Below are 72089 nucleotides of genomic sequence, written 5' to 3'. Positions count from 1 at the left end.
ATCATGTGTCCAAAAGTGTGCAAATTCACAGCCATGATGGAGTAAATATCCCATGTAGATGTGCCTCAAGGCTAGATCTCCACTAGTGCTTTTTATCAGTATTTTATCATGTTACACATTCCATATAGTGTATGGTTTTCTGCTTTTCCTCCATATTATCCAAAATAATGCAACAGATGTCATTGTGTGCACCATGAGGAAAACATGTGCAGGAGGTACATCAAAATGTTCATTTAGTCCAGAAAGGGCTGTTGTTTGCAAAAGGCCTCTCTTTGGGCTAATACAGTATCAAGATTTTGTCCTCCTTGAGCATGTACATGAACTTGCTCTGCTGCTATGAACCTTATATAGGGTGACCATATGAAAAGGAGGACAGGGCTCCTGTATCTTTAGCAGTTGTATTGAAAAGGAAATTTCAGCAGGTGTCATTTGTATATATGGAGAACCTGGTGAAATTTCGTCTTCCAGTTAAAGCTGCAGGTGCCCTGCCCTCTTTTAAATCTGGTCACTCTAGTATAGCTCCTGCAGCTTTAACTGTTGTTAAAGCTGCAGGAGACAACCATGGATGGACAACCATCTGTCAGGGATGCTTTAGGGTGGATTCCTGCATTGAGCAGGGGGTTGGACTCAATGACCTTATAGGCCCCTTCCAACTCTACTATTCTATGATTCTCTGTTGTGATGAAGAGGGAATTTCACTAGCCTCGTGTGGCGCAGAGCGGTAAAGCAGCAGTTTCTGCAGCCAAAACTCTCCCCATGGCCTGAGTTCGATCCCAGCGGAAGCTGGTTTCAGGCAGCCGGCTCAGGTCAACTCAGCCTTCCATCCTCCCGAGGTCGGTAAAATGAGTACCCAGCTAGCTGGGGGAAAGGTAATAATGGCCGGGGAAGGCAACGGCAAACCACCCTGCTATAAGGCCTGCCAAGAAAATGTCAGCGAAAGCTGGCGTCCCTCCAAGAGTCAGTAATGACTCAGTGCTTGCACGAGAGGTTCCTTTCCTTTCCTTTCCTTCTCCATATATACAAATGACATCTGCTGAAATTCCCTTTTCTATGCATCTGTTAAAGATACAGGAGCCCTGTCCTCCTTTTCATATGGTCACCCTACCTTATATCATCTGGTGAACGATTCTGTTCTTCTGTTCTTTTATCTGTACACTGCCCTGAGATACCAGTGATATAGGGCAGGATACAAATGTTTTAATAAATTTTAAAAAATAAAATTTAAAATAAGATGTCAAAGGAGCCACCATAGTTTGGGTTATGTCCACCAATTCATCACCTTAGAGCTCTACTAATCTGTCTGGTGGACTGACAGGTAGTGAGATCTCTCCAAGTGTAAACCTTTTTATCTCTGGAACTAACAAATTGTTTCAGCCAGAAAGACTGTGTGTATCAAGACACTTCCCATACTTGAAATGTCCACTTTTGATAGGTGGTCTAGTCCTATTATGAATTATATCTAGGCATATTATTTCATATTTTATGTCTCTGATAGCGATATGCATAATAAAAACCAAGACAATAAAACCAGTGATAAAACACATAACAAAACATTTTTAAAAAGGAACTTAAAAGCAGCAACAATAATTTAAACAATTTTAAAAGGAAGCAGGTAAAACATGGAAAATTTTAAAATGCAAGGTTAGACATATCAAAAATAAAAGCAGCAGCAGTTAAAAACACACACAAAGGAAACTTCTTACTTTTTTTTTATTATTTATTACATTTTTATACCGCCCAATAGCCGAAGCTCTCTGGGCGGTTCACAAAAATTACCTGCTTAAAGGTGCTGGTCAGGCCAGGGTTTATTCCTTGGATAAAAGAAAACAGTGGTAAATTCACCTCATCTTTAAAATAGGACACTGATGTTTTCATAATGTGTATTTCACTTACAATCACACTCCACCATGGGTTTTCTGATTTTGACTGTTGCTTAGAGGCCCTGTGCATATATATGTCACTCATGGTTTTAATATTGTACTACACCTTAGATTTTATGATCTTAGAGCTGTGTGAATACTTCATGGGATTTGGCAAGATGAAATGAGATAGACTGAAGCAAATCATTTAAAATATTGTGAGACTTAAGATATTGTAAGAATACACAATTCTTGTTGCCAAGGCACTGAAAAACAGAAAACCCTTCCTGAAGTAATAAACATGTTGCAGATATGACAGAAAATTGTGGAAAATTATGTCTGTGTTTGAAATATATTCCTGCTTTCACAGAAGTACAGATTTCCAATTGAATCACACTTTTAGTATGAATCACTATCAAGTCCTATATTGATGTCACAGTATTTTGGCATATAAACCTTCATTTAAGCTTAAGTGATCAGGGGTTTGGTTAGGAGGAAATGGAAGGAACAGGGAGTCACAAGAATCTCAAAAAAGTAGTATGTTTGCCTTTTAATGGCAATACTTAGCAGATATAAAGTGCTTATACCAGCAAACAGATGCATGTTATCCTCATAGTGCAGATGCAGGACGCAGTGGAGAGAATAGGTCGGTTTGTATGTAACATTCCATGTCTGTTTCGGTCTTTCTAAACCACAGTTCCTTGTTATGGCCAAAATGAGAAACTGGTTAAATGTTGGATGAATAACCAATATCTTAAACTATGGTTTCATCTTAGTAAACTGGCATTAAGCCATGGTTCTCTGTTTCAGACATCATACAAAACTGTGCTTTGAATTATGCAGGATTGCAGCACCGAAGAAGGTATGCAGGGGGAATATATATATGAAATAGCAAGTGAGAAGTATGTGGGCCCTGCCACTAGTTCTGGGCTTCCTAAACCATAATTTAATAAACTGGAATCATTAAAGCTAAACTGGCCAAATGCATTGCCTGGGGTTACTCAGTGAGTTCATGACAGGGAGGATTTTAAACGATGGACTTTCTGATTAATAGCTCAGCCACTATGCTAACATCAGAAAAAGCCATTAGTTGTAGAACCATGACAAAAACCTTACATGATGAGCATCTGGCACAAGATGGAAAAAAGTATTGTTTAAATAAGGAAATTAGTTTACCAACCAGGTGGAACAGAACTGACCTAAAACAAGCCTAACACAGAGTGCAGTATCCAACAGTGTCATTCTGTTAGCACAAAATGACATTGTGCTAGTGGAAACTAGCTTCTGAACTACTCTGCTAAAGCTACATTTATGCAGGCAGTTGTGCAACTTGGTTGTGTAAACCATTGTGCAAGGATTATGTGCAATGGAGTGCACAGTGGAAAGTTTCAGCAGAGCTCCACTAGCGCTCTTTGAGTTTGCGGAATGACTCTGTTGGATACTGCCAAGAAAATTCAGCTAAAAGGCTCTCAAATCCCTTGAGGTTTTTGTCCTCCTCTTTCCTAGGGCTCTGATACATATGTTGTGGTTACATATGCTTCCCTACACCTGGGAAAATAACATGGGTCGCAGAGGAAACCAGAGAGCCACGGCACCACACCTCTTTACAGGCTGTTGAGGACAAGGAAATGAGAACATGGAAGAATCAGTCTCTTCCTATCAATAGTAAAATGATAGGAAAGCCCTTATTTTTCTTTCAAGAATTGATAGCAGTTGACATGGTATCATTCAAGAATACCAGACTTACTTAATGGGGACAGCAATCCCATGGTCTCTGGGTGAGGATTCCAGGGACCACAGGATATTTTGGAGTCCCCATCTCGAGGCCATAGACATTCCTATGACCTGTCTAAAGGAAAAAATAGAAAAGGAGGATGGGAAGGCAAAAATCACCACGGCAGCAGCCCAGCAGGGCATAGGGTGATCAGAAGCCTCCAAGAGCGGAGGTTTCCATCTAGTGGGTGGCAATCCAGTAGGATTTGCACCCTGAATGTATTAAAGTTATAATTTCTCTGAAGATCATTGCCCAGGTGAAAAAGAAACAATCAGAAGAATGGCTACAAATGAGAAGACATATCTGAAATAGCGATGAATGCTCCTTTGCCACAAGGAAGACTCAGGAACAAAAACAAACAAAAAGTAATAGGATATTGGTGTATAAAGCTTACTAAAAAACAAAGCATAGTTTATATTCGTCATGCAATATTTCAACAAAAGCAAAAACAGATCCACTATAGAGTGTGATTTAAGGCCTTAAAGAATTCCTTAAAAAGGATGGATAATTAGACATTTATATCCATGTAAATGGAAGAAGGGAGAACGTCAACAGGCACTGGTGAATAATCTATATGTTTCATTGGCTATGCAGATGCTCAGTGGTAGAGCAGCTGCTCTGCATGCAGAAGGACCCAGGTTCGATCCCCGGCATCTCCAGGGAGGGCTGGTAAAACTCCTGGCTGAAAACCCAGAGAGCTGCTGCCAGTCAGTGTTGAAAGTGCTGGGCTAGATGGACCAATGGTCTGGCTATAAAGCAGCTTCCTATGTTCCTAAACAATGAAACAGCTCACTGAAATAAAAGAATTTTTTATTCATGTAAGAACAAAAAAGGGAGCACCTCAAGAGGTGAAATTTGAAAATTATAATAAACAAGTCTCCTTATAAATGCTATATAGAAAGTATTACAATGATCAGAGGTCAATGCTGGGGCATCGAACCTCTTTCAGCCAGAGGGCCTAATTCAATTTCGGAGAAGCTCTCGGGGGGGGGCTGCATTCCAGTGGTAGGTGAAGTCGAAGTTGAAAGGGGTGGGGCTAACACCCCTACAAATGCCAGCATTTTTACGTTGGCCACTCTCACTGCCAGTAAGTAAGCCTTTTAACATATTATAAGGGGGGAATGCACTAAAGCCAAAAAATTACCAAATGATTGACAGCCTGGGGAAAGGGAGTATGATCACCTTGGGATCCCCAGAAAGTCAGACTGATATTCCAGGCAGGCTGTATTTGGTCCGCAGGCCTGAGATTTGACACCCCTGCATTAATGGAACAATAATCCTGAAGAAAAATCTGTTCAGTCTCATAGACGTGAAACAGTCTATGAGACTGAACATTCAGACAACACACTAAACCATGGTTATGCTCAGAACCAAAGTATTTAAAACTGAAGCCTGTGGACTTTATGACCAAAATCTCAGCCATAATCCAGTCTGTTCTGTAGAATGAGCCCTAACCATTTCCCATCTCCTATCGGGCTTGTTCAGACAACACACTAAGCCATGGTTTGGCTGCTAACCCTTTTGCAGCAAATGTTTAGTGAGCGTGTTTAAATCGTGGTTATGCAACCACCATGGTTAGGAATGGTTCACATGACACACTAAGTTGCACAACCGCTTGCATTGTTCCACCGGTGGAAAGTTTCTGCTTATGGAGCAGACTTCTGGGTCATCTCCTCCCTCCTGCAGCCCCTCCCCCATTCACTTACCAAATTTTCTCCAGATGAAATTTTCTCCAGATTTGGAGGGTGCACAGAGGGGAAGGAGAGGATGTGGAAATTCCATTCTTCTTGCGGAATGACTGATCTGAATCCAACTCAAAAATATGAAGAAGCAAGCACAAAATATGTTTTCTGCATAGAATTACATATATTACAGATAATATATGTGCCTAACGGAGAATAACTATATGTACAAAAAGACCATGTGGTTTTATCTTGCAGCAATCCTAAACCATTATTATGTTATGCCATACTGTGGAAAGAATGTATCTTTAAAGGTAACTCAATGTATTTGAATATTACTTGAGCAGGTTGAAACAATAGCATTTTGTAATTTTCACAGAGAGGGGGAGGAAATGTAATTGTAATTGAAAGTGCTAAAGGATATAATCAGTTATAGGCTTAAGTCATGGATCATAGGTAATCATTTGGAATGTACTACTATACCAGCAGGTCAATCACAGATGTATTTTAGTATTATGATAAAGAACTGAAACCACATGTATGTGCGATGACTTCAATTACAATCTTCATTGTTATCTAGAATAAGTGTTGAGTTAAGAAACATCAAGTTAGGCTGCTTAATATTCATCATTTTCTCTAAACTATGTTTGAAGCAGCCAAGCTGGAATTTTTCAAGTTACATCTACATGGAAGAGATCTTATGAACTGGTTAAAACCTCAGAGTCAAGAATTTTTTGAGGTCCTCCCTCCCCCAGCTACTGGGTAGCATATGTGAAACAAGAACTTGTGGATGTTGGAATAGAATGTTGGAAGGAATTTTAACGATATACCTAAAATGTTGTTATTGTGATTATTCTTTGCTTATTGAGTTATTATTATTACTATTATTATATAATAACAACTCAATAATTATATATCACTTAATATCTCCAAGCATATTTAAAATAACACTATTAAAAACAATTTGAAAGCTACTACAACAATTCCAAATAATACAAAAAGCAGTAAAATGGAGCAGCATATGATCAAATACAGTTATTTACAGGCCAGAGAATGCCTCTGTATATCTACTATATATCTATAGCAGGAAAAGAGAAATTTGAAGAGGTGATTAGAGGTAAATTCAATAATAAGGTTTATCTAATCTATATCTTGTCAATTTCAGACCACTTTGTTGTCTGAAATTGACAAGCTACAGATTAGATAAACTTTAATATTGAATTCACCTCTTCTCAGCAATCAATACTATTGGAATTTTGACTGGACTATTGAAACTAAAGATAAATTAGAATCTCATTTGCATTTTAATCTCACCCAAAGAAGGAACGTTTGACATTGAAGACTCAGCAGTTGATGTTCCTCTTTGGAGTAATGACCTGGTTATACATCAGACAGATAACACCTACATATATGACACTGAGATAGCAGAAACTAGATTCTGAACTACACACAGAAAACCCAGCCAAAATTATGCTTCCACAACTGGTTATACACTGGTTACACAAGTGTAATGTTACTTGCACAACTGCTTGCATAACAGAAAGATTATGCAGAGCTCCTCTGGTATTATTTCAGTTTGTGAAATGACAGAGTTGGATACTTAGATCAAGGGATGGATGGAATCCTTGTCAAATTTATGGACAATACACAAAACTGGGACTAGTAGTAGACAGAAGACGAGAATAAAATTCAAAATGACCTTGATAAAATGGAAAAATGGGCTGAAACTAACAAAATGAATCTCAAGAGAGACAAAAGCAAAGTTCTGCACTCAGACAAGAAAAATGAAGATAAAATAAAAGATACAGGTATTGGATGAGGGTAATCACAAACTGAACATGACTTAGTGAGATGCAGCTGAACAAAAAGGCTAATGTAATTTTAGGCTGTATTACTAGATCTATAATTTCCAAGTCACGAGAAGTAATATTTCCACTTTATTTATTTATTTATTTATTACATTTTTATACTGCCTAATAGCCAAAGCACTTTACTCTGCTCTAGTCAGATGTCATCAGAACCAGTTCTTGGTACCACACTTTAAGAAGGATGTAGAAAATCTGGAGTGGGTTCAAAAGGGAGCAATGAAGATGGTTGGGTGTACTGGAAACATGTTCTAGGAGGAAAGTCTGAAGGAACTTGTTATGTTTAGTTTGTAGAGGAAAAGACTGATTGTGTGATGGGACATGAGAGCATTCTTCAAAGAGGGCAAAGACTTGTGCTCTGCTGCCTGAGCCAGCAAGACTAATTCTAATAGGCTTAAGTTATATGAGGGTAGATTTAGGTGGAATATTAGGCAAAATGTCTTGATGGTAAGAACAATTCAAGAATGGAACTAAGTAGCTTAGTATATTTTTTCTTGTTTTTTAGGCTTTATTTTAATTGTTGTTTAATGCATTTTGTATTCTGCCTTATGATTTGATAAGGAAGGATGGTATATAATATTTTAAATATATACAAATAATAAAAGTAATGCCTAGAGTTAGGTTTGTGAGCTCTCCTTCACTGGAAGTCTTCAAGCAGAGGCTGAACAGCCATCTGTTGGGAGGATCTAGGCCTGCATTTTCTGTACTAAGCAGGGGATTGGCCTACAAAAAACCCTTCCAGCCTTTTATGATTCTAGGTTCAGGTGATTCTAGGTTCAGGTGGCCTTGCCAAGAGCTTAGTTGAGTTAGGCTCTGTAGATGGGCTTTAAAGCCAGGAATACATTGAACCTAAGTTGAGGCTCAGCCCAAGCCATGTGGATGTTGCATTTATTTCTACTGCTCCTCAGTGGGGAAGGGATTGACCCTAGACAGTGGAACCAGAGAACCTCCTAGGGAGACCCTGCTGAAGAATATTGCTACATTTTGTGAGGACAGGCTAGGGTCACAGCTAGGGATCAGATGTCCACACTAATGGAGGGGTCTACAACATGGCACCTGTAAGGACCTCCAATGGCACCCACAAAACTCTCCTCCCCCTGCCTTCTTTAAAAAAAGAAAAACTGTTTAAAGAAAACCCTTGGAAAATGTTAGGGCAGTCTTCTTTCTCCCCCTTCTAGCCTCTAGTCTCACTATTCCCTTCTCTTTATCTCACTGTATCTCTCCCTCCTAGCCTCTATCCCTTTGCCTTGCTGTTTTCTGTTTCATCCCAGCCTCTACCCTCACTATGAGCTTTTCTACATTTAAAACAACAACCACTGCTTTCTGCTTCCAATTACTTCCTGAGATTGCAATCAGATCATTACATGGGCAACCATGTGGTTTGAATGGAATACTTCCTATCTCTGCCTTGAGTTTGAACTTCCATTCAAATCAATGAAACAGCACCATTTAGTGGCAGGATTATAGCACAATGCCACCAATACACAGGGTGATTTGATGGATTCAATCTGTATTTTTTGACAGCAGGATGGGGCAAGGGTGGGGGGAGACAGACGTCCTGCCTGATAATGACATAATTAAACTGACCCAGAAACTTCCATGAGTGGCCAGTCACGAGCGTGCTATAAATTACGCATTTAGAGACAGTCTAAATCTCTCTCCTGCACCTCTTTTCTTCAGTTTTACTACCCAGGCTCCCATAGCAGCCATTGTGTGATTAGCCACATCCTCCATGGCAGCTACTTTGTGGTGGTGCCTACAACAGTTTCTCAAGTTCCCACACATACCCATGGGTCCAAAGAGGTTGGGAGCCTGTGTCATGCACTGTTCAGTATTCAGAACTGCAATGCACAGTGTATAGAATTTGAACAAATGGCCTAGACATTTTCAAGGAAAAAATGCTAGTTAACTTTAAACTAAGTAAAGAAGCTGAGCCTTTTAATCAGAAATTACTTTCACTCTGAAGCGTAATCACATTAATTTGTAAAATGAGCTCCTCCACATGCACAGCTGGTTGGTGTCTCCCATAATTATTTATTTTTGTCAGCTTCTAGAAAAATCCCATCAGCTCTGCTTATGTACTTCTCTTTCATTCTCTTACTACGCCAGGATTTGACCTGACATCCACTTTCAATAAGCCTGCCTACAATGCCATGTACAGTTTGCTAGCATAGTTGGCAATCCAATTAATTTAGTAGGGACACAGTTTTTTTTTTTAAAAAAGACACCTTTCATGACATTTAGTGTGAGATTCTTGAACAGATGTTTTACTTTCCAAGGGCTGTCGGTTCAGCTAAATATGCAGGGCATGTATTTTCGCTATTTGAGGAGTGTTTGCCACTTACATTTTTGGATTAAGCTTGTCAGAGATGGGCAATGTTTCCATCCTGCCTGTACAACTGGTGTAGTTGGGGAGACTTTTATTCCTCGGGAACGGGAAGATGGAGAGGCTTTAGGTTTCTGCCAAACATACGGATGGCAAACCCACATTAAAAACAACAACACAGAATGACTTTTCTGACACAAGCAGCTGTTTGAACAGGCAGAGGCTTTCCCCAAGTATGCTAATAACAGAGTCCAATCAGCAATCTTGATGTACTGCTCACAGCCTTCCAGGCATTTCAGAGGCAGCTGATTGGGCCAGATGGAAGCAGGCAACACCATTGGGTTTTGCAGCCACGGTTGGCAGGTAAGTGGGTGATACTCTCGTCTTGAGTGTTCTGCATTTCCTTATCAGGCAGCAGCAGAGGTTACTGATTTGATGATGTTGCTAGCAGCTTAGGGAAAATCTCTGCATGAACAGCTGACAGGTGCCTGCTGAGCCAAGAGGGAACTGATTCCACCCCCCCCCCCATGCAAGATATATTAGCATGTTTAACAACAGCACCCTGAGCCTCTTCCATGTTATTAGGGCAAACTACCTGTGAGGAGTTATCACACTGATTTGTTCTCCCAGCAAAATGCTTGAGAAGCAACGTTATATTTATTTATTTATTTATTTATTTATTACATTTTTATACCGCCCAATAGCCGAAGCTCTCTGGGCGGTTCACAAAAATTAAAATCATCATAAAACAACCAACAAGTTAAAAATACAAATACAAAATACAATATAAAAAGCACAACCAGGATAAAACCACGCAGCAAAATTGATATAAGGTTAAAATACAGAGTTAAAACAGTATAATTTAAATTTAAGTTAAAATTAAGTGTTAAAATACTGAGTGAATAAAAAGGTCTTCAGCTGGCGACGAAAGGAGTACAGTGTAGGCGCCAGGCGGACCTCTCTGGGGAGCTCATTCCACAACCGGGGTGCCACAGCGGAGAAAGCCCTCCTCCTAGTAGCCACCTGCCTCACTTCCTTTGGCAGGGGCTCACGGAGAAGGGCCCCTGTAGATGATCTTAAGGTCCGGGTAGGTACATATGGGAGGAGGTTGAAGGTTATCCTTCAAATAACCTGGCCCCAAACCGTTTATGGCTTTAAATGTCAATACCAGCACTTTGAATCGGGCCCGGACCTGGACTGGCAGCCAATGAAGTTGTAAAAGGACTGGCGTAATGTGATCTCGCCAGCCAGTCCCTGTTAGTAAACGGGCTGCCCTGTTTTGTACCAGCTGAAGCTTCCGGACCGTTTTCAAAGGCAGCCCCACGTATAACGCATTGCAGTAATCCAAACGAGAGGTTATCAGAGCATGGATAACTGTAGCTAGGCTATCACTGTCCAGATAAGGGCGCAGTTGGTATATCAGCCTAAGCTGATAAAAGGTGCTCTTTGCCACTGAGTTCACCTGTGCCTCAAGTGACAGTTCTGGATCGAAGAGCACCCCCAAACTACGGACCCGATCCTTTAGGGAGAGTGCAACCCCGTCCAGGACAGGGCAAACATCACCTCGCCGGACAAATGAACCACCCGCTAACAGTACCTCCGTCTTGTCTGGATTGAGTCTCAGTTTGTTAGCCCTCATCCAGTCCATTACCGTGCCCAGGCACTGGTTCAGAACAGTCACTGCCTCACCTGGGTTTGATGAAAAGGAAAGGTAGAGCTGGGTGTCATCCGCATATTGATGACACCTCAGTCCACATCTCCGGATAACCTCCCCCAGCGGCTTCATGTATATGTTAAACAGCATAGGGGATAAAATAGAGCCCTGCGGAACCCCATGGCTTAGGAGCCACGGCACAGAGCAATAATCCCCCAGCACCACCTTCTGGAATCGGCCATCCAAGTAGGAGCGGAACCACTGCAACGCAGTACCTCCAACTCCCAGTTCAGACAACCTATCCAGAAGGATACCATGGTCGATGGTATCGAAGGCCGCTGAGAGGTCCAGGAGAACCAACAGGGTCGCACTCCCCCTGTCTCTCTCCCGACAGAGGTCATCCCACAGGGCGACCAAGGCAGTTTCTGTTCCAAAACCAGGCCTGAAACCCGATTGAAATGGATCTAGATAATCCGTTTCATTCAAGAGTGCCTGGAGTTGTCCTGCAACCACCCGCTCAAGCACCTTGCCCAGGAAAGGGATATTAGCCACCGGCCTGTAGTTGTTTACATCTTCCGGGTCCAGATTAGGCTTCTTCAGGAGTGGTCTAATTACCGCCTCTTTTAAAGAGTCCGGCACCACTCCCTCTCTCAAGGAGGCATTTACAACCTCCTGGACCCAGCCGGCGATCCCCTCCTTATTTGATGTAATGAGCCACGAGGGGCAAGGGTCAAGCATACAGGTGGTCGACCGGACTTGGCCAAGCACCTTGTCCACATCCTCGGGCCTCAGGATACTACTTTACCTGCCATAGCTATTGAATCATGTTCAAGGCATTATTATTGGTTCATAAGGTCCTAAACAGCTCAGGACCAAGTTATCTAAGGCTTTAATCCTATGTGTGTTTAGACAGAAAGAAGTCCTAGAATGCCCCAGCCAGCATGGCTGGCTGAAGAGATGCTGGAAGTTATGGGACATTTTCTGACCAAACATGCACAGGGCTATGCTCAAAGAGGCAGCCCCTCCTGGTCTTTTTACCTTCGGAGGGACAAGACATACTTATTGAACAATGGCCGGTTGGTGTTCACTTGCTTGTGGTGCAAGAGGGCCTTCTCCTTTGTGATACTTGTACGGCCGGATCTACACTACTGCTTTAAAGTGCTTTATAACAGTTTTGACTACTGTATAGGGAGTGTGTCCTGGGCCCCAACAGTTGTCAAAACTGTTATAAAGCGCTTTAAAGCAGTAGTGTAGATCCTGCCCTAGTATGCAGTATTTCTGTCAAAAACCTAAGAGAGATTTGTTTGCCTGAGCGCTTTCCAGACAGCTAGTCTGGCTATTTTGAATGAGGTAATTTTACTGTTTGGGCTCAGTGAACCAACTGAGTGACTTACTCATTACTTCTAGGGCTTGGAGCCTTGTAAAGGACCCTTAGATATTTCCCACAAGGCCAATTTGTTCCCTTGGCAGTTGTTAGGTTTTATGGACAAGCATGGGCATTGCTATATAAAGGCACCTGGAATGTGCCCTGAAACTTCTGAGCTGCCCCAATGACATCATCTGCCTAAATTAAAGCCTGCCTCTTCCCTATGAGCTCAGTAGTCTTGCATTGACTAGGAAACCTTAGGATTCCTTAGGATTCCCTTAGAAGACCCATAGGGGGGTATAGCATCAAGGCAACAGCCATCTGTACTGCCACATTTCCTTCAACATGTTCCTGTTCATTGTGTCTCTCTCTCTGCTTACCTTTCTACTTTTACATACACACTGATGGGAAGTTGCTTGCCGTGAGGATTTGAAAGGGGGGAGGGGAAGAAGAACCGAAATAGTAGTATTTCACACAGCTTCTCTTAAACAATCCCAAACTGGAAATTTTGGCTTCTGCAGAAGCTCCGTGGCTTCAGTACAGCAAAGGATTTATCAAAGGATTTATAGGAAAGTCTTCCCCCACCCTCCACCTTTGATTACTCCCAGCTGTAGTCAGATTATAACAAAATAAGGGTTAAGACTATGTGATGTTCTGTTCTAGGAAGTGCAGGGGAGGCTGTGGGCTGAGTGTCTCATGTCTCTGCCAGCAGGCACAGAGTTTTAAAGTACACTTTGTTTAACACCCCCCCACCAAGAATATGCCCTCAGTCACTTCACTTTATAAAGTTAGTTAAAGTTTGTATTGGTTGACCATATGAAAAGGAGGACAGGGCTCCTGTATCTTTAACAGTTGTATTGAAAAGGGAATTTCAGCAGTTGTCATTTGTATATTTGGAGAACCTGGTGAAATTTCCTCTTCATCAACTCAGTTAAATCTGCAGGTGCCCTACCCTCTTTTAAATCTGGTCACTCTAGTATAGCTCCTACAGCTTTAACTGTTGTGATGAAGAGGGAATTTCACCAGGTTCTCCATATATACTGTACAAATGACACCTGCTGAAATTCCCTTTTCTATGCAACTGTTAAAGATACAGGAGCCCTGTCCTCCTTTTCATATGGTCACCCTAAGTTTGTACAACTCTCCCTCCCCCCCCCCAATTCCTCTGAAGTGCTCCCCATCTGAATGGAGCTGCCTGCCTTGGGGAAATTATCTTTCTCCCCACTCCATTTCAAGTCACCATTCTTCTTTTCCTCTTCTTCCCTTCTCTATCCTATTCTTTTGTTGTCTCCATGCAGAGTAAGACTTGGGGGATTCTCAAGAAGGGAGAGTAGTAGGTAAATGAAGTTCTGAACTTAATTTGACTTTATGCAATTATTTGACTTTACGCAGCTCTTTGGGATATGTGAGTTCACATGGCTTGCTACCAGATGAGGCTTTTATGGTGTGATCGCACTGACTCATTAACAGAAGTTTACAGGGGGTCCAGACATCTTCATCTTCTACTCATGGCCCTCCCACGTTTTCTTACCACTTCTTCTATCATTTTTCTTAATACAAAACAAAAAAGAAATAAGTTAAGAAAAAGTGGGAACAGCTGTTGTGAGCCTGGTACTACAGGCTTAATAAAATTTCCACTTCATTCCATTCCACTGATCTGGCTACTCCTGCTGCCCCGTGCTATGCATATTTTTGATATTTGTATTTTGCCTTTCTTGCATGAACAATAGTTTCAGTGGTGGGGGAAAGGCACTTGGTACTTTCTCCATAACTTAGCCTTAGCACAGCATCCTTGGCTGAAACCTGGTGAAACTGAGTTATAGGAAAAAGGAGACAAGAAGTACTTGCCCATAACAAGGAGGCGGTAAGGAAGAGATGCAAAAAACAAAAAAGGGGGAATGGTGAGGTTTTAATAAGACAGTGCACCACCTTGGGCTGAAGAGGTGAGGCAATCCAATGCAGCCTGCTTTGGCCTGAATACAAGGCAGTAGCGGGTCGGCCCAATGTGAAGTGGATTGGTTCCGAAGAGCCTCAGGATGCCTCAGGCTGATTTGGGGTGGTGCTGGGCCACTCTCCCTGCCTGCTCAGGAAAGCTGGTGTAAAGCCAACTGTGAGTCCTTTGGACTCACCTTCCCCCCCCCTCCTTAGTCACCCACCAGGACTTACCTTTACCATGCATCCCCTCCATTAGAGCCTCAATTTAAAGGCTCTCACTTTTTCATAGACCTGTGGCTGCAAACTATGCAAAGGGACATTTCCCTAGTTTGTGATGACAGATCTATGAAAACAGAGAGCCCCCATCTTACAGTACCTTTAAATTGAGGTTCTGAGGATGACACACAGCAAAGGTAGGTCCCATGGGCAGCAGCAGGTGCAGCTCTGGGTTTGGGGGGTGAGGAGGGGGTGATCAGGAGTCCAATGGACTCCCAGTTGGCCTTGCACCTGGCTTTCCTGGGCACTAGCTGCACAGCTACATGGCATGCACCCAGAAACCCACAATGGCTGACCTGCTTCAAAGGGCTCGAACCTTGCTTCAGCTTCAGTTCCAAAGCACCCTGAGTCAAATTGGGGCCATTTTGGAGTTGGGGGTGCTGCTAGTTTTAATCTGTGTGGGATACATTCCAGTACTGGGGAGGGGGGCAAGGGGAACCTACAATATAATTGCTCAGTGATGAAAGAAAAGAATTCTGCAAATGCTCAGAAGAACTCTTTATTTCATGGTTATTTTAACTAACATTGGTGGAATTAGTAAATATTTGCTAACATTTCTAGCAATTTTAATTGTACACACACACACACACACACACACACACACACACACACACACACTTGTGTCATGGGCCAATGCCCTGGCTCTTTTAAACACCTAGCAACACCCCTATGGGCAAGGTCATTCTTTGCCTCAAGGTCATTATAGTTTTGGACATTGTGAATCCTGCAATAGGGCAATATCTTAAATTGCTACTGTGCCTCTGCTAGTTCTGTTGCACCAGCAGGACCCACTCCTAGCACAACAGAAACTAGTGTTTGCTAAAGCAACCCTGGAAATGAGCAGAAATGCTCATGTCTCTGCTTGTGACAGAAATTGCTTCCCATTGCACTAGCAGTAGGTCCTTCTAGTGTGCAGTCAGCATAGGATACTACCCATAGTTTTAAGTCACTGGAATGATGTTAGAGATTTGATGTGTTGTGTTATGAAGTTCAAAAAGTGGGAAGGGGTTTTAAAGAAAACATTAAAAAGGGATGTATTGGATTTATTTTTTTTAATGGAAACCAGGACATCCATTAAGTTGTGCTCTTGGATGAACTTGATTATGAGGTATTGCCAGGGGAGAGGATGTATTTCATGTCAAGTTATTATGGTGTTTATTTATTTATTTATTACATTTTTATACCGCCCAATAGCCGAAGCTCTCTGGGCGGTTCACAAAAATTAAAACCATCATAAAACAACCAACAAGTTAAAAATACAAATACAAAATACAATATAAAAAGCACAACCAGGATAAAACCACGCAGCAAAATTGATATAAGGTTAAAATACAGAGTTAAAACAGTATAATTTAAATTTAAGTTAAAATTAAGTGTTAAAATACTGAGTGAATAAAAAGGTCTTCAGCTGGCGACGAAAGGAGTACAGTGTAGGCGCCAGGCGGACCTCTCTGGGGAGCTCATTCCACAACCGGGGTGCCACAGCGGAGAAAGCCCTCCTCCTAGTAGCCACCTGCCTCACTTCCTTTGGCAGGGGCTCACGGAGAAGGGCCCCTGTAGATGATCTTAAGGTCTGGGTAGGTACATATGGGAGGAGGCGTTCCTTCAAATAACCTGGCCCCAAACCGTTTAGGGCTTTAAATGTCAATACCAGCACTTTGAATCGGGCCCGGACCTGGACTGGCAGCCAATGAAGTTGTAAAAGGACTGGCATAATGTGATCTCACCAGCCAGTCCCTGTTAGTAAACGGGCTGCCCTGTTTTGTACCAGCTGAAGCTTCCAGACTGTTTTCAAAGGCAGCCCCACGTATAACGCATTGCAGTAATCCAAACGAGAGGTTATCAGAGCATGGATAACTGTAGCTAGGCTCACTTACACATCACCAAAAAGAGGAAAATACGCCACCCAGACAGGACACATATTTGCATAAAATGTCCACATGGCTAATTTATATGTATAGATGCAAATTTAGAAATAACTGCAATAATTTTAATAGAAATGCAATGCATCTCACCATAGTAGGGAAGGCGCTCTCCAGGAGGCCTGTGTGTCTGCTCAGTCCACTCTCCAGGTCTTAACTGTTGATAATGGGCAAGTTCAAGCTCCCTGTTCCCCCTTCGTGGGGTTCTTTATCTTGAAACTGGACTTGGGCTGGACAGTCCTTCCAATAGAGGGCAACTTCAAATACAGGACTGTTAATCATAAGAACATAAGAAGACCCATGTTGGATCAGTTCAAGGGTCCATCTAGTCCAGCACTCTGTTCGCAGAGTGGCCAACCTGCTGTTGACCAGGGACCCACAAGCAGGACTTTCCAAGAGAGGACTTACCTCTTTAAAGTAGGCCATGTAGCCACAGTACAAGTTATTATTGCTCTTCTGTCGATGCAAATCCTTACAAATGAGGGGCTGTGGTAATCCTTAAGAGAACAGAAAGGCGCTTAGCTTCCTGTAGTGTGTTCTTCAATCCTAATACTTGTGTTGAGGAACCATTTATCAGATATTCTACTCAACAGGCAGTTAATCTTGCAAGCAAAATTACTTGAGTACCCTCATGGTATTAAGTTTTCATATATGTCTCCAGCTTGTTTCCAGCGAGTGTTGTGGCTTCTGAAGAAAGAGAAATGCACATAAGGAACAAAAAGTATCTTACACATGTAAGTGTTTTACATGCTGGCTAGGGTAATGGGAGTTGCAGTCCAATGAAATCTGGAGGCTTACATGCTCCTCACCTCTGATTTAAAGCAGGTGTGAACAACAACAAAAATTAACTATATGACAATGTTTAATACTTTGCAGCCTCTGATTGTGTGATACAAACTCTCAGCAACTGCTGGATGTATGTAATATAGTAATGTATGTATGTGTTTGGGATTGTCTGTTTGTTATTAATGTTTTTATTGGTTCTGGTCAATGACCATAATAAATTTATTCATTCATTCATGTTTAATACTTGCTGCTTTTCCCCCCTAGTATGATAATTTTGGTTAATTGACACATAACTCCTGGAAGAACATAAGAGGTGAAGTGCACTGAAGATGTTTAAGCACTGTTTGAGTACTGATCTATTACTGGCACTTTAAAAAAAGGTCAGTGGTACAGCACTGTGAAACGTTCTCTCTCTGAACACCATGAACTTTCATTCTGTCCAGAAACACAGGCTCAGTTCAGACAACATGGTGGTTTGAAAACTCCACAGTGGAGTTTTTACATCACCATTGAGAAATGTGTTGTCTGGCAGGAAAACATTCCACACTGAATATCCACACTGTGCAGAGGAGAGTTCTTGCACAACTGATGTGTTGCTTGTTGTAGAGCGGGCTCTGTGGAGTTCTCTGTTGTGTTGAGTTGACTTTTCCCACTGGCTACAGATTTCCCTGGCAAGAGCTGTGAAATGAGCGAGTGCCGCTCTAAGAGAGCCACCAGGATTGTATTTTGCAGCAATGGCTGATGGGATACCATTGGGCGGATGGAGGAGATAGGGCAGTGGAACTATCAATCAAAGATCGCAATGGCTTTTACTCAACACCACGGTAGCTCACAGTCACATAACGATGGAGTTGGAACATGTTGTGTGGTGAGTACCTCCTAAAACCTCAACAGTTGAGTAGAGTTTTCACACTGCATTGACAAACGTGTTGTCTGAATTGAGCCATATTCTGAGCTCTGGGCCATAACCTTTGAACACTAGAGAAACCATTTATTTTTTTAATTTTGTTCGCAAGACTTGAACTAAAAGTTGATCTCTTTTTGAGCACTCTCCACAGAGTCACTGCCATGAATGATGTTCCAGCACAGTGGCCAATGTGGCTTACTCCCAAGTATATGTGTGTAGAAGATTACAATGATAGCAAATGCCTTTTTGTCAGATCACATTAATAGTTGATATTTATTTGTTGTTGAACATTACAGCTTCACTCACTTCTCTGTTTCTTTTAACTTCTTGGCTCACCTTCCTCTTTCCTCAGTTATGGATGTTACTATTTTGCATCTTAGAAGTCCTATCATTATCTTACAGCCCAATATATATATATATACTCTTACAGGTGAAACCCAGAGCATTCAGTGGGACATACATCCAGGTAAGTGTGCATAGATTTAGACCCAACTGTCTAATAGCTCTGAGTTGGCTTGTAAATACAAATGCCTTCCTTCTGAGCCAGTCTTGAGCTGGGAACAAGCAGGTGGATGCAAGTTAGTGGGTTCTTCTAGAGTCCTAGCTCTTCTCACACACTCAAATGATATTATGACAGTTGTCTTTGATAACTGAGAGCTATTACTTGATGCTTTTCCATTTCTATCAGCTGTTTGAAGCATCTCAATAATCTGCTGCTACATTGGAAATCTGATGGCAGGCTATTTGCATTTCTTTTCTCCTGGATCAAAAGCACACTGTGTCTCTGCCTATATTAACAATTCTGGAGCAAATGAATCAACCGCATTTGCTCCTTTTTCAACTCGGCATAATTTTCAGTGTAGCAGTACATTGAACCTCATTGTTACTGTACCAGCAGTACATCTCGGACACATGCTTTGTAGGCTCAGATAATACTTGGCATTTATCTTGCACTTCAGCATGTTCATGGTGCTTCACATACATTATTAAAGTAATCCTTATAATAACTTTGCATGGTAGGTCAGTATTATTATATCCACGTTTCAGAAGCAAGGCTGAGGCCAGAGTGGCTTGCCTAAGGGCCAGCTGGTGAGTTCATGACTAGGACAACATTTGAAGCAAGAGACCCCCTGTTTCCTTGTCAGTTCAATCTTTTTACCCTACACTGCACAATCACTGGATGATGTGCCAGTGCATTTCACTTACCCTGATTAAAATTCCTCCTCCAAAGCTGCTATTCACCTGGAAAGGAAGTTGTTATTACTGCCAATGGCAACTTTTTCGCTAGGGCGAATAGCTGCTCTACAAAGAAGTGTGATTTTCTATAGGACCTTGATATGGGAGGGGGTCAGGGGAGGGGTAACCTCCCTTGTCCATGCATCATAATTCCAACCCTGCTCAGACCTCCTCCCATGGCTGCTATTAAATATTAAAAATAGTGGTGCTTGTTTGGTCCACATCCGGAAGCAAACTGACCTGATTCTTACATCTCAAACTAATGTGCGGATCAGAATGCAATTACCTTTCTGATTCTCTCCCAATTTTGTAATGTGGTTTCTGACTTTAAAAACATACCAAAAAATGTACAGAAATATGCATTTTACAATAAAGTGCGCCTAAAAATGTGTATTAGTTTTGTGCTGATTTTTTAAAAAACAACAACAACCCCAAAAGCATGACAGATAAATGTGGAAATGAATGGAAAGGACATATGAATGAAGACATGTGAAAAATAGTCTGATCTGTCCATCCCTCGTTAAAATCCAGATACATTAAATACATTCACGCATTAAACATATTGCCCGTCCTGCACTTTATGTGAATCAAAGGCCTTATGTACACATAGTGGTGAATTTGTCTTTGTTTTCTGAGCCCTGATGTGACACACTGCAGACTACTTTTGAAAGTCCATGAAATTACAAAAGTGACTTGCAGCAGGAGGAAAAAGAAGAAGTGGGCTTGCTATTTGTACAAAAAGACTCTTTCTCATGTAGATCTAGCCGCTCACCTCTGTGGATTGTTGCTCTTAGTTATAGAGCAGGGTGATGCCCTTTCTTTCTCATTAAAGGAAGTATCAAATGATAGGCATAAAATGATGTATAAGAAAAGAAATGGAAAAGTTTGCATTTCACCTTGGTGCTCCCAGGGAAGCCTGATTCGATATCGCACTCCAGGGTCAAAGCCTTCACAACTAAGCAAGACTGATTTTTGTTACATAGACTCTTCCTCCATTAACACAATCCATAGGTTACTTCTAATCCGTGGAATTGATTTATTTAATTCTTGTAGATGCCATTTATTACACATTATTCTCAGTATTCGTTCCTAGCACAAACAGATGGTCAGCAAAACCAATTAACCTTTCTCATTCTGCCTTTCAGACTCTCCACGTCTTCGGAGCCCACAGACAAATGAACAGAAACTATCAAGAGACTTCATGCCAGAACATGATGAATAGGAAAGACTTGGCTGGTGCACTTTCAACTTGCTCCAGTAGACCTCATGTCTATAACTGTGGAACACCTGAAGATGAGGTCTCATACTTTGACAGACACAGGTAGAGAGAAAAGAATCACTGTGGGACAAATTATTCATGTTTATATTTCCATTCTTGATTCTGAGAGAAAGGGGCTGTATTACCACATGTCATGGTTGGTGAGTACAGATGATCAGTCCATCACATTCACCTCTCACGAAATTGCATGGCAGTGGGGTGGGTAGAGGGAGAAAATATTGCATGTATAGTGATATAGAAGACCAAGCAGGCTTGTGTCACGAAACCCTATTATGTGGCAAGCTGGCCATCTGTATTCTTCCAGTGTTTGTTGTAATCATTAGAATCTTAAGCAGTCAGACCTATCATTATGCACTAAAGGAGGATATGAATATATTTACCAGCCTTGTTTAATATGAGCTCTGCTTTTGCCTTAGCTTTTGGCAACTGACAGCAACAGGTTTGGAATTAGAGTACTTTGTCACTTAACACTTAAACACACACACAGACTAGTTCACTATTCTACACTTTTGAGATGGGAATTTAGGTTGCCTGAAGTCTTTAGGCAAATAAAAAGCTATGTGCTTACTCCCAAATTATAAGGCTGTTCACCAGACAGTAATCTCCTGTGTGAAACCAAAATACAAATAAGCCAACACAATTGTTATGTGTGATTTCAAGAGTGGTAAAAACAACATGAAAGGCTTAGGTGATAAGATCCTTTATTAGCCATAAAATGGTGGAGTCTGTCATTTTTTTTTGCATCTGTTTATTGAGTCACTGGTATTAACATCCATGTTGGGAAAAGATCAGAAATAGCTTAAGACCACATTTCCTGAGGAAACACCTGACTGGCTCTTGAGCAGCATCAGGGGTCCTGCTTTCCGTTCCATCATTAAGTGAGGTGTGGAACAAGTGGCAGGGCCTCTTCCGTGGTGGTGCCAATACTGGGGAATCCCCTCTCGGTAATGATCTGCCCTTCCAGTTTATAAACAGCTTCTAAATACTTGAGGGGAAAGTCAACTACCTTTTAATATATGGTCTGCTGTATTAAGGAAGTTGTATGATCTGCTGCTTTCAAACTGCCACTTTTAAATGGTTACTTTTATTAATGTTTAGTGCTGCCTTTTTAGTGTTGTTTTTGCTGCTGCCCTTTTAGTGTTATTCTTAGTTGTATTTGATCATATTTTTGGAAGCCACCTTGTTTACTGTAGCAGGAAAGCACAATATAAATAAATAAATAAATAAATGCTATGAAGCAGTCTTCAGATGAAATTTCAGAAAGCAATTGATCCTCTAAAAATGTTGGGTGTAAATTGGAAAAATATAAAAGATTAAATTTATTCTGGTTTGGAAGAATAGCATTAATAAAAATGAAGATTTTAGTAAAGATTAATTTTGTGTTTAGGATGTTACCAATAAAAATTTTAAGAATCAGAGATAAAAAGTTGGCAAAATATCATAAACAATTATTGTAATGGAGATAAGAGAGCGAGGGTAAATAAGAATAAATGGTATTTAAGTCAAAAAAAGGGAGGATTGGGTCTCCCAAATATTAAACTATATTACGTAGCTAATAGGTTAAGACATATTGTGGAGGCAATTATAGGAATAGGAGAATTAAATTGGATGGATGATAAAATTACAAGTAATATAGAGATGAATTTGGAAAATGTATTCTTTAGGGAAGGGGAAAAAAATGGGTGGAAAGTATAGGTAACCCGCTCTTGAGGTTTCACTGGGAAATTTGGAGTAAATATAAAGGGGAGTTGCTCCCGAGCAACTCACCTTTATCACCGGTAATAATGCTAAAGAATTTCCCGGAGGAATTAAAGAGTAGATTAAGTAAGGTTTTAATAGAAAAAAATAAAATTACATTAAGGGAATGGTTAAGAGAAATGAATACGAGAGAGGATTTGGAAGAGGTTTTAAAAGATAAAAAATTAACTTGGTTAAATTATTGGCAATTAGAACAGTGGACTAAAAAGTGGGTAAGAGAAAATGGAGATTGTAGAGAATTGACGAAGTTTGAGGAATTAATAGTTAAGAAAGAAAGTGATAAGGGAAAAAGAACAGCGTCAAAAGGGTTAATGAGTGAGATATATAGAATATTGGTGGAGAAAGGGTTGATGGATAGTTCTGGTAAAATGGTCTGGGAGACAGACTTGAATGTACAAATAGGACAACAGAGCTGGGAGGGACTATGGAAACAAAGAGCGTTGAGAAATATGTCAGTAAGAATAAAAGAGAATTACTTTAAAATTATATGGAGGTGGTACCTAACCCCGGTTAGATTAAATAAGATAAACAATCAGCACTCAGCAAATTGTTGGAGAGGATGTGGGGGAAAAGGAACGTATTTACATCTGTGGTGGGAATGCAAATATGTACAAAAATTGTGGAAGATGGTGTCTTTGGAGATTGAAGAAATTGTGGGAATGAAGATAGAATGAACACCAAAAGTTGCATTACTGTCACTATTTGAAGACTTTAAATGTAAAAAAGAAATTAAGGAATTGATAACGAATTTGCTGACTGCAGCAAGATTGATTGTAGCTAGGAACGGGAAGATTCAAGGAGATTATTGTATTGAAGAATGGTACAAAGAAGTATGGGATATAGCTATTAATGATAAATTGACTTGTAATATTAAATTGAGAAGAGGTATAGCTAAAACAAATGATTTTGAAGGAATTTGGAAACAGTTCCTAATATTTGTGTTTTCTAAGGGAAGTGGGAAACCACCAGCAGAAGAAAGTATGAGATTTTGGAATCAAGAATGAGATCCCGAGGTGGGGGGTGCACTTATATGTTAAGTTTGATTATGTTATATAGAAATGATATTGATGTTATTCAACAGTTATGTAGTATGTTGTTTTTGTTTTAATGGTATTGGTGTATGTTTAAGTATTGTAGAAAATAAAAAAAATTATAAATAAAATAAAATAAAATAAAAATGTTGGGTGTATATATTGCTTTCATCCCCCACCTGAAAGTGTCAGGGCACAATCTCAACACTGAGGCGTATCAGTGTTATGTGTTGTACTGGTCTGAGAGAGATTAACCTGCTCTTAGCTGATGGACTGCATCTAACACTGCTGCCAGGGGTGATGACCATGCAAAACAGAAAACTAATGTGCCAGAGACCTAGCGGAACTGTATTAGACCAATGAGATAATTTTATACAGTGTTTATAAATAAAGAACATGGTGCTACACCAGCATTGTATAAAATTAATTGGTACGGCTGTTTGTGCACGATCAAGTACTTATTAACACTTTATAAAATTAGCTTATTGGTCTGCACAGTTCTGTTAGGTCTCTTGCACCTTGAGGGGTGATGACCAGCCAAGCTTCTCGATGCCTTAGCCAGGTGCACATGCATGCAAGGTCTTGCCTGCATTAACTTCCTGACTGTTAGAGCAGTACAACAATGGAACCAGTTACCTAGGGAGGTTGTGGGCACTCCCACACTAGAGGCATTCAAGAGGCAGCTGGACAACCATCTGTCAGGGATGCTTTAGGGTGGATTTCTGCATTGGATTTGATGGCCTTATAGGCCTCTTCCAACTCTACTATTCTATGATTTTATGATCTGATGGTGCTCTCACAGGAGTTGGTGCTACTACTTTGGTACCTGAAGTAGCTGAGCCTCTGCTTGCATCATGCAAGGCAATTGCTATCCTATCATCAACCAGTAGCACTGCAAACGCACATACAGCAATATTGCTATAGCTTTGGCAACATACACCAGGCCTCCCAGAGAGTTCACAGCTACCCAGCAGCATTCCTATTGCCCAGTTAGAGCTCTCTTGATACTCACACAGCGACAGAAGCCATCTGTAGGCAACAGTTGCAGCAGGGCTTACCAAGAGCTATCCCTTTTCTACCCTTCCCCAGGCAAATGTCCAGTATGGTTCACAACTGCTGTTGAATCCTCCCACATAACTAAAAGCAAAAGCAGATGTTCCCAAATAAGAGGCTTCCATGGGAAGGCACAAAAGCAGAAAAATAAACTCTGCAACCAAATGTGTCATGTATAAATGGCCACGGCAGTGACCATTATGCTGAGACCACATTCTTACAGCAACTCCATTTCCCCTTCTCACTGTAGGGTGCGGTGGAGTGGGGGGCAGAGTGCCATGGTTTTTATTGTTACTTCTGGGTTTTATTCACTGATGCATATTTTTAGCTTGTCTGTTGTTTTACTGTCACATCTGTTGTGCCGAGGTGGTGGTGGACCTCTGTATTTTGAGTATAGGACTGCTCCCTCAGTCTAATTTCCGAGTTAGTATGAGCAGTTTTCTGAGTGAAATATTTTTTGGAGGGGGCATGTTCCATAAATAATTTTACTCATGGGGTTTTGCCTAGAGCTAAAAAGTTATGGTTCCTGATCTACAATATACTCCAGACTTCCAGAATATCTTGATGTGAATAATACCTCTGACAATGGCAATAATTTCCTATTGTTACCTCCAGGCTTAGAATTTAGGAAGACTCATAATGGTATGGAAAAGAAACATGATAGCTTTAGTAGAAAGAGAGTATATTCGTGGAAATGTCACCAATGCACAGAGAGGCAAGACATAAAAGTTGCAATAAGACATAAAAGGCAGGAGTGGGGATGGGATGGGACCATGAGGCCTAATTCAAATACGACCAGAATTTCCTGGATGCAGCTTCCGTGTAGCTGGATCCTACACTGCAGCAGTAACATCTGAATGATGAAATTATGTGGAAAGTCCCAAAGATTAGCAGTTTGGCCCCCTGGGGATGATGGTACTGATATGGGCACTACCCATGGCTGGCCAGGCGACCTTTATTTTTTCATTTTATTTTACAGAAAAGCATTCTCTATTTCAAGGGCTCCCAGAGGACAGTCATCTATTTGAAGGGATGCTCTGTCCAATTCTGAGTTAAAGATAAAGAACTACAATTCTAACCTAGTCACAGTCTTCCACACTATGGTGAGTTGTAGTGCATTTGTATTTAAATTGTTTCTAAATTTGCTTCTGTATGTATAAATTAGCATATGCAAATGTTATGCAAATCATTGCCCTCTTTTCGGGTGATGCAATTCCCTTTTTGGGGGTGATTCACAAGTGGCCATTCTACATATGATCCCATATAATTCTGGGTTCATCCCATATAATTCTGTCATTCAAATATTACTGATATGGTTCAGTAACTTAAAATCAGTCCTGAAGGAAAGTGTGTTTGTGCATGTAACCTAATGAAGAGGATTTGAGGATGGCATGAAGAAATATGCATTTGTGTGTCTCTCTCTCTCTCTCTCTCTGTGTGTATATATATATATATATAGAGAGAGAGAGAGAGAGAGAGAGAGAGACTGAAAAAAAATATTTTGAAGGGCAAAGATAAGGATCTCTTGAATGGGAAAAAAGATAAGAGTGAAAATGAATGCTTCCAAATATTCTTCTCTTATTTGTTGTGACACTTCCATTTATTATCTTAAGGGGTTCGGGGGGTGGAGGAAAGTATAAACTTGCCTTATTGAGCAAATGGAATTTGAATGGGAAATAAACATGTGCGTGTTTTCCCAACATACAATGTCAAGGAAAACTGATAAGGGTGGAACATATGTACAAAACATACTTAACCTTGAAGAAATAAAAGGAAATGGGAAGACCCTCTGCTTTTGAACATGTGCTCTGTCGGAGCATTACATAGCTATCATTCTAATCGCATTCTTTGAGAGGTCACTGAGTCTCTAGATGCTCTGTATTTATCTTCAGAAATACACTGTACTTTTGTCAAAGGTACAATGAGTGGTCTATAATTTGATGCCTTCACCTCCGCCCACTGCTAGTAATGGGGGTGGATCCTGTCAGATGTGCGGCAGAAATCAAAGGCTAAGGGCCGTGTAAAATAGCAGAGACATCAAAGAGCCATAATTTCCCTTTAGGAGACTCTGATCAGAGAGCGAACAGAATCATTAAGTTGCTTTTCTTGGTGTGAGGGTATTTTGGTTTGTGTGCGACAGGAAAGCACTTTAAGTCAAAGAATGCAAATTCAGCAGAAAGATGGCCTGCAACAACATATCATTTTATACTGCAAAGTGGATTTTATTAATGCAAAATGCATATGCTTCCATTCTAAAGGTATTTTATTTGGCTGGGGCTCACAAACAATTCTGCTTCTTACTCTTCTGAACAGTTATTTCACTGTTGTGGAAATGTAGAGCTACAGTTTTACAGCTGGGTAACTGTACAACAGAACAATACAGGGGGTAAAATATTTCTCCCCCCCCCTCGCCACAATGTCAGCTTGAGAAGAACATGGGATTTGGGGTATGTGTGTGGGGGGGGGCATGGGAGAGGAGAATAGGCAGAAATTGTGCACAAGCAGGAGTGCTTTTCTGCTTGCACAGGGCCTCCTTGTATCCTTTGATTTTTTTTAAAAAAACTTGTGACAAAGTCCATCACCAAAGTCTCTTGAGAAGACATAGCAGTTACAGGTCCTCTAATGGATTAGTAACATGATGCAGAGTGTAGGGATGATTCCAGATGGAGGGCCCTCAGTGCTAGCAATTAGAATCCCCTGTTCAGCTTTCTCTTTTTCTCCTTAGTGGATTTTCTGTGATGAGAAAATGATGGAAGAAATGGTGGGAAAACATGGGAGGATTACCAGTGGAAGACATTGTCATCTGGACACCACCTCCCTGTAAAATTCCAGGAATTAGGTAAGGCAATAAAAGGTTTGTTCTGAAACGTTCTAGGAAAAAGTGGACAGTTCTCACGATGGAGACATGTAAACAGCACCGTCCCACAATCATCTGTATTGGGACCAGTGCTTTCTAACTTGCTCATAAATGATTTATTATTTCTTTAGTTATTTATTTACAATATTAGTTATATGCTGCTCCCCATTCAAAATTTCAGAGTGGTGAACAGATAAATTAGAATAAAACACACATTAAAAATAGATTTTTTTTTTAAAAAAAGAAACAAATTGCAAAATAAACCACAGCTTCTCATTAAGAGAAGGCTTCCTGGAACAAAGATGTTTTCAGGAGGCACCGGAAGGAATACAAATTTGGTGCCTGCCTGACCTCCAGAGACAGGGAATTCCATAGGAGGGGGGCCACCACACTGAAGGCTCTTCCCCTGGTGGACTCCAATCGGAGGATGGGTCTATGTAGAACCACCAGGAGCATGATCTACAGCGGTACACATTGGGGCAAAAGATCTTAACTTCACATAGACAGATCTGAGCTAGTTGACTTTCGGCTGGACAACGAACTCCCTCCAAAGGGAGGAGCGGTGTTCCCGCTCTTACCACAATGGAATAATGAGTACTTGGTATAATGTGTACAGTTCAGGTTGATGCATCATCACAAGAGCCAGTGTGCCAGTAGCAGCTAAAGTGTTGGACTGGGAGTTGGAAAATCTGGGTTCTAGTCCTCACTTGGCTTTGGAAACTCACTGGGTGACTTTGGGCCCTATGAGGAAAGCTTACAATGTTTAGGCCTATATAGGCAGACATGATAGAGGTGTATTATATTATACATGTAGTGAAGAAGTGGATAGGCTGTCATACTACTAGAACCTGGAGTTTTCAAATGAAGCTGAATGATGGGGAACTCCTCAGGAAGTACACCCAGTACATAATAATATTATGGAATTAGCCACCAATACAGATGGTTTTAAAAGGGTATTAAATTTATGACGGATAAGGCTATCAATGACTACTACCTCCAAGATGCTGTGAAATAACAGTACTTAGGGAACATGAGTGGGGTTTCAGAGTTGGTGACTACATCCCACGGATTCAAACAGATTCTGCTTCCAAACAATCTCCCAAATTTTATTTAAACAAAGTCTCCTATACACACTTCTCTCAGGTTGTGGCCCCTCTCTCCTAAGGCCAGAAGCAGTAGGTGTTGGCCTTAACTACTTCCTGGCTCCTCCCAGGAAGCACACCCCATCTAGGCTGTATCTGGCAGTTTTTCACATTGCTACAAGTGCCCTCATGTCCTGCTTGTGTGCTTTCCATAGGCATCCAGTTGGACATGTGGAGATGGGGTGTGGGGCTAGATATGGGCCTTTGGTCTGATTCAGCAATGTTCTTACCATAGCATTTATTTGTTTTGGGGGGTAGAGGGCTGGAAGGGAGTTTTTAGACATCCAATCTCAGCAGGTGATCAGTGCAGATTATTTGTTAGTACATAAAGGTCCAGGAATACTACATACATGCATGGCCTCATTTGCTATCAGTGGAGTTTTCCATTTTGTAGCCCAATAGAGTGGATTAGAACCAGGAAGTGAATCTATTTGTGAAAGTGTAATTCCTCATATAGATCACCCTGGCCTTGGAACCTATATATATATTTAAACTCAAGTCCCCTTGGAACACTATGATCGTCCCTAATTCTCAGATTATTCTGAAATCTACACGTAGTACTGAAGGCGCTTGCGTGCGCCTCCAGTGTGCCATCAAAACGATGGTGTAGACTGTGAAGGAAGAGATGGAGGAGGAGGTGGCTGGGGAACCGGCTGCGTCCTTGCCACTGCCGCCACCGCCGCCTCCCCGCCGGCCTCTTGCTGCCGGGCTAAGAGCCACCCAGGTTGGAGAGCTCAGCTTCCGCTTCCGCCGAGCTCTCCGACCTGGGTGGCTCTTAGCCCGGCAGCAGGAGGCCGGCAGGGAGGCGGCGGCGGCAGCGGCAAGGACACGGCCGGTTCCCCAGCCACCTCCTCCGTCTCTTCCTCCGTCTGTTGTTTCGCAGTCTACACCATCCTTTTGACGGCGCACTGGAGGCGCACGCAAGCGCCTTCAGTACTACGTGTAGATTCCCTCCCGCTCTTTATTTTATTGTGATAGATTTGTTTGCAGGTATGTCTGCATGTTTATTAAAAGCCTGTATAGTATTTTTTTTTTGTTGGTGCTTGGATTTAAGACAAGCAAAACCGCAGCATAGCCAAGGTAGACAGAAACCTGCTTTATTTCTTTTTACATAAATTTTTTAATTGCGCAACCTAATGGGGTTTAAAAGGATCTCGAAATGTGTTCTCATTTCCTGCTTCATAAAATTTCTAGAGGAAAAAAAGCACCCATTAGATTTCGGTGCAGTGAAGGCCTATGAATTAATTTCTTCTACTCTTCTCACTGGTTTGCAGTGCATGTTTTAATTAACAGTAGGATATTTCTCTGTGTCCTTGCTGTCTGATACTGCCTCGTTTTTGAGCACAGAGGACTCATCTTTTAAATCCTTGATTGAGTCCTAGATTGACATTGGAAGAGCTGTTGCTCAAATCTGTGTCTTTCCACTACACAAAACACTGCAAATGCAAGACTAGAATGCTGTAGAAACATAGCTCACCTACGGACTCAAGAATCTCAAAGCTGCCATGCCAAACTTATGCATCTGTTAGTTAACAGCAGCTCCCATAAGCACCACCTCACAATAAAACTGTATAACTGCCAGGAAGATTTATGGCTTTCCATTGCTAAGCTCCCAGTCAGATAATTTTTCAGTGTCCACTTTTTTTCTGCAGTATTGCAGAAAATGGAATTTTATAATTTAGAGTTCAGCAAGATATTCGTCTTTGGAAATGATTTCTTTCTTTTTTAGGGATGGGGGCAGGGAAATTAAGACAGAACAATTTCAGCCACTGATGGATATCTCATAATAGATAGTACTTTGTGAATATTACTGTGAATATGATATGTGTCCCCCTATTCTGAAAGATGGAACTGGGGCAAATGTGACTTTGGAGATGGAGTAGGAACAAGTACAGGCTTTGTTCATAGGGCTGGAACTAATGTTGCAATTTGGCCCACTTTTAAAATGGCAGCCCTGTGATATAACAGTGGTCTACCCTGTGCCTAAAAGACTATCTTCAGGTTTCTTAGTTATCCTCTACCCATTTGGCAGGGGGTTGTTTACTTGATGCTCTTATCTAGCATCTTTATTTACATTAGTTTTGTTTTGTTTCTTAAAAAACGAATTAGTTGCAAAATAAACACAAAAAACCTATGCAGCCCTTAAAGCTGTCACACGATTAGGATTGCAAGAGGGAAGAGCAGGGACACTGTAGCTGTCCCTCCCCCTCCATCAGATCTGTGTCATTTGGCTCCAACACCCTCTACACATCAGTGAAGGTCTGCATCAGGGAGCTGCTGTACAATTTAGAACTGTGCAGGGCCAGCCCTACCAATAGCCAGCTGCCTCAGGTGGAAGATGCTGGGGACAGGGTGGCAACTCCCCACTATTTCTCTTGAGTCCTCATAGCTGGCCTACCGTGCTCCACCTAAGCTAACCTCCTGCCCCCAGGATAGCTTAGCTGTACCATCACCAGTGTTGAAGTAAGATTCAACAGCCAGTCCAGTTGGATTCTATATGTGGAATGGGCAGATGGTGCCATCTTGTCCTTTGCCTCAGGCAGCAAAATGTCTTGTGCCAGCTCTGACTATCAGTCAAGAGTAGATAGTATGGAGCTAGATGGACCTACAGTATGACTGGGTATAAGGCAGTTCCAAATGTTCACGTGGCATAAGTGCGGGAAGGCTCAATAATCTTAGAACAGCGGTGGGCAGAAAGTAGATATTCAGATGTTGCAGAATTCTGTTGCAGAACTTTCAGGTAGATGTCTCAGGGTAGAAATAGACATTGCTCTAAGTCTGTGACTAGCAGCTCTGTCTTTTAATATATATTTTTTACTCCAGAGTAGGTGTAGCCCCTGGATCTCGATCTTACAAGCCCCACCCATGTTCCAGATTTGGGCCCTGGCACCTACTCTGGAGTAAAAATAAAAACAACCATGAGAAATCTCCCCAAATGGTCTGGAACGGATTCATTCATGTGTAGAAGGGTTAGTATCTAGGCTGTTACTATCTGTGTTGTACTTCTCTGTGAGAAGATTTAAGGTATTTATTTATTTATTTATTTATTGCATTTTTATACCACCCAATAGCTGAAGCTCCCTGGGCAGTTCACAAAATTTAAAACCATTCAAAGTATAAAACAAACAGTATAAAAACATGATATAAAATACAATATAAAAGCACAACCAGGATAAAATCAGCAGCAGTGCAGGAATACAAATTTAAAATACAAATTTAAAACAGCCAAGTTAAAACAGCCAAGTTAAAACTAAATTCATAGACTGTTAAAATGCTGAGAGAATAAAAAGGTCTTTACCTGGCGTCTGAAAGAATCTAGTGTAGATGCCAAGCCAACCTCCTTAGGGAGCTCGTAGGCACCTGCCTTACTTCCTTTGGCAGGGGCTCACGGAGAAGCACATCCGAGGATGATCTTAGGGTCCAGGTAGGTACATATGACAGGAGGTGTTCCTTCAGATAACCTGGCCCCAAGCCGTTTAGGGCTTTAAATGTTAATATCAGCACTTTGAATCAGGCCAGGACCTGAACTGGCAGCCAGTGAAGCTGGAAAAGGACTGGCGTGATGTGGTCTCGTTGGCCACTCCCTGTTAATAAACGTGTTGCCCATTACAGGATAGATAACTCTCCTGCAGTGTGACCTCATTTCTGGTCTTCCAAAGGTTACCTGCATCTATGGTTCTTTTAGTTCCTTAACTCCTTATATTACACTGGACCATTCTTTATCTATATCTAAACATAAAAAATACAGATTAGATAGACAAAAGATAGCATGGTGAATCTTTTATTTATTGAAGAATTTAATAATTCTGGATTTTAAACTTTATTTAGAATAAACGTTGTGGACGTGAAAGGAAAGTTAATTTCCTATATGAATAGTGGCAACAAACAGAAATAACTTCATCTGCATTGTGAGGATATGCAACTTCTTTGTTATGTAAAAAAAAAAGTCTTTACCCCAAGTTTTTAGCTGAAATTTAGAATTCCGCAAGTTTTGTTACAGGGCAAAGCCTGGCTCCCTGAATATTTGATGAATGAAAATAGGCCTTCCACATGGCTGGCTGGGATAGTGCTTATATAGAATATTACTCTCTAAATGAACCCACTCTTTCTTTTCAAGAGTCAGAGTAAAGTACCATTATGCAGCACAGTGATAAAGCAACTGAGGTAAAGCAAAGTTTAAAATGGGTGAAAAAAAACCCTCATAGTTAAATATTACTAACTTACAGAATGTACTTATATGGCTGCTGTAGTTGAGCAAATTCCTACCCATGTTGGATGAATCAAATCTATAAACATTGAACATATTTAAAACAACTGTAAATGTAACTTGCTTTAATTGAAAAAAGGAAGAATGCCCTTATGAAGTATGCAGCAAAGGAATGTGTCTGATCCCATTGCTTGGAATTTCCCCCCAGCTCATCTGAGAGCCCCCATTTGGGAAGTAGCTTAAAGCCCTATGAGGGTGTTCTTCAGGCTACTCATGTGAAGGCTAAAAGTGGGGAGGGGCTATGGCTCCCCATCCCCTCAGTCCCTGACCTTTCCATGTTGAGGCGGAAGGTCTGAAGGGAAGAGGGTTTCTACTTGCATTTGCTTGAATGTGGGTAGAACAGGGCAGTATGTAATCTGTTTGATGTGTTCCACCTGTGTTTCGTGGATTGTCAGGCATCTTTCATTGCATTGTGCCCTCAGTGATGGAATTTGATTTTTTTTTAGGGATGTAGGAGAATTTCATTTCACTTGCACAAATGTGCATTTGCGCAAATTCCCCTCCAAAAGTGGAAAACTTGTCCGCAAGACCGCAGAATTTGTGTGACTTGGAAAAAGCCAGGCCTCCATGGAATCTGCAAGTCAGATTCATAGAAATCCAAACCTATTTGAATCTGTTGTGGATTTCTCGGACAGAGTAGAAGCCCCTTCAAACCTTCCCGCTCAAGACAGGAAGGTGAAGGACTTAAGGGTTGGGGTTATTGTGGGTGGGACTTGCGAGGATACCTTAGGGTGGCCTGTTGCTGTCTTTTACAGAAGATAGTTCTCTGTTTGAAGGGCTGTCATGTCCAATTCGAAGATAAAGAACTATAAGAACTGTTGCCTGTTACCATTAAGCACCTGGACAGCAGACTGAACAGGCAGGCATATAGTGTAGTGTCAGTAGGAACTAAAGTGATTTAGAAATGGTTGTATTGGGGGATCAGTTCTGGGTGACACCAGCAGGGAAAGGTTGCTAAGGGGTAACTGACTAGTTTTAGTTTTGTACATAGTTGAGTAGCAGCCAGCTGCTTAGTGAAGTTTGTTCTCTGTGGTCCAATTTATAACTTTGAATATATTACACACAGGTCAGCTGCTCTATCATGAGATGTACTGTATTTCCATTTTAATTGTAATGAGTATTACTAAATTAGTATCTATACGTATAACGTAGAATATGCACATTTTACGCAAATGTGTGTCTTCTTTTGTCCTCTTTGTTGTTAATGCATTTCCTCCTTTTTTGGTGGCCACCCTGGCACACTGACATCCCCTCCCCACTTTTAGCCCTCACAGAAGCAGGCTGAACATCTGGATAAACTAAAATAGCTTTGTATGATTTCCTGGGGGCTGACTATACACGGGGAATCCCTGCAGTGGCTGTGGATCTCCACTGCGTTGGTTAGACAATGCAGGCACAACTTCCCAGCCACCACAGGGCTTCCCTGTGACCATGCAGTTTGATTTACCCCTATTTCTTTTCAAATGGAGCAATGTTAATATGGCACTTCCGCCATCTGATGTTGCTCTGGGGCTAACCTGGGGGTGGTGCCTGGTAGAAGGTGACCAGCGATTGGTCGCCTTCCACCAGGATGAGGGCGGAGACGGCTCCGGTACCTGGATAGCAGCTCAGAAACCCCACATTCCCTCCTTGGCATCAGGATTACCCAATGCCACCCTGGGAGAGGGAAAGGGAGGTAACTCCAACCTGGAGCCATGAAGACGGCCCCCTGGTGAGGAGCCCTCGGGGGCAATGGCATCTTACAATCTGTTCATTGGTGCAATAAGTATTGTCCTTATGCCTTAGAGATACCATGACAGCAGCCATATATGATGGCAGCAGTATCTTTGAAACTGATTGTGGCTGTCTTTATGGTTTCACATGAACATCCCAAGGTAGCTGTGGCCACATTATGTGGAGATGATCTGATAATAGTAATCATATTGTTCAGAGACAAGACATATTGACTGATATTAATAGATGTATGAAAGATCAATGTTCCTTAAATAAGTTGGCGGGGGTGGGGAGGTCCTGCTCTTAATTTTAAACCAACCCTAGTGTTTTGCAGTGCTCCTAAGGAAGGTTTGGTTTGAGTATCATCCTGTTCTATTCCCACCGTATTAAGTTAACATTTTATGGTTGTATTGAGATCTTGTTCCTTGAGCTTACATTCCTTAGGGTAAGCAAGATATTATCAAGTTAATCTTTTTTTGTTTACCTTGCACTATGTATGCATTATTCAAAAAATTCACATTAACATCTATCCATATAACTTTACTTGTCATTCACAATGTTTATATTTTCCATCTCTGCCCAGGTGTATTGTCCTTAATATTATCCTTGTAACACATCACTCCCTCTAATAGTAAATGAAGATGGTGAGTGCCAACAACTGTGTAGCCAAAAGTGGGCCACTGAGAAACAAGAGGAAGATATCTGCAGAAAACTTTGAAAATCAGAGGAAACTTTTGAAAATCTGAAAAACAAAACATACAAACAAGATAAGGGGACAACCGTAAAACAAAATAATATGCCCACACATCCAATGAGGACTAGGCACATGCAGTACCTATGGGATGTTGAGTGTCAGATGGATGGGGAGGAAAGAGGGGAAATGGAATGGAGAATTCTGAGACAGACATGGCTGGTCAGAAAGAGGCCTGAACACTCCTGCTAGGCTGTGCGGATAAGCTGCAACATTTTGTCACGGGTCCAACTTGGAGCCTATGTATTATCTAATGAAAAAGATAGTACTGCTTTGCAAAGCTATTTAAAGTTCCAAATTACTGCTATGTCTTTAGAATAAATAAATCATTTCTTAAGGTGTCATGGGAGTTTTATTATCAAAAAGTGCTAGCTTCTGTCATTCACACCTTCTGGTAATCACACTTTTGTAGATGGTTTGTAAATTTCAGCTAACATGGAATGTAGCAGTCCAATTGTTATTGAGGCTGAGCGACTTGTTCCAGTTTAGTTTTGGCCATTTTGAACCTTTGAGGTTATGCCCTCTAAGTACACAACAATAGTCTCTTTTATTTATTAGGGATAACCCCTGTTTTTTGGAACTTGTCTCTGGTTAAGCCACTCACTCTATTTTGCCCCCTAAGTTTTCTCTCAGGGAAAATAATAATAATAATAATAATAATAATAATAATAATAATAATAATAATAATATAGTTTCCACACACAAAAAAGCCACGGTTGCTCTTAATACTATGGCTTCTTCAAGGATGTAAGAGCAGGGGTTTCTGGGGAACAGCTTGACAGCAGGCACCTAATTATGCCTCAAAGAAATTGTCTCTGCTGTACTGCACATAGAAGCTAAGCAAAACACAGATCAAACTCAACACATTATACTGCTTTATAGCTATTAAAACTAAATAAAGTTCATCCAGAATGTATGTAGTGTTTCATTTAAAAACATATGGTATAAAACACAGCTTAAAGCCATGAATTTACCTATATAAATGGTGACTGGAGCTTTGCTAAGGGTCAGAATTGAAACAAATTTTGAGCTATTAAAGGTATAAAATCTATAACCCCAAAATGAAATAAATTCTTACTGGTATATAAACTAAAATTGCTCAACATTGGTGTTTTGAGAGGAATCTATTCTAATGAATATTTGAATTTCATTGAAAATGTATAGCATTTGAGGCCAATGTTGAAGATAATGCATAATGTCCAAAAGAGACTTCTTGGAGACTTGATGAGCTTACATCATTCCTTTATGCACTTACAGGAGTATCAAAATTGTTAGAATACTTCTGCATTGCTTACGAAGCTGAATTTATATAGCTCTAGACACCCTGATTACTAAGAAAGCCAGAAAGTTATCACCCTTAAGATATTTCTATACCTTCCAATGTGGTACATATATGAGACAGAAAAGGGCTAGAAAAAGACCTAGAAAAGTCTGAAAAGTGGATATTTGTACATCTCTCAATTAAAAAAAGGGTCATGAAATGTGCCCCATAATCAACTACTCCTGCCTTTTCTAGAAAGCTGAAATGTGGTCTAACATGAGACAGTCAGATACAGAGTGTGAACTTTACCTCATAAACAGCAGTTCAGCACAGAGCAAGAAAAATCACCTATAGCAGCCTTTTCCAACCTGCAGGGCTTCCACACACAGTCTTCGGGGCGCCTTCTTCCACCGAGCTCTCCAACCCAGGTGGCTCTTTTGCCGGCAGCAGCAGGAGGCCGGCGGGGAGTTGGGCTCGGCGGCAAGGAAGCTACCAAGCCCTGGGAACTTTTCGCCGCCGCCGCCGCCTCTTCCTCCGTCTCTTCTGACCAGGTAGCTACACTAGGAGTTTCGGGGCGCCCTGAAGCGCTTTCGGGGCACCCCGAAGACTATGTGTGGAAGCCCTCTCCCAGATGTGTTGGACTACAACTTCCATCAGCCCTTACAATTGGCCATGCTGGCTCTGGTTGATGGGAACTGTAGTCCAAAACCATCTGCAGGCTACATGGTTGGGGAAGGCTAACATATTGGATACAGTTGTCATGGCCTTCTGTCAAGAAAGGCTGAGAAGCTCATTGGCTCAAGCATACATTGCCTTATGGAAAAATGAAAGAGCTGCTAGCATGAATCAATGGACACCACGATGGACTAAGGAACGTGTTTTGTTCTGTCTCCTTTTTCTCATAACATACTTGCAGAGCCTTGAGACCGCCCAGAAACAGTGAGGCCACTGTTTCCCCTAATTGTCGCCTGAGGGCCTTGGACAGTTGAAGCCTAGGCAAAACATAAATCTTACCTCTAGAAAAGCAATAAGACTGGTAGCCTGGGAATCAGAGAGCAGGCAGACATAAAAGGAAGAGATGAGGGAAGCCTGATTTTTCAAAGTCTTGCCTATCTGCTCTTTGGGGATAGACTTGTCCCCTAGTTTGTGACTATTGGGATTTAGATGGAGTTTAAGAGGTACTTTTGAATTCAATTATTTAGATGTATTCTATTTTTGTAAATAATAAAAGAGCTGAAGTGAGAGAGTGTGTCTTCCTGAAGTCTGAACAAAGATATTTGTATAAAGGAGGTTCATTCTGAAAGAGGATCTATCAATCCCCAGATTATACAGGGTTCTGAGAGTTGGTCACTCAGCTTACTGATTTGGAAGGGATCCTAAATTGTGACATGGAATGTGTGTTTATGGCAGTTCAGAAGATTTGCGACACATATGAACCCGTTTTGGGTGACAGGATGGATTTCCAGTAGCACCACTGGAGAGCGGTGGCTTCAGTTTCAGTGGGACTATAAATCCATTCTGGATGTCAGTCAAAACCAGCCAGAACTCTAAGGGAGCTATCCAAGGTGCTGAACCTTCTCCCCCAAATAGAATGGATTCACAATCCCACTGAAATTGGAGCCGCCAGCCTCCACTGAGTAGCGCCTAGGGGTGTGGATATACACTTGCAGAATGTCAACTGAATTGACTGGTACTAATAGTATACTACTTCACTCCTTGTTACCTTGTGAATAGGTAAATGAAACGTTCTTTGCATTTCCCCATCATCACTGACATTACCAGGTAATATTGCGACATGCAGTTGATTGTTTCAGTAGAATGTGCGGCATTAAAACCACTTTGGGTGTTGTTGTTTTTGTTGGTAACTCTCTGTTGCAGAAATGGATTTTTTCAGATGGCAGGTTTGTGTAGTGTTGGCTGGAATGGTGCTGATTCAGAGTGGCATTTTCCTTCCCATTTGGTTCTTGTTCTTTGGATCTCTTCCTTTCTGCTCCTTATGTGGAAAATCCTGGCTACCGGGCTCCAGCGGTCTTACCTTCTGGGCCACTGAGCCATCGTGTCTGCCAAAGGGCTTGCAGCTAGGGATGTAGGAGACATTCATTTCAGTTCATTTTCACTAGAATGTATCCAATTTTCATCCCAAGCACAATCTGTGGCCGAAAAACATTTCTGAGCTTGTGAGGTGATTCACAAAACAAACAAACAAGCATTAAAAATGCACACAGTTGAAAATGTGCATAAAAAATGTGTATTTTTGAAAAATGCACGCAAACACACTTTAATCTATGAGAGAAAAGTTGTACATCTAAAAAACGGGCACAATTGATTTGTACCTTTGGGAAAATGTGGACCAAGATATGCATGAATTTTTATCTGAAGAGAACACCCCTCCCACCCTGCCAAAGCTCTCAACATGATACAGACATGAGTCAGAACGAGCGTTGAGGTGGACTTGGAGAGTCTTGATGGTCTTGGGTTTTGCCGATTTGCACAACTGTAGTTACCACTGGCTCATGTGTTAGCCAGAGGTGCCACCTATGTGGCATTACCGGCCCCACTAGCTGATTCTGCTAGGGAGCCAAGAGAGGCCCACTGGGCCCTCTGAAGCTCCTGCCCTGCTGCCTGCTTTTTAGCCTGAGCAAATTTTATCTGAGTGAGAAGATCCTGGAGGACCACGCGCCTGCTCAGTCAGCACCTTTCTCCATCTGAGGCCTGACCACAGTCCTGTCTGAGAGCATGCTGCCTACTTCTAGCCCTACCAGGCTCAAGGTTTGCTCCCACCTGGGCCACTGATCCCCCGGACCCTTGAAAGTCACCACAAGGAAGCAGCTGCCAGATGAATTCAGAGAAGAATGGACCAGCCACTTGGAATTACATTGCTAACTTCATTGCTAACATCCCCTAGGTTGAACAGCCTGGAATATATGCTGCAATAGTCCATCTATTACACCCCTGAAAGCAACTGGTGGCCTCTCACAGAGGCATCAATTAAGGCTTTTCTTTCATAGCAACTCCTGCTTTCACAGGACAGAATCATCAACAGAGAGCTTCGGCTATTGGGCGGTATAAAAATGCAATAAATAAATAAATAAGTGACATCTAGTGGCCAAAGTCAATCAAGCACTGCAGATACATACAGCTGGACTTGGGCAGGATCTACACTACTGCGTAGGATCCACACTACTACGGAGGAGGGCTTTCTCCGCTGTGGCTCCCCGGTTGTGGAATGAGCTCCCCAGAGAGGTCCGCCTGGCGCCTACACTGTACTCCTTTCGTCGCCAGCTGAAAACCTTTTTATTCTCTCAGTATTTTAACACTTAATTTTAACTTAAATTTAAATTTTACTTTTTAACTCTGTATTTTAATCTTATATCAATTTTGCTGCGTGGTTTTATCCTGGTTGTGCTTTTTATACTGTATTTTGTATTTGTGCTTTTAACCTGTGCGTTGTTTTATTATGGTTTTAATTTTTGTGAACCGCCCAGAGAGCTTCAGCTATTGGGCGGTATAAAAATGTAATAAATAATAAATAAATACTTATAATGGTTTATAATGGTTATGACAACTGTTCAATCCCAAAACACATTACATATACAGTTTTCATACCATTTTAAAAGTGTTATAGCCTGCTTGGTGTAGTGTTTCCTCTTGCTGGCAGAAGCTTTCATTGGCATCAAGTTTAATCTTAAAATCCAGGGATTTCAAGGGCTTTTGGATGAGAAGGCAGCAAAAGATTGTATTTGACGTTTCTGTGTTGCTTCTTTCAAATAATAATAATAATAATAATAATAATAATAATAATAATAATAATAATAATATCATCAGTACCCAAAGTGCTGAACAATAAAACATGAATAATATGAAGAATCGCAATAACCACAAAAAGAAGTTTAAAAATAATTTCTAAAATAATAAAATTCAGAAATATCCCCCAAACCCACCCTGAAATAAAATTTAAAAAACCAAAGCCCCGAATTACACTCTAAACCTCTATAAAGATGAAGTCCAATAAGTATTATGGTATATCTAAATCTTTTGTGAACCAGTCTGAGAGCTTTGGCCATTAATAAATGAATGAATGCATAAATAAATAAATAAATTTTGCATAGCGAATTGACTATTCTGGCTTGGCCACTCCCAAGCAAAATCCATTTATAAGATAGAAGTGAAGTGAGACATTTTTAAATGCTGCCCCTTCTCCTAGAACAAAAAAAGAAAGAGTGAGACCCAACATCCGGTCACACGCTCTCAACAGTACAGCTCATGCATGGAGGGGGACTGCACCCAACATCCCCATCCATCCCCCATCCCAAGCATTGTGCATTTGGCAAAGGACTGAAGGAGTGAGGGGCTATAAGCATAGCTCCTCCCATGGGTTTGGGATTCCCAATTAGTGCCAGCTCCAGTTTTGAAGAGCCCTGGGCAAGTCACCCTCAAGGGGCCCCTCCCTCAGTGAGTGACCAGCTGCTATGGCTCATCCTCTTCTTTCTCATGGTTGTTGCCATTTGCTTGCTTGAAAGGCAGAGAGCCAGGGAGCAAGAAGGCAGGGGCGTTTAATGCTCTTCCTTCATACCACATCTGCTGTCTCAGCCAGAAGGAGAGGCAGGTGAACTAGCAGGATGCAAGGGTGAAGAGGAGAAGCAACTTCAGGGGGCTTTTGTCAGAGCGTGGCCCCTTGGCAGGTGCTCAAACCATGCCTACTCTTGACGTCAGCCTTGTTCCCAATTGTGCAGCCACCAGATCGCATGGACCACGCCTAGGTATATTCAACAGAAAACGTGTAGGCTACCCATTCAGACCTTTGCCAAACATGTAGACATGTAGAAGTCTGGACGGTGTATCTTGTCAGGATAGCTCAGTTGGGGCCAGCACATACCACCCCATGAGAAAGGTGAGCCGTGCTGGATCAGACCAAAGGCCTATCTGGTCCATCATCCTGTTTTCCACAATGGCCAACCAGATGCACATGGGAAGCCCACTAGCAGGACATGAGGGCATAACTAACTCCTGCTATTGTTCCCCAGTAACGGCCCTTCGGAGGCATGCTGTGTATGATCCTGGAGGCAGCATAGAGCCATCATGGCTATATTTGGAGACAACATTACAAGGACACAAAAGTAGAAGGACAGTTCTCATTGACCGGCATCCCACAATAGGTACCACCCTCTGATGTCCTTGCAATATAGAGGCCTTTCTTTCACATATGTGCTCACTTGCATTTTGCTAGTCTCTAATCAAAGCCTGGCAGCTGAAGGCAATTTTATGGTTCCAACTCTCATTTATCTGAACAAAGGAGCACACAACCTAGCACACCACATTTCTTCTATTACCTCTTCCCGCGCCCCTCCAATCCCTGCATAGCAACATAATCCCATTAACTCTAGTTCAATTTGCAGAGATGGGAAAGTATAATGGCTGCCCGTCTGCCGGCCATCGTATTGTGCTGTTATTCCATTGCTGTGGCACTGGGGATCATTATCATGCTTTCAAGACAGCTGTGAGTCAGCACTTTCCTTCTCTGAGCCGTTTAGATCCTGTTTTGTAGGAGAAATGGGGGATGATCTGAAGTAAATGACATTTCGAAGCTCTAAATATGTCCTCACTGCATGTACTACATAGTACTCGTGTATTTGAAAACTCGAGAAAGAAATGCGATAAAATTTTCCAGTTCCTCCCCCGTTCCCTAAAGTAGGCAAACACAACCAAAGCAATGACCGAGAGACAAAATAAGAACGCTGTGGCACTGAGAGATGTACGGTGTACTCCTAAGTATTGGTATTTTGAAAGGAGTTCCGCAGAGTTCAGTGGGACTTGCTTCTTCGTAAGTATGCTTTTGGATTGGATTGTTACTCATGGCTACAATCTAACAGAACAGCTCTATCGATGTCACCGGGTAAGTTGCAATATTTTAAAAACATCTAAAAATCAGAGGTGTAGTGTTTTGACAATGAGGCTGCAGTCCTGTTCACACTCACCTGTGAGCATATCCTGCCCAGCACAATGGGGCTTACTTCTGAGTAGACACGTGTAGGATTGCATTACATATCAGTTAGACTATTTGGTTTTTAAAAATTGATCAATTAAAATGTTGCCCCAGATTTCACCAGTCCGCATTTAATTTTTTTTATTAGTATTATTTTAAAATTATAAGCATATCTAAAAATTGCAATAATGAGTGCCCTCTTCAGAGATGCATTCCCTTCTATAGGAGAGGGGATGGGTGAATGAGCAACGTTCAAGGTCACCAGGATTCTCTGAACATCATGTCGCCCCTTGTCTTGTGCCCAATGGGGAGGGGCCATAGCTCAATGTGACAGAGCACCTGCTTTGCATGCAGAAGGTCCCAGGTTTGATCCCTGTCTTGTCCAGGTAGGGCGAGGAAAGAATCCTGCCAGAAAACCTCGAAATTGTCGAGGACTGCTGCCAGTCAGTGTTGACAATACTGGGATAAATGGACAATGGTCAGATTCAGTATAAGGCAGCTTCTTATGTTCCTATCTTCCCGTTCGTGTTTGCGATTGCTATTTGAGCTGCACAAATGGGAAACTTGCACAAATCAAGCAGCGATCGAATGGGACATTTGCACAAACCTCCCCAAACGTGTGCACATTTTATAATTTGCGTACATTTCCTACATACTCTGAAGTGGGGCTGATTCAGCCTATTGCAGAAATCTGCACAAATTAGGAAATCTGTGCAAATGGAAATGGGAGTCAGGAATGAGACATATTGCTTTGAAAGTGTGAAATTAAGTAAGTTTGCATTACAATGTGAACCAAATTAATTACTCCCTCCACCCCTAGATCCAACCCTTTAGGTGTCCGGCCAATCAGCAGGAGAGTAAAAAATAGCCAAAGGCAAGGGTGGAACCAAGTAATCTTCTACAATAATAATATTAGTAAAAGTTTTATTAAAGTGCCAGGTGCCTACACGTTTTGACAACTGCACTAACGTTATAAAGCCCTGAGGAAGAACGCAACCGCGTTTGAAACGCGTAGGCACCTGGCACTTTAATAAAACTTTTACTAATAATATTATTGTAGAAGATTACTTGGTTCCACCTTTGCCTTTGGCTATTTTTTACTCCCCTACGGGGTTTTCCTTGCTTTCACAGTCAGCAGGAGGCCAGGTTGGAAACTGCTGATTTAGATGGTATCTAATCTGCAAGCCAAATAGTTGTAAAAGTACTTCTTGCACTGTGAGGCCACTTTTTTTATTAGCAATTCAACAGGAATAACTGAACAGTTTAAGTGGTTACCCGGGAATGGTATACTGACAACAATTATGAATAAGTGTTGAATGATGGAAGGTGGATGAGTGTCAGAAAAATGAGACAGTTTACTTGTCCCTTGTGCAAAATCATATTTTATTAGTGAAGAGATTGGTTTTAACTAGGGATATGATTTAATATCATATATCTGTATTTAATGTTGGATAATTGGTGGAAGTAAAACTTACAAGGACAGAAGCCTTTCTAGCAAAGAGCAAAGGAGTTATGAAAGACACGGGCAAAGGCTTATGTCCTTGCTGCTCTAAAATGTATGTATTTCATCGAGTTTTTCCAACTCTCATCTAATATTGAGCTGATGTTCTGTCCTTTCAATATGCCGCTAGCAGCTTTACGTCGATGGTGTTGCGCACTGATTCTTTGCTCAGGAACTTCTTAATTCCCATTTCTAGTGGAAACGAGGTTTTGCACTGCTGCTGATTGATACTGCTGCTAGGCCAAACAGTGATTAAAATGTAGGCACCTTTGAGCCTCAGAGCAGACCAGTTTTATTCAGTTTTTAATCTCGGGCTCAGTAAGAATCACACAAGTTTCAGAGTCCTGTTCTTAGATACATTCTATATCAAATTGTAAAACAAAATGGGTGAAGAAGCTAAATTTTAAGAGAGTATCTGTTGTGGCCTGAGAAATTATTAGTGGACTGAGAAATAAGGAGAGGCAAATGATTCCCTTGTCTCTTTAATTGAGGGCTGTCAAACATTTTTTGGCTTGTGGGCTGAATTAGCGGTGATGGAGGAATCCTCAGAGAGCTTCGGCTATGGGGCGGTATATAAATGTAATAAATAAATTTTTAAAAATGGATTTAAATGAGGTCGGATTCTTAGGAACTTTGCAGCAGACTGGTTTCCCTGCTGGCTTTGGCATCGACAGGAAGAGTGGGAGGATTGTGCACTGCTTGTGCATTTTTGTCTAAACTCTTTCTTTTTAAAAATGAAAATTTTAGTATCTTCTGCAATTTACTTAACTTGCTGTTTTTAAAGGGGAAACATTTAGATGAAATGTGCAAGCCAGGCTGGGGGGTGGGGGGCTCCAGGGAAATCCATCGAACTCCAAGAGGGACAGATTTCCTTGCAAAGGACATCTGTGATGAGATGATCAATTGTGTTATTCTTTATATGTGGACATTTCAGTGTTTGGTTCAGGTTTGGATTTGCTGCGGCCAATTCTTTTATTTTCAGGAAATGGTAAGTAAGTGGGAGGGGGGAGTTAGAATAGTGAGCCATGTGAGTGGTGTCATCTGATTGGTTGGTTGATTTGAATGGAGAGAGAGGAGGAGGAGTGAGAGGACAGTTGGACTGTTTGGCAGTGAGTTAAATCAGGAGAGTTAGAAGACTCAGTTGGAGTTAGTGGAGTGAGGGTTAAAGAGTTAGTGAGGATAGGAGTGAGTGAGGTTTAGTAGAGGCTTATTTCAGTATGGTATTAGAAAGTGGGATTATAGGATTTGGAGGTGGTTACTATTCCCTGGGAGGTTGAGAGAGGTAGACGTATTCTAAAGTAGAATAATCTTAATGTTGCAAAAATAGCTTGTTCCCTGGTGTACCAAGTCCAATTCAGCACACAAGTAGGAGAGGAGACGAAGTATGGGTCAAACAACATTTATTCTGCAGAATAAAGAGGCACTGGAGCTAATTGCTGCAAAGCATGTGCCTACCTCGCAAGGGAGGTAGCTAGGTATTTATACATTATCTTCTCTGGTGCTGCATACGTAGGCACCATCTAACAGGAAATTTCTAGCTGAAAACAAAATACATGGAAAGAAAGTACATGGTCTCTGTTCTTTTGGTAAGCATTTACTAAAAGAGATAGGTACTCACTGTTCTTTAAGAGAACATTCACTTGATTTTGGTTATCTAGGAATGCTCTGGCCCTCAACCAGATATTCCGACTTTGCAACTTCTCCTTTGCAACTTGTAGCCTAGGTTCAGAGCTGGGCACTTTTCCAACATTAAGTGTCGTCTAAAAACTTATATCTATATCTCTCTCTCTATATATCTATATCTTATTTTGTTTAACAGCCATGTCTGCTCAGTCATTTGCGTTACTTCAGGTAGATGATACGTATGCACACTCACACACAAAAGCTTTATTATTCCCTCATTCTTTTAGTAGTTAAAGAATAGGGTGGTGGCAGCGAAAGAGAGGTTTGATAATAGACATTGTAAAGGAAGCACGCCCCAGCAAAGCTGGCTTTTCCACTGCATTTTGCACAGATCCCAGGAACACACGCACACAGCTCCAAAACTGGAGGGTTAAGCCCAAATTTATTGAGGATAAGGGTAGGAAATACAAGATTAGCATTCAACAGATAAAACACGCAGATACAGAATAAGAACCCAGTCCAAGCAAATTAAAATAACTAAGTTGCAAACTATACTTCACCCAGCCATGTGGTCATCCAGCTCAGAACAAAAGCCCCTTGCAAAATGTACTCTTTATAGATAGTTTCCCCTGCTCCTTCCCCCCTCCCTTGCGAGGATCTTTCACACCTTCCCTGAGATGTTAATTTTCGCTCAAGGCCGATCGGCCTTGCCCCAAGCGGTTCCAGGATGTGCCAGAACGCCCACATGCAGCTGGCGCTTATCTGTTCCGCTCCTAAAATCATAACAATAAAAGTACATTTTAACATTTTAAAACAGCCATTCTTTGTATGAATTAACCCCATCCTTACAGACATCACCGAGGTTGGTGATACCACAACATCCCTGGGAATGGGCCCAGGTGGATTCACACATCCCACTAAATTCATAGCATTAAGGGGCTGCATTTCTATGGTGTGTGGGGGGCAGGACCAAAGGCAAACATTGCCCAAATACCAGCATATTTTAGCTTGATTTTTTTAACTTCCAGGAACTAAGCCTTAGGAGAGGCATTACAACCTTTTAGAAGTGGGGAAACTGCACAAAAGCTGGGACACCCCCCCCCCCCATGGCTAGGGGAAGGTGGAGAATTCTGGAGAGCTGGATTTGGCCTCTAGGCCTGGGGTTCAACATCCCTCCCTTAATCCTTGCTGGGGATATTTTAGGTCTGCTCATTTTTTTGAGAGCCACGTAATACAAACAGTCTGGCTTTCAATCCTCAATTTAGAATCATGCTTGTCTCTATTCTTCTATACCATTATTTACTCAACTTTTTCTCCCAAGATTTTCCTGAGTTTGATGTAGAAGTGTACGCACCTGTGACACAATTGGTCATGCTGCTTCTAGTAGAACCACCAGAGTAATCTCTAGTGCGATGGTAACAAGATTTACTAAAGACATAGGTGCATATACAAAAACCTTGAAAAACGTGGCCTTCGAATATTGAGGGTGGGAGGGAAGTGGTGACAGCTGATAAATAAAGTGTTTATTATTTAAAATTATGACAAACATAATTTCTGAATGAAATAATTGCATTACAAAAAATGAATCATATTTGTATTCAGTCTGCAAAACAACATATTTAGACAGAAATTTCTTTCATGTTTTAAATATGCCTTATAGCAATATGAGCAATCTTTTTATGACTGAAGGGCAAACTAGATGTGATAGTAAATGCATGGCTGCAGCTGCTGAAAGTAGTGGCCGCGTGTCTTATTCTTCACACCCCTTTGTAATATCTAGCAGAATTTTCTTCTGCCCTGATGTCACCATATTCTGCATTTCTCAATTTTTGCTCAAGACTGTTAAAAATATAAACTCAATATACATGTCAAATAAATATGAATATTTATATTTATAAATATGAATAACTTACCATATATTGGTAAGTTACCTTTTAGGGTAAACCCTCCTAAGGCAGCGTACAACTAAATTTAAAACCAAGAGACACCATGGACGGGTGAGAGACACCCTGTGGCTGCTTATTTGCTGAACAACCCACAGTATGCCTGACAGACAATTGGGGGTGCTGTGGCTTGTTCTCCCACTCCTTCCCCCTCAGTCATCTGGCACATATCTCAGGAGTCTTTGCAGCAGAAACCCAGCTCCCTCCCTTTTCCAATCACTAACCTTATATGTGCTTTGGGAGTACACAAATGTATTCGTAAATTTTTTAATTACTCCCCCCCCCATTATTTCACAAATAAGCAAGAGCACACTTTTGCCTGTCCAATATGTGTAGTCTTGTCTTGTCAGTGTCCTTGTATGTTGCAACTGTCAACAGGTGCCCCGAAGAAATTGACAAGATGTGGCTGCATATAGGCTAATTTGTGCACAGTTGCAAAGGACTGGGGAGAAATAACAATGAGAGAAAACAGGGACCCAGTAGCGCAATTCAGAAAGACCCAAAAATGGGGGGGGGGGGCGAATGGAGTAAGTGCACCAAAAGTGTGTGGGTGGGACAATATCTCCCCCTTGGCAATGTGACCCTCTCACTTTTAAGTGTTGAACTGGCACTTGCCAGTGTCCTCTTCCCATTCAACACTTCCCTGAGTCTCCAGCAAATCCAGAAGAGGAAGATATTGGCTCCCCCACCCCACGCACACTGTTTTTGTTGCTTATCCAATACCAGCACTTTAAATTGGGCCTGCAAATGCACTGGCAGTGCAGCTGATACAGTATGGGTGTCCTAGTGCCTACTAGTACTTGAGCTGCCACGTTTTGTACAAGCTGAAGTTTCTGAACCACCGCTAATGACAGCCCCATTTAAAGCACACTGTAGTAATCCAGCCTAAATTAGTGCTTGTTGGCGTGAATGCAAATCCTCATGATAAGAAGTCATGAATTACTAGAAAATACAGAGGGGGAAGGATGCTATACACATGGTTTCCATTTTAGGTGAGAACCATGCAATTAGCATCATATCTAGTTTGGCCGTAATTCAGTTAACGATCTCAATCCTTCTTGATCAATTGTTTAGCTTCTAAAGATGCAAACCCTGGGCTGACACCTGTTACACAGAAGCCTACACTGTCGAAGGCTTTCGAGTCTCCTACATCCTGCCAAGCTGGGGCCTGGTGGGAGGAATGATGGGAAATATTTTGCCTCTCCATCCTTTTAAAAAAGCATTCCTCAAGATGATGGTGGGGGCTTGGGCTGGAGAGGCAACAGGATTTATATATCTGGGCCTCTCCTCTCCCTTTTTTCCCCTTCCCCCAGAACGGCCCCTTTTTCACCTCTATGCGGTTCTCCAATGCTACTTTTGTGATCTTGAGAAGCAGACATTGTGGTGTTTTCTGTGGTGGCTATGAGGGGGTTGGCAGGAGGATTGGATTGGGTTGCCCCTTTCCTGAAGTCATAGCAGTGTCTATGGCTTTGGGAGGGAGAATCTAAGAAACCCTATGGTCCCTGGGATGCTCTCCAGGGGCCACAGGATTGTTCTTTAACCCTCCCAGGGCAAAAGGATATAGTGGTTTTCTCCTCTTGAGGTTGCAGACACTGCTACAACCTTCAGAGGGGAAATCTGAGTGGGGATTTCACACACACACCCCTTAGCAGCTGTGGAACCACCTCAGCAGCTTGTTTTCCAAGAATGCAGCAGCATCCTCTGCCCTTTAGTTCTGCCCTTACTACTATCATTTGATGGGATAACAAATTCCTCTCATATCACAGGATATATTTCAAGTGAAATGTTCTATTAGAACAAAATTCAGAGGGGTTTGGTCTCAGCTTGGAACTAGCCCAGGCAATCTGAACTGAGGACGTTGCTACTCCGAACTCACCAGTTCCAAAAGTAGTCAATACTTGTAAGTTGAGAATGGACTGATAGTACTCTACACAAGCAAGGTTTCTTATGCTATGAGAAGATTATATGTTGTTACCCTACAAAGCCCCAAACAACTTGGGACCAGCATACCTAGCAGGCTGCCTTATTTATTAATTTACAATATTTATATACCGCTCCCCATTCAAAATTTTGGAGCGGTGTACAAGATAAAATACAGTAAAAACAGAATAAAACACCTTAAAATAGATTTTTTACAAGAAAAATTAAAGCCTTCACTTATGTGCACCCTAGACAACAACTACGATCCCCAGAGGAAGTCCTGCTGGCCATGAAGTTCTTCATGCCACCATGAAGAACCTCATCAGCGGGCCCTTCTCTATGGTGGCCCCTGCCCTCTGGAGAACCCTCCCTCATACAGTTCAGGAGGCAGAAAATGTAACATCTTTTAAATGCCTCCTGGAAACATACCTTTTCACACAGGCTTCTCCTGGATTTTAACTTAGCTGGTTTTATATTGCCTTTTTAACTTTTAATGCTTAAAATTTATACTTGTTGTATTTCATGGTTTTTGATTGTGCACTGCCCAGAGAACTTCGGCTGATGGGCAGTATAAACATGTAATAATTGAAATAAATAAACAAACAACTTAATGCTGAATTGAACATTGTTTTATGCAAGATGCTAGCCCACAAATAGCAAAATGGATTGTATCAGGAAAAGTGCATTTGTGGATTACACATCTCATCAGTGTCACCATCAATACACATCTTCTTAACAATACTATTCCTTCTTTGTGGGCAGCATTCATAATGTACCCTTTCTATCGAAGCAATGTCTCAAAAGAGCAGGGGAAGCAGATGTTTTCCAGCGTTCCCTGATTTTGGTCCTTCAAACATGGTTTATTCATAATTTTGTAAAAACATCACATTATATATTGATGCCTGTGTTGTCATTGTAAAAATCAGATTGATGGAAGTAACATTAAGCTACAAGACTGCAATCCTATGTGTGCTTTTGTGAGACTTACTCCTGAGTAGGTATATGTAGGATTGTGGTGTAAAAACACTTGGAGAATTCAGTGGCCTTTAAGCAATTTCCGAGCACACACAGGCTGCTGCTAACCCTGTGGATACGAAAAGTACAGCATACTTTTGTAGACTAATTGTGCAGAAAAAGAGCACAGGACTGCAATTTTATCTGCATAATGGGCTGATTGTGCAGCAGTGCTAACACTAACTGACTGGAGAGGCTTTGGCTGTGCCTACTTCTATTTTTATTATCAGCAAAACTTTAATCATGACTGACAAAACCTACCACCTACTATGTCCATTTACAATGCAATAATTTCCCCTTTCTCTCCATGCAATCTGCATCACTGAACAGGGCAGCGTGTATCTTCAGTGGGAGATATTGATTCTCTGAAGAAATTATAACTGCATTTGTTCCCAAGTAAACATATGAAAGAAGGCTATTACAACTGCCAGAACAAACCCCAGTCAATTATCTGTGTTTTACTGAACACAAGGAAACACAACAAAATTAACATAAGATGATTGCTGGTGCTTTCAGGAACAAAAGGAGGAGAGGTTGGTTGGATGGCTTGAATATGTTTTGATTCACCTCCCTACTAAGGGTGGAAGAAGGTGTTTTCTCTTAGAAGGTCTTTGAACAACAAGCTTAAAGTAAAACACACACTCCACCAGCAAAACAAAACAAAATAAAACCACCCTAGATTTAAAGTAATCTTCCCAGAATTTTGCAGTCTTTTGGTGCAACTGTTGCAGAAGTAAAAGTAAATGATTAGAAGGGTCTTTAAAATTCGGGGTCCGAATATTTTCAGATAAGAGTAGGGAAATGGCCTTTAAGATGTTATTGGTAGAAGAGGAATAAATAAAGTGTTCTCATAATGTTTTTGTACTACTGCTGATTGAAAACACACACATAAAAAACTAGTAGTCCAACAATCAAGTGGTTCTGGAGAACAACAAAATGAGCCAAAAACATGGCTCCTGAGATTACGGAAATTGGGAACTGGCAGATAATGTGAATCATCTCATGAATCAATTCTGCCAGCTCTCTCTGTGCAGGTAATCCGTATTGGTGTTAGCAATAGACAGTTTTTTGTTTTTGCTTTTTAAATTAAGACAATTAAAATTAAGACAAATCCTTTCCAAAAGCTATCAATGGGGTCTGTTATGTAATCATACAGAATGGCACATTCATATAACCCTATTACAGCTACTATACAATTACAGTGAAAATGAGAGATAATTTAATATAAAAAACTTAGTTAATACTAGAAAAAAAAGTGTTATCAGGCAAAACATTGCCTGATGTCTTTGTGTCATGATATGTGAAATGATCCACCTGAGAGCCACATCCTGTGTTGGGATTTCTGGCTGTAACAATGCCCCTACAAGTCACCTGATGATGAAAATCACATCCTACTGAGGTCACCAGAGTAACTGAATGAAAAACTTGTTGAGTCGGATGCTGTACTATACCACAATTCTTCCATATCACTAGCTCATTGATCCTGGTTTTAACCTATAAAGCCTTACAAGCCTATGCGGCAGGGTCTTGCTATTTACTGTGTAATCTGTACAGCACCATGTACATTGATGGTGCTATATAAATAAATAATAATAATAATAATAATAATAATAATAATAATAATACCTGATGGAATGCCTCTCCCAACACAAACCTACCTGTACACTATGCTCAACATCTAAGGTCCTCCTCTGAGTGCCTACTCTGAGGGAAGCTTGGAGGATGGCAACAAGGGAGACTGACCCTAGAATAGTTCTTTTAAATGGATATTGTTGTTTTTATGCTTTTGGTGGTTTTAAATTTTTGTATATTTGTTTTTAATGTTCACTGTTTTTAACTTTTGTAAACCACCCAGAGAGCTTCGGCTATGGGGCAGTATATAAATGTAATAAATAAATCCTGGCTAGAGATGTCGCAGGTGCCCACAGAGTCCCCCACATCTGCCTTCCCCAGACACAGCTTGCTGGGTCACGATGCATTTGTGGGGCCGCTCTTTGAGTGCCCTGCATCCCATCAAGCAACAGCAGGCTCCATTGTTGTGCTCAATGGAGGCTCCAGAAATTTCGTATTTCTCTCGTTGTGAAAATGGCAGCCACAAAGGCCCAGTGCACTTCAACGTTTTTATTAATGATTTGGACGAGGAGGTGCAGGGAATGCTTATCAAATTTGCAGATGACACAAAATTGGGTGGGATAGCTAATATCCTGGAAGACAGAAACAAACTTCAAAGTGATCTTGATAGGCTGGAGTGCTGGGCTGAAAACAACAGAATGAAATTTAATAGGGATCAATGCCAAGTTCTATACCTAGGAAAAAGAAACCAAATGCTCAGTTATAAGATGGGGGATACTTGGCTCAGCAATACTGTAAGCGAGAAGGATATTGGAATTGTTGTAGATCACAAGCTGAATATGAGCCAACAGTGTGATGTGGCTGCAAAAAAGCAAATGCTATTTTGGGATGCATTAATAGAAGTATAGCTTCCAAATCACGTGAGGAACTGGTTCCCCTCTATTTGGCACTGGTTAGGCCTCATCTTGAGTATTAAATCCAGTTCTGGGCACCACACTTCAAGAAGGATGCAGACAAGCTGGAGCGCGTTCAGAGGAGGGCAACCAGGATGATCAGGGGTCTGGAAACAAAGCCCTATGAGGAGAGACTGAAAGAACTGAGAATGTTTAGTCTAGGGAAGAGAAAATTGAGGGGAGACATGATAGCACTCTTCAAATACTTGAAAGGTTGTCGCACAGAGGAGGGCCAAGAGCTCCTCTTGATCATCCCAGAATGCAGGACACAGAGTAATAGGCTCAAGTTAAAGGAAGCTAGATGCCAGCTGGACATCAGGAAAAATTTCCTGACTGTTAGAGCAGTGTGACAATAGAACCAATTACCTAGGGAGGTTGTGAGCTCACCCACACTAGAGGCCTTCAAGAGGCAGCTGGACAACCATCTGTTGGGGATGCTTTAAGGTGGATTCCTGCATTGAGCAGGGGGGTGGACTTGATGGCCTTATAGGCATTGTCGGAAATACATAATTTCCAGAGCCTCCATTGTGCACGACAACAATGGAGGCTCCAGATGAGGGTGGATGGGCTGGCAGCTTTGTCACAAAGAGGCTCGCATGGTGGATGGGCAGGCAGCAGCTTGGCGAGCATCTGACAGAGCTGGATGCATGTGAGTCTGCCCTTCTGGCCATCAACCTCTTGAATACCCCATTGGGATGAAAGCTGTGGTCTTGGAATGGTTCTACCCCCTTTTATCACAACGCTTGCAAAGAGTAACCCCGGATGACGTGCAATTAGAGGCACTCATCACAGCTAACTGGTAGGGAGAATTGGGTGTGACTTTGATGCAAGAAGACTTGTAATCAAAGGGGCCACCTCTATCCTCTATGCTTCTTTCCTCAAAGAAGAGGGCATATTTCTCTCTCGAAAAGCACTTCTGTGCACACTAGAACTAGGAATGTGTGAGAAATTTCTTTCAATTCATTTTCGATCAGGATTTATCCAGTTCGTAGTTTCCAGACTGAATATGGATTCGGACACAATTTGCAGTCGCAGTTCATACATTTCCAAGCTTGCACTGTGATTCGTAGACCCATTTTAAAAACTTATTTCACAGCATATGTACATTGGGAAAATGCTCATGAAAAGAAGTGTACTTTTGAAAAAACGCATGCAAAACTGCTTTAATCAATTGGAGAAGAATGCATGTGTTTGAAAGATGTGCATAATTGAAGCAGAGATTTGAAAAATATGTGCATGAAAATACACATGGTTTTTCATGCAAAAAGACCCCACCCACCCCACTCCTAATCTGATACGGACCCAAGTTGGAATGAGCTTCAAGATGTAATTCGGAGAATTTTGATGAGTGATTTGCACATCCTTAACTTGGCATGAGAGTGCATATGAATGCTCACACTCCCCTTCTTTTCCTGGATCTAAATAACTGGAGGATCCAAGGAACATGAGTAATGCACACGTCCTGGCATTAATGCATATTCCATGTGAGCCACCTGTCCTGCTCCATGTTGTACGGGTAAATTTTGGAAATGGTGATCATTACCAAGGAAGGCGGGCTTAGGATGGGAGGCATGCTGCTGGACAAACGCATCACAGCCAGGTCTGAGCTTTGGAGGGGGCTCGGCTCGGAATGGACTTAATGTTTTCGAAGTGCAGTAATTCATTTCTGAACCTGCCTCGTTCTGAACTTCAGCACCATTATTATTCTCTACCTACCATTCCAAACAATTGTCCACTTTTACGTGTTATTTCTATTCTCAAGTATTTTGATCACCAGGTTTCCAATGCGGAGGTGTTCTATTTTTGATCTTGGATTTTGATAACAGAAGAAAAAACTGATTAGGACTAGTCTGCATTCCAGTCATTTGTGCATAGACGAAAGGGAAGGCTAAAGCCAGCATCAGAAGTTACAAAATTATTCATCAGAGAAGCAGCAGCCAGAGGCAAGGTCACTGGAAGAAATGGGGGATAGCAGAAACAAGGGCTGAGGGGAAGAAAGATGAAGAGAGGCTAGCTGGGTAGAAGGAAAAGGAAGTTGGGTGTGGCACTGGCTGCAGTTTAACCGAACCAGATGCAATCCCACCGTTTGTGGTGGGCACTGGCCAAAAACAAACAAACACACAAACAAACAAAAACCCTCTTCAGATAAATTCTCAGAGGAGGATTTTTTTTAAAGAAGAAAAATGTAAGAGAATATCTAGGCCCCTTTTCCTGCCACTTAATTTTTCGTATGGCAGGAGTAAACCTCTGAAGCTCCAGATTGTATGTGATGAAGTAGGCTTTTGTCTGTGGGAGCTCATGCCCAAATTAATGTAATTTTGTAAAAGTAATACAGGGTTGTTGTCAGGGCCGGCGCTGCCATAGAAGCAGCTCAGGCGGCGGCCTAGAGCGCCAAGCAAAGGAGGGCGCCGAATGGCGCGCCCAGGAGCCGCTTCCGGGTGCACTGTTCCAAAGCTGCCCCCCCCAACCCCAGTGTCCTGGCTTCGAAGCCAGCGCCCGCTCCTGACTTCGAAGCCAGGACGCTGGGGTTGGGGGGCGGGGGGCGGCTTCAGTATGGCATGCCTGCCTAGGGCGCAAAATAGTCTGGCCCTGGCCCTGGTTGTTGTTGATTCTAATGTCACAGCCCTTTGGGTTGTGAACATGGACCCCCGTTTCTCCAGTTGTTCAGGGGCGCTGTGAACATGGGCAAAATCTCCCCATTGTTCTGGGCACAGCAGAAGGGAGAGCGTCCCTTTGTTGCCTTTGCAACTGGGCAACACTCCTGCTGTTTCCCAACGGGGTGAGGATTCTCATTCTCCCATTCTGTGCTGCTAGCTTAGCCGTGTTGCCAAAGCAACACTTCTGGCTTCTGGCCCTGTGTGTGCAGCTCATAGCACAGCATAGGGATGCAAGCTGTGTTGCCCTACTGCATGGGTAGCTGGGCAGTGCTCCGTCATTCCCCACGTTGTACTGGTTGCTGTGGGAAAGACAGGGAAGCTTCTCCTGATTTGATTCTTCTTGGCTGCAAAGTGGTCAGTTTGAGGAAAAAGTAAAACTAAAATATATTTTGGTATTTGTTGTAAACCGCCCAGAGAGCTTCGGCTGTGGGGCGGCATATAAATGTAATAAAATAACTAAATAAATAAGTATTATGGAGGGTCATTTATTTTTACTGAATTATTGCCTTGGGGATACCCCAGTTTAGGACTACTGAAAATTGTGCCACATCAATGCCAAGGTCACCACTGTTTGCTAGCATAGCATGCCATGGTACTGCAAAGGAAAAATTCCTTGTATTTTGTCCAGAGGCTGTGGTTGATGGTTCATGATTAAATCAGGTGCAGGATCCAGCCAGAGACATTTTGTTCCAAAGTCTAGGCCTACAGTGATGCATTTACCATCAGGAATGGAAGGATTAGAAGGGGCTTGGTAGAATTGCACCCACAGGGCACCTTGTTTCTGTGATGATGGGTTCCTGGAAGAACAGAGCATCTGGTCCTTCATAGATCTTCAGCCCTGACATGTGAGTAATATTTCTTTTTAAGTCATTTGGAGATTTGGAGGATGACATTTTCCTCTGTAAGCTGGTCTGGCCTGAAGATACACACCTCTCCTACTCAGGTTTTCCATATAGGTGCTGGCTGATTCTGTGTAGTCATAAATCTAAAATAATAGTTTAGTTCAACTGAGTATTTTTTTTTATAGCAGATACTTCTAACTCCATGGAGGGGCCATAGGTCAGTTACTGAGCACATGCTTTGTACATAAGGTCCCAGTTTCAATTTCCTGCATCTCCTGTCAAAGAGATCTCAGGCAGTGTCTGCTAGAGAGCAACCAACTGTCAATAGAGTAGACCAAGGTAGGCTGCTCAGACTTTTCTCTGGCACTTTTGGTGCTTCATAGGAACAGTTAGTTTTCATTAGTGTTGAACTAACTTTACTCTCCAGTTCCTTGCCGAGAACTGACAACTCTAGTTATTTGGAAGCCATTTTAAAGGATACATCACAAAGTTTCCTAATCCTTGAGGTTAAAAGACAGAATTAGTCTTAGAGACAATGGGCTTCTTTAAATGAGTGATTTATGGCATGCTTGTGACTCACAGAAGTTGGTGGGTCATTTTGATGATGACGTGAGCCTCCTGTGTGTCTCCTGCTCCTTCCCCCTGTTATTCTGTTTAATAATAAACCTTGGAAAACCCGGTTCTTCTGAAATAAGTTGGGATTTCCTGCCATGTGCAGTCGTAGCTGCACTATAAAATGCCCACTAGAGAGCAGTATCCCATTGAACTATATGAGCTGGAAGGTTTTAAAGTACAGATTACATGGTCGCTGCTCTCTTCCTGTGTAATTCAGCTCATTTCAAATGCGGAAAAGAAGCAGGAAGCAGAGTGACAGTAAGGAAATGTGATTTCCCTTTAATCTAAATGGCTTCAATGGCTTGTATCCAATGTTTCGTAATTGTGTTTTAAACTGTTGGGTGTTTTACTGTGGTTTTAATTTTTGTGAACCGCCCAGAGAGCTTCGGCTATTGGGCGGTATAAAAATGTAATAAATAAATAAATAAATAAATAAATGTTAGTCCTACTTAGAATAGACCCATTGACATGAATGGGACTTTATTTAGATAAACATTGGATACAACCCAAGGTGTCTTAAAATCAACTTTAAAATATATTTTATTAACTTCTGTTGACACATCCTCCTAAAATACTCTTCTAGATGTACATCTTTTGATTTAGTCTTAGAAACACAGTTTTCAAATACATCTTCCCCAGTGGGAATGTCTGCATATGATTTGTAGTTCATTAGATTTTCTATATTGGTACTGTGGTATAGAAGGAGTCTTTTAGGCTGCCATAAACTCTGTTCATGATGACATAATTAGCAGCTCCATTATTTTCATTCAGATTTTGCTTTACTTAGTGTCTTAGATGTGATTTACAAAGGTGTATATAAAGATAAGATTAATAATTCAATTAGATAGAAGTTTCAGGATACTTCTATACCACTTCCAGCCTGACCAGTTGAGAAAACAAAGTCAAGTGGTTTGTAGCATTAAAGAGGACTGCTTTCAATGATATATTATATGCATTTCTTTCGCCATCAAGTTTGTGTATCACCAGCACCTGGGTGGATGAGCAAGGTACTCCTCAGTTCAGCACCAGCATTGGTTTGAGGTCTAGGGAGCATGGCATTGTTTTGATCTATAAGATTGCATTTTCTTCTCCAGATTTCCTGTCCAATACAGTTCTATTTGTGAGCATTTGTATCTTGTGTTGGGCAACTGGGACAGTTTAGACATTTTGCTGGTGTACCATCCAACCAACCAACGAATCAACCAACCAACCAGCATTCTCCCAACCTGAGCAGACTAAGGGGCCTTGGATTTAATGATGAGAACCACCAGGATGTTAGTCTTGGGTGACCTCAACATACATGCTCAAACTGCCTTGACAGGGTGGCTCGGAACTTCATGGCCAACATGACAACCATGAAATTGTCCCAACATGTCATCATCTCAATCCATGTAGAAGAACATCCTCTTGACTTGGCTTTCTCAGCTGGGCAGGGGGATGATTTTCCAGGAGTGGGAGATTTTACTTTAACACCCTTGTCATAGTCCTCAGCTATGTGAAAAAGTGGCACAACAACAACAACAAGTGCAGCCCACGGTTAGTAAACTAGCAGTCATACTCTGTACTAACTAATAATACTAATATTCCCCTGCTAAGTTGAAGAACAAAACCTGCCTATATTTTGAGCTATATGTTTCCTATTTGAATATGTTCATCACATGGTTTTATTATTAATAGTGTGGCCCAACTTCATCAACTGTTGTTACTTAACACAACTAGATAGGAGATTCACACAAATGTTGTGGTGACCCTGATCTGAGATCATCACCTTCTGAACGAAGGGTAATAAGTGATTGCAGGTTAAATGCTTTCCATATTTTTTGACCTCTAAGTCTGTATTGTTGACTTTCTGAAATAAATTATAGCATCTCAATAGGAACCTCTGACCTTGGGCATGGTTACATATTATTCAACACTTGCTATATCCAAGGTAATCAGGTGAATCTACGCATCGTTGGTTTATATTTTCATTAAACAACCTCAGTAATTAAAAACAAACAAAACAAGATATTAAAATCAAACTTTCATGTGTCAGAGGACTTAGAGTAAAGGCCAACTTGCTCATGCTCTGTAGAGCAGCTGAAGCATGAAGATCAAAATCCAATGACATTCATTTTCAAGCATCTCTGACATAACTTAATGAATCCCAATAAACAATGCACTAGAACAAGGGTGTTGAACCTCTTTCAGCCCGAGGATCAAATTTCATGTTGGAAAACTTCTCGGGGGGCCACATTCCAGTGGTGGACTGGGCTGAAGGCAAAAGGGCCCAGGCCAAAAATACAGAAACTACCAGCATAGTGTACCTTGATGCTTGTACTGCCAGTAACTAAGCCTTAGGAGAGGGATTTCGATCTCTTAGATTGGGGAGAAAACTGCGCAGAAAACAAGAACCACCAAGTGACTGGTGGTCAGGGGAAAGAGGGTGGAGCCAGGAGAAAGGGCTGTGATCACATGGGGAACCCAGATGGGCCAGATTGGAGCCCCTGGAGGGCCAGATTTGGCCCCCCAGGCTCAAGGCGCTGCACCCCTGCACTAGGGCATAGATTGACCATTTTGGCACTGAAATGTGTAATGATACTACTAAATATTGGAATGACTTTTACTAGATTAGTTTATTGCAGACTAATATTTTGGGCTTTGTATACAAGTAGAACACACCAACTTCCAACGTTTGGTAGTGTAGGGCCCTTAAGAGCAACCTATGATGGTTGTGATTAAAGTTACCAACCTTTAGGACTTTGTCAAGGAGGATATCTCGTCTTGTATAATTAAGAGCTGCCTAACAGGAACAGCTGGAATGTGGGTAGTTAGGCTCAGTTGACTGAGCACTCAGAGCAACATGGCTAATTGTTTGGCAGCTGTGTCGAGATAATGGGCCTGTTCAGATGACACTTCAGGTTCTGTGGTTAGCAAAATTGTGGTTCTCTGGGGTTAGCACGAACCACAAGCCGTGCTGTCACACACAACACTGCAAGCCATGGTTAGAGCCACTAACTCTGCTGTAGACGGTCTGGCCGTGGTTAGTGAGTGAGCAGGGTTTAGCAAAATGCATTGCACAAGACACCTTAAACTCTGCTGCTTAACCAAAAGCCTTAACCAGCAAGTTTTACAGTCTTTATATTACATTTCACTTCAGCCTATAGATCAGATGCTGTTGAATCTGTCTTAAATCATGAGTAGAAAATAATTTGCTACATTGTACTTATGTTGAACCAACTGTTTGTCCACCTAAGTGTTGCAGTCTCCCCAGCTTGCAGTTAGTGACTTCCACCACCCTATGTTTGTTGCAGGCTCCCGCTGAAGTGCCTCACTTTTTGAGCATAACTTTGGACTGGGGAGCATGAAACCATAACAGAGGTGTCCCCCACACTTCTGACCAGAAAGTCAGATGATTAACATTCAAAGAAGCCTCAGCTGGTGTCCTGAGCTGTACATCCGGCCTGGAATTACATATGACACATGCCCATCTTCATTGTATCAGTTCAACCTCCATTGCACACAGTGGGGCAGCACTGACAGTGGGGCAGTGGTGGTGATGGTGGAAGGTGGGGGCAGATTAGAAGTGGGTTAGAAAAAACATAGTTACAAGAGCAGTTGGGAAGGAGAAGTATGGAATGGAAGGAGACTAGGAAGATGGCAGGAGATTTACTTGTTCGTCTTTTGATCATGGTTGTCAAATAGGTATTGGATATAATATGCAGGCTGACTCCATATCCTTTCATGGTAGTGTCTTTTCAGGTGTCTTATTTGTATGTAGTGACAAAGGTAACTAAAGTACAAGAGAGGCTAGGAAGCAACTTAATTTTTAATTTTCCTCTTAAACATCAGGGATATGACTTATAATGTTCCCCGCTTCCCCCATCCCCAAAGTGCATCTAATCATCTCTACATGGTGAGCTCCATCAGATGACCATTTTATTGCATGGCCATTACTGGGCACTCACGGATTTTTGCAGGTCCCTCTCATGATGTCATCTGCCTTCCGTGTGCCTCCCACCTCTTCTAGACTTCTTTGCATGACAAAAACACCTCCCAGTAAGTCCAACTTATTTTAAAGACAGAACTTCCCGCTGTCTCCTGCTGTGTGCAGGAGAAGCAATGCCATCAAAATGGCCCACTGAATGGGCCATGAACACGTTGTTTACTTCCTCTTTCAAAAGAGGGACAAACGAGTGGGTGGAGAAGAGACGATAAGCAAACGCGATTCCCCCCCTGTGTGATGATGCTCAGTAATTCACAAACCAATTGTTATTGCAGATGTTTTGTTTTCATTATGCCTGATGTATTGCATGCAACCAAAAAAAGAGGGCAGTTTATTTTCAAAATGTATTGTATCAACTCACTTTCAGTCCTGTCCTCTTTTCTGTTAATATTGCACAGTTGATTTTTTCCTGTCACGTCTGAATTGTTCTCTAGCATTTTTAAAACAAAGTCAGGTGGAAGGGGATCTTGCCCACGTCTTGACGGCCTCAGGTCTGTGCCCTGAGGCCCTGGGCTCCTGAATTGGTGCTCCTTCCCAGCATCTGCATGGGAAGGAGCGCCAATTTGGAGTTACTGCTGCCACCACTGGCAGAACCAAGGAGAGGACGAATGGGGCAGCCAGCTGCCCTCCTCCCTGTTCCTCTCTCCACCATTTTTAAAATTTTTAATTTGTAGATGTGAAGGTTCACATCTACAGATTAAAAATAAAAATGGGGGGGGGAGAGTAATGGGGCAGCCAGAGCAAGCTCAGTGGGAGGAGAGCTGGCTGCCCCATTCCTCCCTCCTCCCCAGTGTTTGTCCCTGCAGTGGTGGCAGAGTCCCGGCTGCCCCATTCCTCTCCTCCCACCCCTGTTTCTTAAAAAGGTATTTATTTATTTACAGTGTGGAGCCTGGAGCTCCCTTCTGCCCCCTTCCAACACCCCCTTTAAATTTTATTTTTCTTTAAAAGGCTCTGCAGAGGCACAAAACTTGGCTTCAAGCTAAAAAATTTGGGATAAGTACTCGACTTCTTTAGCATGTAGCTTTGGGGCTTTGCACCAGGAGCCCTTCGGAGTGGCGGCTGCGTCATGTAGATCACCTGCTGCCACTCCGAAGCTACCCTGGGATAAAGCGCCCGTGTAGACGAGCCCCTTGTCATGCATCCTTGTTTTTTAAACAAAGAAAGCTTTGTGCATATTATGCTCAGTAGCCCACTGACCACTCCAAATATTTTATGGAGGGGGACATAGATTGAAAAATAGCACATAAAGTAATCGGTTATTTTTAAGGCTTGTTACCAACCTTCCATGCATTAATTCTTGAATTTTATGTGCTATTTATTTTCCTTTTCTTCTAAATCTATCCATTTCCACTCTTGTGTCCCATCATTGCCACCAGCACTTAAGCTTCTATGGCCTCCCAGTCTCCTGCTCTGGCATTTCTATTGCATGAGTTTTCCATCCTTATTTGGTAAGTGCTAATTTCCCCAGTCTTTGTCTAATAATAATAATAATAATAATAATAATAATAATAATAATAATAATAATAATTCTTACCCACCTCTCCATTCTGATCGAGGCAGGGAACAACAGTAAATATAAAATACATAAAACTGAATTAAAACATAATATACATTGTTAAAACATCCTAAAATCACTACACTGAACAGGCCTGCCAGAAGAGATCAGTCTTAATAGCTTTCTTAAAAGCTTAGACTGTTAAGTTTTCTCTATCCCTCCCCCCTGCCCCCAGATAGGCCTATTAGAATTAGTATATTAGCATACGTGCTAGAAGGTGGCTGTATTAACCAAGCCATTTTTCCTCTTCTGTAACAAGCGTCCAAGCATGAGTTTTTGAGATGAAAAATCTATAAAAATAAAGCCTATGCTTTGAACAAATATTTGGGCTAATTTCCCCATTTTAGAAGTAGTTATTCACCATTTTATTAAGAACATAGTGCAGAAACCCACTGTATGAACACCCTACCTCAAATTAAAGTCCCCTTTAGACCTGTGTTGGTCATTATATACGTATACATGCAAGTTGCACTTCTGTGTGAATGAGGACTGGAAGGCAACAAAGTACTCTGCATTAACAGGTGTTTTTTTTTTGTGGAAGGCAAAGAAGATGGAAGAAGTGGTGGGAACTCTCCTGGGTATGCCATCCTCTGGACCCCTGTAAAATTCCATGAATGAGACAGGGTGATTACATGATAAAAGCCTCCACTGGAAGTACTCCTAGTCATTTCTGGAATGTTATAGTTCTTTATTAATGTAAAAGATATTGGGTATATATATATTGGATATACAGCAATGGGTTATGTTATTAGGTTACATTTCAATTATATTCTGAGAGGTAGGTTCCATCTGTTTTTTTATTGTACTGTTGAATGACTGGTGATGGCCTTTGGCTAAGCAATAAAGACATGGATTTGGGTTTAGCCTGCAGTCTCAGTTAAAAATATAAGTTGTTCCTGAACTCTGTTTCCAAGGAATGCTTCATGAAAGTTCATTGCAGGCGAATGGCACATCTCCTGCACCAACACGATTATTTCTACTCATCTTTGACAGTAATCAGGCAAGGCAGATGTCTCTGGCAGCTGCACTTAATGGGAAGCCTTACTGTGAGGGGACTAGACCTATACAGCTTTGTGCTCTACAGGAACTATGTGGATGTGGATTATACAAGAAAAGGGGAAAATCTGGTCAGTCCTTATTCCTATTATTTTAGCTTTACTACTCAGTAATGAAATGAGATAGAACACAATCCAAAATATGTCTTTATCCTTAAAGGTGCCAGCATTTCCTATTGTTTAGGATGTCTCTTTCAGTTATTGATAAGAGCTTGAAAGCTACCTAATTTGGTTCATTTCCACACACACCCTCCCCATAGACAAAGCTATTTATAATTAACACCCAGGTAAAGGTCACTCGAGTGTGTGTAGCTGCTAAAGCACTGTGAATAGTAATTAGGCCATTTTTAATGCTGAGATAAAAATTATGCAAGAACCATATTCTTAATAGCCTCAAAAACAATTAAGAGAGATGCTAATCAGGTGAAAAGTTGTGAGTTTTACAAAATATGCTCCCACAACACACTCTGCTACAACCGGGGCCCAAAGGCAACATGGGTGCAATGAGGCTGCTACCGCCTGCTTTCTGACAAGCCACTACACAAACCAAGAGGGAATTGTGGGAGTAGCTTCTGAACAAAAAGAAAGCCCTCATGCAGGGCTGGGAAACTTGTGGCCCTCCAGATGTTTTGGCCTACCATGCCTATCAATCCCAGCCAATAGATAGAGGTGATGGGAGTTATAGGGCATAACATCTGGAGGGCCACGAATTGCCCATCCCTGCCCTAGCACAATGGCATGTAAAGGCTGCAATTCTATACACACTTAATTCAGAGTAAGTCCTGCTAAAATCACGGGCTTCTTTCTGAGTGGATATTATGGGATTGCATTCTAAGGCTGTGTCTACACCAGCCATTTATTCCAGGATAATATCGAAGTCGTCCCTACGGGCTGCATGACACACAGCTGATCCCTCTGTGATCTTGGGTCAAGCCCTCAGTTATTCAGGAAGGTGTAGGTGTAGACGAGGCTTCAGACTCTTTTTGGATCCTACCTACATGTCGAATGAGTGATAGAGGTTCTGCTAGCTCAGCAGGCAACTAGCCCTTTACAATAAATGTACTTTATGTCACACCAGTAGCGGAAACATTTGTAAAATGATTGCAAGGTATTATTGAAAAGGACAAAGGGTGAACCTTTTCCTTGAAGGGTGGTATGACTTGCATTCTGGGTGAAGTGGGTCTCTGATTGGTTTGCCTGTAGTGCATTTTTCAGAGCCATTAGTATGTCTTGCGGAAAGCATAACAGTTATGTATTTTCCCTCTGCTCTGTGTTAAGGGACAAAGAGTTCTTGTTTCTAGCACACACACCCTCCTCAGCTGCTCACTCTTCCTCATGAGCTTTTTCTTTAATGCATACTATATGAGGGTGGGAGGTGTAAAGAGATGACCTTCGCTTGCTTATAAAAAACAACTAATGTCTGTCTGTTGTATTCCCCCCCCTCCCCATAGCCTGTTTTGGCAGCTAAGCACAATAAAAAGAAAAAGATTAGTGCGCGTTACAATAGAAAATTACTACACCGGAGCTGAAACAAATGGGGAACGTGGCAACAGCTGCATAAAAGAGCAGTAAAAGGCTCCTTACCTTTGGATGTAAGAACAGTTCACAACAACATATTATAATTAGTCTGCTGTATATTACCCCTTGTAAAAACTTGAAGGAAAACACAATTTAAGGTTGTATTAAAACCCTCTATTTTCCACGCCTTCAGAGAGCCGTTTGACTTCGACTTGTGCCAAACCAAAGCTCTAGTGAGCTGTTAGGTTTTTAAGTATTTCATACTCTTTGTACCAGACATCATTTATAAGTACAACAGCCTCGTCCTCTAGTTGCCCATCACTGCTGCAGTGACACATGGGCTGGATCCTGACTTTCCTTCTGCAAATGGCACAGAGTTCACATTCATAGAATGGGGTTTTCATCTCTCCTCCTTTCCTCTGAGGACTCTGTGGCCCCTGAAAATCTGTTGCTGGGGTTGCGGGGCCCTTGAGAATGGGAGGCAGGGAGCTGCAGATGGAAACTACTTGTTCCTGGACAGACAAGAAATTTAGAATCCAAGTTATTAAGGCCAAACCCTTCTGTGCAGAGAAGGTCAGTTAGAACTATATCCAGCCGATCTGTCTCTACTTTGCTTTCCTTAGATATCTTTCCAAAACTGTTTATTTTAGACCTCATGATGGCAGAGATTCATAATTTTTCTCTTATGAAACTCTGGAAGCCTTCTCCAATCTGATGCCCTCAAGATGTTTTGGACTCCAGCTCCCACCGACCCCAGCTAAAATTGCCAATATTGGGAGTTGTAGTCCAAAACATTTGCAAGTCACCAGGTTGGGGAAGTCTGCCGTATACCGTATAAAATGTGACACTGTGGTATTCATTGACATGTTTTAATGCGATAAGAGTGGTTTCATGCTGTGCTCTTTTGCTACTAAACTTAGATATATTATTCATCCATAATAGGGACAGAAGCAGAACTTTGTGCCGCAGCATTATCTTTTAAAGGTTAATATGGCCAAGTGACTCATATGCATACTTCGCAGAAAGCAAGAAAGCTGCCAAAGACACATGGCATGAAAATATTCAAAGTGCTGGTCAAAATCTTACATTGGGCAAAAAATGTTGAATTTTGGAAGGGATCTTTTTTATTTTGGGGTGCATTCATTTTTTGAGGCATGAAGTGGGTGGCAGTGATGATATGAAAACGATGACTTTGTTATGGCTTTATGGTGAAAATTGCTCCTTCCTATATGCTTTCACCACCCCTCCACCTCCAAAATGCTGTTTACTGCAAACAGCAGCCAGGTAAGTGAGGATTTTCAGCAGATGTGAGAGTGTTAAAAAAAGAAAATAAATCCCCCCCCCCACAGTGGGAGGGAAGATTTAACCTTTCCCACCTGGTACACTGTGTTACTGATGCAGATTGGGGTAGCATGTATTCACTGTAGATTAAAAAAAAAAAAGGGAAAAAAGCTTATCCTCAGCTACATACTATACAATTAGCATGATGTGTAGTTTGGCCCTGAGACTAAGTTCAGAAAGTATGAGACAGAGACTAAAGATAGCAATGGTGTGAGTATAGAATCTCCATTCTCATGTTTTAGTTCTGCCTTTGTAACAGTTATAACTGGAGATCTCTAGAGGTGCAAACGTTAAAATAGGGCTTTTCCAGATGAGGATTTATTGAGGAAACACCATGGCTTATTCACTCATGTGTCATGGATAATCTAGATGCCATTGGTATCCTTTCGGAATCCACCTGTGTTTTTCCAGCAGTTTCCGGACTTTTTGCTTAAAGCAGGAAACTGTTTAAGGAGGGAAAGAGCAGAACAGCTACACATTTTCTTTGATGGTGTGGACAGAAAAAGGCAGGATGGAAGCAGGGTGGGTGAGGAAGGTGGATGATATGATGGAGATGCCCTTCCTTTCCTGATGGCTTGCCATGTATTTCCTGTTGCCATGTCCTGCAGCTCTTCAAAATGGCATTAGCAGCCACTTAATTGTTTCTTTGGCCACTTTACTCCCAGAACACAACGTATTTAGCTCCAGTACTGAAATCGCCTGCTTAAACATTGTAGTTTGATTTGGTGCTTTTTTTTTTTTTTAATGTACGTTTGTGGTATTCCAGGAGAACAGTCTTGTGGAAGGCTGATAAATAAAGAGTTACAAGTTTTCAATTGTGTGAGACAGTTTTGTAAGGGTGCTGCTGAAGTTGGGGCGGGGGAGGGCACCCAGCCTTTGTCTTTACATAGCAACGAGGTGTAGCCGGGAATCTGCTCAATCCTTGAGAGAGAGAAAAGAAGGGAACTGGTGCAGTCTACGTTGAGCTCTTCAAAATGGCATTAGCTGCCACTTAATTATTTCGTTCCTTTGCTGCTTTACTCCCGGAAACCATTTCTGAAATTGCCTGCTTAACTCTGCACTTGTTTTGTTTCTTAAAATATAAATGTATTAGTGGTATTCCAGAAGAACAGTCTCGCACAAGGATTATAAATAAAAAAGAAATTGAAATTGTGTGTGAGACAGCTCTGTAATGATGGGGCTCTGGGGCTTTCTTTTTACAGAGCAGGGAATGGGAAGTCTGCCTCAGTTTGTTTATAGCTGCCCGTCGGTAGGCCCCCTTTCTAGCAGCCATGTTGGTTGAGAAACTAAGTAGGGGATGTCTTGACAGCACCCAGATAATAATAATAATAATAATAATAATAATAATAATAATAATAATAATAATAATATTAGGCTCGCTGGGCCCTCCTCCTCTTGTGGCTTCCAGTGACCATGGCAGGTCACCTGCCTGAGAATGCCCCCAGGAGCAGTGCCCGAGTGATGGCAGATGGGGAAGAGCTGCACTGACCTCGCTTGGGCAGGACAAGTCAGGCATTTCTACTCCGCGTCTTCGGCTGTTTGGCCCGGGGGTGGCTCTGAATTGGCGGCTGCATCATATAACCGACACAGCATTAATTCAGAGCCACCCCAGGGCAAAGACCATGTAGAGAGAGCCCCCAGGAAGTTAGCAGATGTAGGAGAGCTGTTTGCTCCATGTTTCTAAATGAAGGCATTCTGAAATACTGCATGTCTGTTAAAAAAAAAATGTTGTTTAGAAAAGCAGCATGTGCAGGCAAGTGAGACTCACCAATGTGTCTGCCCCAAATGGGGAAAAGGTACTGTGGGGGTGGGTACGGAATAATGGGAGGGGCAAGGGAAGGACAGGGAAACCACACCTGGGGCCTATTCTGATGTGGACCGCCTCCCTCATGTGGATGTGAAATCCCACTATGTCCACCGAGAAAGAGGATCTCAGTGTGTTTAAATAAAATTGATTGTTTAAATAAAACATCAACTCCCGATTTTTATTGCTGTTTTATTTAAACACTGTTGATAGCAGTGTCTGCATTGTGTGTTTGTAGAACACCTATAAAGAAATACATTTTAGTATAAATCCTAAGTGGGCAATTCTTGATGGGTTGTTGAAGCAGGGGTAGAAATGAAGTGGTGGTTTCTCTGCCACTTCCAAAACTCTGCTGGCTCATGGACAGGAGACATGTAGGCATGTGTGTGTGGCGGGGACGGACTTACACTGCATCTTCTCCCTCAGTAGTTGGAAGTAGAAATTCATTGCAGGCTGAGAGGGGTGGGTGGGAAATTAACTGATCCTGGTTCCTTCAGGGATTAGAAGGCTTTGGATCCAGAGGATACAAAGCTGTCTTTGCTCTACCACTGGAATGCTCTGTTTTGGGGTCTAATAAGCCCCTCTCCCCCTCCACTTACCTGGCTCCGTCGTGGTCTGGGTGGCGGCTTCAACTGTGGCCCAGGCCTCAAGTCGGAAACAGGCCACAGTTGAAGCTGCCGTCCAGACCATGATGGAGCACGGTAATCCCCCCTCCCCCCTTACCTGGCTCTGTCGCCGTCACCGCATGGACTGTGGCGGCAGCGCCAGCGCCAGGTAATCCCCCTCCCCAACTTACCTGCATCCGTTGTGGTCTGGGCGGTGGCATCAACTGCGGCCCAGGCCTCAAGCTGGAAACAGGCCACAGTTGAAGCCATCGCCCGGACCGCTACTGATGCAGGTAAGTGCCCCTGCCCCCTTACCTGGCTCCATTGCCGGCACTGCACAGACTGTGGCACCGGCACCAGGTAAGCCCCCCTCCCCCCACTTACCTGGGTCCGGAGCTTCGGGTCTGCTCCGAGCCAATCCGGACCTGCCCTGATCCACTCTGGAACTGGGCTTTGGAGGTCCGGATCAGCCCACTCCACTTCGGATCTGGGGATCCATAATGGAGCGGAGCATAGCGCTAGTGGAGACTCACACTGGGTGAGTTCCACATAATAAATTCGGCTCTAACTCAGGGGTGGCCAACTTGTGGTCCTCTGGATGTTTTGGCCTGCAACTCCCATAATCCCCCACCATTAGTTGTGCTGGCTAGGGAATTGTATTCATGTTTTTCTCCCTTAAAGGTATTGCTTTAAACAAGCAAACAACTCAATCACACCACACAGTTGACAACCATTTCTTCTTTATTAACAGGGCCAGATCTACACCAAGCAGGATAAAACCCTTTGAAAACAGTAAATGACATGTGTCCTGGGCCTGAACAGTTGCCCAAACCACTATAAACCATTATAAAGCAGTAGTGTAGATCCTGCCCAGGTTTCAATATTTTTACATTATACATTTTTTTTTTTTAAAAAAATAGCATTACTGTAATTCATGCAGGGGAAATAGAGGTGCTAACCTGCCCTCTCTCTAACAGGATCAGTCTTCCACACCAAACATCTGCCACTTCTGTGCAATGCGGAGTCTTGATGGAACGATACCCCTGTGTGGTCGACTGCGGCTTATGAATCATACAAGAACGTTTCAGCAAATGCCAAAGGCTGCGCTGCTCCAGGTGGTTCTGAAATGACATTGCTAAGAAGATTAGCTGCTCTCCCCCCAGGATTAGGCCTTTGGCCTGTTGTAGGTGAGTGCCGTTTATAATGATACAGTGGGAAGAAAACTGTCTACCCATCCATAAAGTCATTTTTAGTTCTTCAGTGAAATGCTGGATTTAATTAAAAATATATTCATTATTTATACAGTGCCATAAGTATGCCTGGAGCTTTACTATTAAAAAAAGAAAAGGGGAAAAAAAGGAAGGAAGACAGGTCTTTGCTTCCAGGACTGTGAGGGTTGAATTATGCCTTCAATAAAGGGAAACCTGAACTAAACATCCTACCAGCATGTGAGAAAGATACTTAAGAAATACAGGTGAGCCATCTTTGAAAGCTCTAGTGCCATGGCTGTGCTTAATGATTAGTCCCTCCTGAGTCGGTGGATAGCTTTTCAATGGTTGCTCTAAGGTGTGAAACTTATAGTGCTTGGAAAGGAAAGGAAAGCTCAGTGCCCCATGCTGCACATAGTCTTTTCATTTCCAAATATGCGTATCAGCTCAGCCTATGTATCAGGAGAACATTTATTGGCTGGCGACCAGGAGGAAGGAAGCAGTAGCCATATGAACATGCAAGCAAGATGTGAAGATTTTGCTCAGGAGAGATAGACAGTGAGGGCTCTCTTGTCCTTAGGGTGGCCAATTATGAATCACCCAAAAAGTAGGGATGTGCTCCGCTTCTAATCGGACCGGCAAATTAGAAGCGGAGCGGGGGGCTTCGCCTGCCCTTAAGGCGGAGCGTGGCGAAGAGGATTGAGGTGAAGGCGGATCCTTCGCCTCGATCCGGAGCTCCGCTGGAAAGGTAAGTGGGGTTTACTGGGCCCTGCCGCTGTCGCTGTCGCCCATGAGGCGAGAGCGGCAGGGCCCGGTAACCCCCCCCCGCCCTCCTCTCCCTTACCTGCCTCCATTCGCGGTCCATCGGCGTCTTCAATTGGGCCGCTTGGTCCATTACCGGGCTCTGCTGCCGTCGCCGCACGGGCGGCGATGGCGGCAGGCCCCGGTAAACCTCCTGCCCTCCTCTCCCAGCCTTACCTGGCACCACTCCCCTCCACTGCGGAGCTCCGATTCGGAGCCGGAGCTCCGCGGCGAAGAGGAGCGGAGTATGGGCGGAGCGGCGTGGAGCGGGCCGACCCGAAATTTTCGGATCGGCCCGTGGGGCAGAGCGGGGGGTCCGTGCACACCCCTACCAAAAAGAGGACAAAAGAGGATTGCCATTCGAATTATTTTTTGTAAACGTTGTGTACACTAATTCATATGTATAGATGTAAATTTAGAAATAAATACTATACTTGAAATAGAAATACAATCCATCTCATCATAGTGCAGAAGAATGTGCCCCGTGTGCCCTGCCTGTTCACCCTGCTGACTGGTGAGGGGCATCTGTTCTTCTGGTTCTTTATCTTCAAACTGGAACTGGACAGGGCAGCCTTTCACATAGAGATTGGTCCTCTGACAGTCCGTCAAATATTATTTATTTATTTATTTTATTTTATTTTATTTTATTTTATTTATTACACTTATATACCGCTCCCATAGCCAGGGCTCTCTGGGCGGTTTACAGAAATTCTAAAATTGAGGTAAAAACAAGTATACAAAATTTAGAACTCTAAAACACAGAACATACACACATAAAGCATTAAAAGACGATTAAAAACTAAACATGTGGGTAATTAGGATGTGCCGCCATATGCCTGGGCAAAGAGGAAAGTCTTAACCTGGCGCCGGAAAGATAGCAGCGTTGGTGCCAGG

This window comes from Elgaria multicarinata, chromosome 3 (genome assembly GCF_023053635.1).
Source record: "Elgaria multicarinata webbii isolate HBS135686 ecotype San Diego chromosome 3, rElgMul1.1.pri, whole genome shotgun sequence".
Classification (NCBI taxonomy): Eukaryota; Metazoa; Chordata; class Lepidosauria; order Squamata; family Anguidae; genus Elgaria; species Elgaria multicarinata.
The sequence above is the reverse complement of the archived record's forward strand: the minus strand, read 5'-3'. Positions refer to the sequence as shown.